General features: G+C 36.4%; 1 protein-coding gene across 2 annotated transcripts; it reads left to right on the forward strand.

Moving 5' to 3' along the window:
• Positions 1 to 13,241: 13,241 nt before the first annotated feature.
• On the forward strand, positions 13,242 to 56,623 carry mRpL4 (mitochondrial ribosomal protein L4). 2 transcript variants are annotated; one of them, XM_090375708.1, is made up of 11 exons: positions 13,242 to 13,315; positions 15,153 to 15,247; positions 23,127 to 23,199; positions 28,231 to 28,411; positions 31,897 to 31,948; positions 33,377 to 33,494; positions 37,544 to 37,650; positions 40,261 to 40,311; positions 41,584 to 41,642; positions 48,948 to 49,021; positions 56,401 to 56,623. In XM_090375708.1, the coding sequence occupies exons 2-11, from the start codon at positions 15,182 to 15,184 to the stop codon at positions 56,550 to 56,552; spliced, it is 933 nt and encodes a 310-aa protein (XP_090231834.1). In that variant the 5' UTR covers positions 13,242 to 13,315; positions 15,153 to 15,181; the 3' UTR covers positions 56,553 to 56,623. The 2 variants fall into 2 exon arrangements, with proteins under 2 accessions (XP_090231834.1, XP_090231835.1); XM_090375709.1 differs by lacking the exon at positions 13,242 to 13,315 and adding an exon at positions 13,327 to 13,345.
• The last annotated feature ends 15,466 nt before the right edge of the window (positions 56,624 to 72,089 follow it).

Consider the following 72,089-nt stretch of genomic DNA (forward strand, 5'->3'; position numbering starts at 1 on the left):
CCTTGCCAAGGATTTCTCGTAATCTGCCTTCGCCCGCCTAACCTCCTTTGTAACTTGGTTGCATATCAACTTGTATCTATCATAGGCTTCTGTGTCATGTGTTAATTTGTATGTATCCCATGCATTTTTCTTCTCTGCCATATGCCTCATTAGTTCATCTGACATCCATTTTAGCCTAAACCTTGAACAATATTTCTTAGTTGGTATGTAAAGCCTAGTAGCTTCCAAGATAAGTTCTTTGAATGCTTCCCATTTTGAATTTGCTGTTGGTAACATCATCAGTTGGTCCCACTGTATAGAATTTAAATACTGTCTCAGTCCATCGTAGTCGCCTTTACGGAAGCAATAACCCCTCCCTTTACCCCTAATGGTAGTTACCTCTTTGAGTAAATCCCACTTCAGCACACTGTGATCACTGCCACCTAGTGGTTCATTTATCTGCAGATTCTTAATGCATGAAGAATCACTGCTGATAATCAAATCAAGAGTATTACTCCCTCTAGTTGCCTCCCGAACATGCTGATGTAGAAAATAATCATCCAATAAATCCACAAAAGCCCTGCTAGTGTGTGAGTAACCAGCCCCCAAATTCCAGTCAATATCTGGGAAATTAAAATCTCCCATTATAAGGCACCCTGATTTACTGGCCCACTCTATTTTCCTGTACAGTTCCTTATTATACTCATCAGAGTCATTAGGCCTATAGCACACTCCTACTCTCAATTTTGATCTCCCAATGTTTATGTCACACCAAACTGACTCCACACTGCACTGTCCAGCGATGTCGACTGGCTTCACTTCCTTGGTTTTTATGTGTTTCTTGACTAATAGCATAACACCTCCCCCTTTCCTATCCTGTCTATCCTTTCTGTAGACGTTGTACTCCCAATTGCAGTTCCGCATCCCTTATATCTGTGTGACACCACGTCTCTGATATCCCAACAATATCTGCCTTCGATGTTTTGAGCAATACCTCAAAGTCATCAAATTTATTTACTAAACTCCTAGCATTGGTGTACACGCAAGTATACCTGCACCTGTTTCTATTCTTAGCTACCCTAACACAACCCATGTGTTTACTTGTACCGCAATGGCTCCCAGCAGTCTCTGAAATACCATGCATCTTGTTTTTCAGGCTTCTACTCATTCTAATAGAAGCAGTGCAAGAATCTCTTTCACCTCTGTCAGTGGCTACTGTCAATCTATTGGTCTTTGTCTCCCTCCAAGCTAGCAGTTTTCCGACCCACCTAACACTGCCTCGATAGCATCAGCAAATATTCTTGCACCCTTTCTATTTAGGTGTATCCCATCCCTGTAGAAGCAATCTCTCCTGTTAACAAGTACAGTCCAGGCTGAAAAAAATTCTACCCCTTGAGCCTTGCACAATCTTTCCAGGGCCGAATTGATCGACAAGGCTCTCATCATATACTCCCTCCTATCGTGTCTGGGCAGAATTGCAGACAGTTTCAAATTCAACCCTAGTTCTCGGCTTTTGTTCAACAGTGACCTGTACTTGTTAAGTAATTCTGCCGGTCTCCTACTCTTAATATTATTAGTGCCAACGTGTACAACTATATCACCTTTTGTGCCCTTAAAAGATGATATTCGCTCTACAACGTCATCAACCTCTGCCCCTGGCAGACATACCCTGGTCCTGTTCCACCTATCCTTTTTACAAAGCATGTTCCCCGTTTCCCTGACAATAGAGTCACCAACAACTACTAGTTCCTTCGGGACCAGCGCATTCTGCCGCATTTTGATCTCGCATTATTATTTTTTGCTTTTTCTGATATACATCACCCATGTTCGATGATTAGTGGTAATCTGCCATCATGTTTAAGTTCAGTCTTCTTTGATATCTTCTTTCCAACTTTTTCATATTTTGCTAAAATCGTCCCCACCCGTTCCTTGATGATGATCGAGAATTTCCGGGGAAAAAAGTCTTTGTGCAAGAAGTGAATCTTGTCCTTGCCGTAGTAGAGTGTATAGAAGTATCGTCCTACCCACACTGGGTGAAAAAAGGAATTTTTATGTGCTGTTTCTCGCAATATGATTGAGTCAATCGATCTCAGACCAGGGTTGCATAGTTTTTGCTCCCTTAAACTCTGGGTTTTCAACAGCAAACAGGCAAATAAACCACATAACGCACGCAATTTACAGACATAATGTGTACGGTGCAATATGATCTAAATCGCTGATGCTCCTAAGCAGTACAATACTCATGAAATAAATCTTTCAAGTTCGTCTAAAATAATGTTTTTTGAAATTAATGGATCAGATTTTCAACGACACTTTCATAAGTGAAATTTTCTTGATCCCTAAGAAAGAACAGTATTCTGAGGCCAATCTATGTTTCCTTTTTTAACTATGTTATCATCCCTTCAAATTTCTCGTCTGAAGTTAATTTTCTTACCTGTAGTCCAATGAAAATATTTTCGCTGAATTTTTCATCAGATAAACTTGAAAATTACTATTAATTATCATTTATGACTCATAATGTATGACTCATACATTAATAGACAAGCAAATCTTCCTGTGAAAAGTAAGAAATTAACTCCAGATGATGATGTGTGCACCAATAAAAAAATGCCCTCGTGGATAGCACAGTTGGTAGAATCGCTGTCCTTCCCACACCGGGTGGAAAAGACCTTAGATTGTGTCACGTCAATGACGTGAGAAATTTTTATGCACCTTTTTTGCAACGTGGCTGAGTTAGTCGGTTTCAGACGAGGGTAGCATAGTTTTTTTCTCCCGGAAACTCGGGTTTTTTGTCCAGTAAACATAAACTTGATCACAAAACACACGCAATTTACATGCAGTATGTATGGAGCAATATGGCCTTAGTCAAAGATGCTCCTAATACCCCAGAAGAACACCAAAAATGACGTCGCTAAAGAGAGAGAGAGAGAGAGAGAGAGAGAGAGAGAGAGAAGAGATTTTTTTTTTTTAGAAATCTCGGTCCTAAGATGTCTGCAGAAGATTATGGGAAACTAAAATCTCTCAACAACTTATTTAACTTGTTTTGCGCGAATTGTGGTTCACATACACTTTACAAAATGTTAGGAACAATCACTGTCGTTATATACATTACATTCAGTATGTGATGGCGAAATTATTGTTGTTGTTGTTGTTCTAGGGTTTTAGGAGCATCAGCGACCAAGCAGCCATATTGTTCCGTGTATATTGTCTGTAAATTGCTTGTGTTCTGAGGTCGATTTTCTGTTTGCTTGACGAAAAACCAGCGTTTCCGGGAGAGAAAACCATGCATTTAGTCGCATCACCAACTTAGACTATTTTGCGCCACCGTGCTATCCTCGCCTGAAACCGAGTAACTCAGCCACGTTGTGAAAAAGACCCATAAAAATTCTTCCCATCATCGACGGAACTCGAACTCAGGTCTTTTCCACCCGGAGTGGGGAGCATGGCGATCCTACTAACTGCGCTGCTCACGAGGGCTGTGAAATTGCACTGAGAGTTCTGATAGTGATGGTGTGGATAGATCTCACCTGGGCACTGTGATCAAGATACTCTGGGCACCATGGTTTTTTTTTTTTTTGCAATTTTAAGTTATTTATTGAGCACAAAATTAGAAAATTTTAAATCTATTTCCCACAAACAGGTGCGCTCAACACGCCAAATAATATTATACTGATACGTAATTTCGGGTTCGACTCTGGACATTCCTTATCAAAACAGAATTTAGAAGAAGGTTTTCGACTTTTAACTTTTCCAACATACGTCGTTGTTTTTGTTGTTAGAGATTACAGTACTGGCAAAGCTGGAAGAGACCGTTCACCTTTTAAACGTTGTCATGGTAACGTATGACCAAACTTGAATCCGAAAGGTGAACATTAGAATATTATATACACATACTCAAAATGTCTTTGGTAAGAAATAGGTTTAAGATTTTCTACTACTGGGACTCATAAACCATTTAAAATTGTAAAAGAAACCCGATCGTTAATCAAAATTAATGATGAAGATATATTTAAATGATTAAAATACTTTGAAACGACCATGCTGACCATGGGAGGCCAATGTCTCGAAATTCTTAAATTCTCTGGCTATGTACAGCTATTCACTTAATGTGTACCCTCGTGGGTTGGATCGCTGTCCAACCTCGTGAGAAAAGACCTGAGTTTTAGTCCCGTCGATGATGTAAGGAATTTTTATGGGTATTTTTCGCAAGGTGGCTGAGTTAGTCGATCTTAGGCGAGAATAGCCGGGAATTTTCTCCCAGAAATTCTGGTTTTTCATCCAGCAAATAGAAAATCCACCACAGAACACGCGCAATTTTCAGACAATAGAGAGAGAGCAATATGGCTTTAGTCGCTGATGCTCCTAAAACGTTATTACTATACATAAATCCTGTGGAATAAAAAAATATCTTCATCACAAAATTTTCGCGATTAAAATTAAATTTAAAATCAAGCCGATTGCCGGTATTCATCATTTAGCGAGCAATATTCAGTATGAACCAGTCTAACATTTTTAAATAAATTGTCTAGACAGTTTTATTCTTATTGCTTATTGCTTTTTCTATTTTTTTTATTGCAATTTTATTGCTAGAAAAAAGGTTATAATTTGATGTTTGGTGGTAGATTAATTTAAACTGCAAACTCCATTATCTGAAACATTCTTCATTAATTCCATAATATTTTAACTTCGCTTTGTAATCACTTGTTTGTTTTTTTTTGCCAAAAATAATTAAAATAGAAAGATCCTCAACGTTCAATCACAGTTGGATTTAATCCCATACATCAATAGACAAAATTCGTTAGAGGTAGGTGTGTGTTAAGCAACTAAAGTTATGAGACGGCAGTATACTGTATGTATCTTCGATCGGCTGCTGGTTACTGGATAAAAAATTAAGTTGTCGGGAGGGAAAACGAGGCAGTCCTCGTCTGAGGCCGACTAACTGAGCCACTTTGTGAAAAATGATTAAAAACAATTCCTCGCATCGTCGGATTCGAAGTCATTTTTTTTTTTCTGCCCTATGAGGTGATTACAACCACTGTTTAACCCGTGAGGGAACAGAATTCGTACACTATACTTATTCAGGCGGCCAATTTGCGAAGTTCTCCTAAGTTGGCAGAGAGCATTCATACCTCTCATGTAGTAGAAGTAATAAGGTTTTTTAGGCTCGACAGCACTGCCCATATTATGTCTGTAAATTGAGAGTATTCTGTGGTTGATTTGTGGTTTGCTGGACAAAAAACCATGCAGCCTCCCTTGAGACTGCCTGACTCAGCCACCCTGAAAAATATCCATAAATATTCCTCGCGTCACTGACATAATTCCAATTGTATTACCCATGAGTGCTGTATGTCTCATTCAAATTACTGCTTTCAGAACTGCCTGTCGAACTGTACAATTACCCTCAGTTCTTTTTCATTATCAACCACCTCTTAGTCCAAATTGGCCTCCGTAGCAGAGTGGTCAGGAGCGGGAGTGCAGTAGCACACGCTCTTTGAGTAGACCGGGGTTCAAGCCCCTGACTGCTAAATACGGCCGATCTGCCAACACGCACTGGACCAGCGTGGCAGATTATGGTCCATTTCCCTCAGCATGAATTGTTGAGGAGGCTTCCATCCTGCATTGGGTTGATAATGGCTGCAGTTAACTTTAATACGAAATTAGAGCTCGTAAAAAATAACTAACCCTATTTGGCCTTATAGAAATTACATGATATCGGAAGGGCAAGGCAAGGCATGAAATTGGAATTGCAAGGCCTTGTTCTTTGTGCAGCTCTGAGTGCAGTAAGATTTTACCTGCCTATTTTATGTCTTATCGCCACAGAAAAATATTTTTTGTCTTCGCTAGATGCCTGTGGTTATAATCACCGTCTGCCCCACAATTAGTGGCAAAGGGTCTAGGTTCGAACCCTATCAATAACACGAGTAATTTTTGTGGCATTTTTCTCACAGCTTGGCTGTGTTAGTCAGTCTCAGACGTGTGTAGCAAAGTTTTTCGCCCCAGAAAACCGGCAAATCGACTACAGAATACATGTAATGTACAGACACAATATACTAACGCCTCATCGCCTTAATTTCCATGCAGATTATCGAAAACCAAGCAAGCAAACTATTCTTTGCCTTCATAACGAGGTTCCCTCATACCATTACTTAGAAATAAATACTTCGCAAAAAGGTTAAATTGCCATTTATTTTAGAAATTGGAAAGCCTTTATCTAGCATTCATTTAAAAGAGACCAACTGCTACCTGTCGATGTGTCAGTAAGTCTCTAAATCAGCTTTAAGCAGTTGCCCTTTAAAAGTAGGGAAATACTATGGCAACACGATGCGATGTTCTTCAATGCGGAGTAAAGCAATTTAAATCCTGCTGGCTGTATAAATACATGAAGCCTAAGACAGTCCTCCCCAGTTTTATAAAACTGAATCAAAGTTATTTTTTAAACGAACAGCAAGAGAATCTAATGATTCCTGAAATTAACACTCGTTAGGTAAGATAATCAATGCGATTAACACTTAGTCCCCCTATTAACCTTGTTCCCTTAATTCCATATTCTATATTAGCCTTTCATATACGGGGACCAGTTTATTTGATCATTTGATCATTTAGCGGTCAAATGGTACACACAGTTGGTATAATCTACCAACCGTTGGTTAATTATACTAACTGCTCCCCACACCGAGTGAGAAAGATCTGAGTTCGAATTCCGTCAAGATGGGAGGAGTTTTTATGGGTCTTTACCACAACTTACCTGAGTTAGTTGGTCTCAGGTGAGGGCGGCATAGTTTTTTTTCTTCTTGAAATTTGGGTTTTTCGTCCAACAAATGGACCACAGAACACACGCAATTTACAGATTTATATATATCAATATGGCCTAAGTTGTTGATGCACCTAAAACCCTACAAGAACAAGAACAACAACAGCAACAAGAAGTCAAGAGGTCTATTTTCTAGAGGTTAGTTATAATGCCGCCACTCTCTAGTAGTACATGGTTAGGAAATTTGGACATTGAATTTGAAATAGCTGCATCAATATCATTAATGAAGATAAAAAAGGTAAGAGTCCAACACCGAGCTCTATGGGTCCCCTCTTATAACGGTCATTCAACTGGGAAATTATTACTATAATCTGTCTCTAATAAGATCATATAGAAAGAGTATTTGTGTGCGAGTTTATGTGTGTCCTTTCTATGGGCAAAAAATCCAATTTTACGAGAGAAAATCTATGCAAGTCTTGTCTGAGTCCGACTTTCTTGGCCAGTTGAATAAAAAAGCACAAAAAATTCTTCACGTCATTGACGGGATTCGAACCAGGCATTTTCCACCCAATGTGGGGAGGGAATGTGATTACCGTCACCGTATCCCCCGCTAGACGTTTCGTCCCCACCAATTAAATATCCCTTTTTCAATAATAGTAACCTGCACCTCGTGCCACATTGCTTCCATTCATTCACCTTCCAGATAGCACAGTGCTTAAATTCACAGTCCTCCCAGACTGAGTACAAAATACTTAGGTTTGAATCTTGTCAGTGAAGAGAGGGATTTTTATGGACCTTTTTAACATTATGGCCGAGTTAGTCGGTCATGGGCAAGGTTGCATTGTTTCATCTTGAAACTGGGGTTTTAAATTCAGTAAATGGGCTAACCGATGGCATCTTAAAGCTTTAACGCTTTTCCACTAAACATTCATAACATCACCAATCATTCATGTGGAACAGTATCCAAATCTTTACTGAAACATAAATACATTAATACAAAATTATTCCTTCAATCAATTTAATACCTCATAGTAGCAGTTATAGTTGTAGTAGGGTTTTAGGAGCATCACCGACTAAAGCTATATCACTTCGTGTATATTGTCTGTAAATTGCGTGCGTTCTGAGGTCGAATTTCTGTTTTGCTGGATGAAAAAAACCGAGTTTCTGGAGAAACCCATTCTACCTTCGCCCAAGACACACTAACTAAGACGCGCTGTGAAAAAGGCCCATATCCAACCAACTCTGCTAGCCACGAGGGCCTCATAGCAGCAATCGAATAGGTCGGCGACGATCCCGCTTCAACAAATATATGATGTGATTGCCTAATGCATCTATTCCTTTCGAGATAGTGCTCTTCACGACAAATGTTGAGAAACGTTTATTGCTAGGAGCAGTTCTTTTTAGTACAACTAACACCACTACTTTTTTACAATTTCACAAAACAATGTGGAGCACTCATTGATAAATGTGCGGCTTTTCAACATGCTGTGCAATTTTCTATAGTCATGGACTCGGTTTCGACGCTTTCTTCAGGACATCGGTGACTCCACTAACTTTCTTAGCCTACGTCACCATTTGTACATGCGTTCGTGTTCTTCCTAATTTTCACTGCATCGACTAGAGTTCATATTGAAGTTCATACGCTTGAATGTCTCATACAGTGACCAAAATCGTTGATTGAATGGGACGATGAAAATTCTTTGAAGCACGATAAGCGCCTTAGTTCAACTCATTCTGTTTGTTGATTAAATCTCTGCTAGTGCATGCACATTTTTTAAACCTCTTTTTGATTCGCGAGTATCTCGATTGCAACATTTACTGTATTGGAAAAGGTATTCAGTATCATCAACGTGAAAAAACTACCTACACCCAACATCTATATTCTTCAATATTGTTAATAAATATTGCAAACAGTACGGGGAGAACCAACAATAAACGTTGAGGAACTCTATTAGAGCTTATACTCACTGCATCAACCAAAAAAAGGTAACCCATATCATCTGTCCATCTCTAATTATTTCTTTAATTTCTTCTTAATTTTTTTTAGAATTCTTAATTTCATAACACTATGGTTGCACCCATCCTGCACATATCCTGTACCCATCCTTTACAATTTAAATGTATATTCCCTTATGGGTATCGCCAAGAAAGAGTGAGGAAAGCATCTGTGTTTAGTTTGCTCAATCGATTTAGATTCTTAAATTACTTCAATCAGATCTCTCGAAGCTGTTTGAGTCCCATACACTACAATTTGAAGAATTCAAATCTTCCTCTGTAAAAGTATATTTTTGTGTCATAATCCTTTTGCTCTTCTTTGTACCCGTTCCAATGGAGCTACATTCTTCCTAAAATGAGGCTTTCAGACTTGTGTACAGTACTCAAGATGTATCATTACCATTGCCTTTTACAGAATAATAACCTTCTTATACCTCCTGGCAAAATTCCTGTATATCAGTGACAAAGCCCCATGAACTGTCACAGCACCCCATCTGCACTACCCAGAAAACTTCCTGTTGAATTGTGCGATTAACCCCTTGTCTACTTCGTTCTGTGCCAACTTGAGTCTGTAGTCAACGATTGCTTATTCTGGGATTATTGTTATCCAACCTTCAGTACTTTTCACTTATCGATGTTAAACCTCATTTGCCACTTGTCAGCCGATGAACCTAATTTTTAAAATCTTTTTGTCGTAGCATACCCTGATTCCTGTCTTTAACCATTTTTCAGACCTCTAACATCACTAAACGTATACAGTAAACTTGGTATGTCATCATAAATGTTATTATTTAATACTGAAGACAGTAAGAGGTCCCGGCACTTAATGTTGATGGACTCCAGCAGTAACATTAGTACAGGTTACCGCTATGGGTAAAGGGATAGTTGATGGTCATTAATAACCACTTTCTCTTCTGTCACTCAATCATCATTTAATCCATGGTAATGGCATCCCCCTAATTCCACACTGCTTCAATTTGTACAGCAATCCCTCACTAAGGATGTGATGTTCAAAAGAGGCAAAATATGTCATCAGATAATTTTTTTATGAAAACTCCAAACACGAACGGTAATAGAACCTATAGTACTTAATATCGTGTGTGGGTTGAATGTTAGAAGATGAAAGAAGTTACTTGTTGACATTAGACTTCAATTTCTGTAGAGTGTATTTTTTGGAAATATCTGTGAATGGAGGTTGTTCCAGAAAATGGAAGCCGAACGAATAAACAAGAAAGAAGAAAAATTGGTTCTATTAGTTTGCAGTTGGGCAGTAAATGGATGCTGACTGGTTACGGCACGTGTTCGGACTGGGTTGGATGAGAGAGAGCGATTTATAGAAGCCAATTCAGAAGAACAGCGCCCATAGAAGTCTCTATAGAAACGCATGCAGCAGAAACAGAAAGTCAATGAGACAGTGTGCAGAGACTTTGTAAGAGATAGGCCATTGATTAAGCTAACTGCCCTCTAATGGGAGTCTAGAATCATGAGAAACTTCATTGTGGACAACCTCACAGATATGGGAATATTATTCCATGGAAATTATAGTGTCGTCCTTTTAACCCCCCTTTGTGAATTGGGGATTCATTTGCACTCCTTCAATCCATGCCGACTTCCCCTGAGTCCAAGGAAGTTCTCATAATTATGGCTAAGGGTTTGCTTACTTCTTTTGCTGCCTCCTTTAATACAACTAGATAGATCCCATCCATCCCAGGTACATTTCTTATGTTTAACTTCAACAATTTCTCCTCCACTTAGCTTCTGTTATAACAAAATTACTCAGCTCCCTACTAGAGTTTGATGCACTTCTGGCATTCCCGTCCTTAAATAACCCCTCATGTCTGAATGTAGATGCAAAATACTCAGTTTATCAACTATCTGAGCAGGATAATGAACAGTCGAACCATCGATATTAAATGGACCAATCTGATTCATCCCTTTCCTTCTAGAGTTTACATCAGTAAAGAAGTCTCTGCTATTTTTCTTTGCATCCTTTGCCAAAGATTTCTGGTAATCTGCCTTCGCCTGCCCTAACCTCCTTTGTGACATGATTACAGACTAGCTTAGACCTGTCATAGGCTTCTGTACCGCCTGATAATTTATACGCATCCCATGCATTTTTCTTCTCTGCCACGAGTCTCATTGGGGGGGGGCGCCTCCGTAGCCAGGTGGGCAGGAGCAGAAGTGCGTAGCACACGCTTCTTGATTAGACCGGGGGTCGAGCCCGTGACCATCAAATACGGAGGATGCGGAAAGGTCAGGGAATGACCACCGCATATCCCCGGAGCAATATGGACTTAGTTGCTAATGCTCCTGAAAACCAAACAACAAACAAAACGAGCCTCATTAATTCATCTGACATCCATTTAGGCCTAAACCTTTAACATTATTTCTTAGTTGGTATAAAAAGCCCAGTGGCGTTAAAAAGATTTAGTCCTTAAAGTCTTCCCGTTTCGAATTCACCGTTGGTAACATCATCACTGATGTTACCCTTTGATCCCACTGTACAGAATTTAAAAACTGCCTGAGACCGTGTCACCTTTACGAAAGCAAAAACCCTTCCCTTTACCCTTGATGGTAGTTACATCTTTAAGTATATCCCACATCAGTACACTGCATCATCCCTAGGTGTTTTTAGGAGAGACCTAAAAATGCCTAGGGATAATGCAGGCTCGCAGTTAGAGCACAAGTAAATCAAGAAGTGCCTGATCGAAAAATATTATCAGAGACTCAGAAGCCTGCTGAAAGCAAAATTGAACGAAGGGAACACAGTTAAAGCCATAAACACTTGTGCAGCTCCAAAAAAAAAAAAAAAAAAAAAATCAAATTACTATATTATGGTTACCCGTAAATGATTACATTAACCCGTATTCGTGTCTGTAAATTGCGTGTGTTCTCTGGTCGATTTGCCTGTTTTGCTGGACGAAAAAACCTCAGTTTCTAAGGGAAAAAACCTTGCTATCTACGCCTGAGACCGACTAACTCAACCACGGAGTGAAAAAAAGCTCACTAAAGTTCCTCGCGTCATCGACGGTTTCGAACCCGGGCCTTTTCCACCAGGTGTGGGGAGGACGGTGACGATACCACTGTGCTACCCACGCAGACACTTGTGCAGCTCCAGTACTAACATACTCTTTTGGGGTCACGGATTGGACTAACACCGAGCTAGAGGATATCATGCGAAGAACAATGATGACCAAGAGCCGCCAACACCACCCGAAGTCAGCATTAGAGGGACTAACAATAGTTCGGAAAGAGGGAGGAAGGGGCCTGATAGACCCGATAGAGCAACAGAAAACCGCGATAGTTAACCTGAAGGATTACTTCGAGAACAACAGCACCACTCCACCAGGCCATAAAGAAGATAGATAAGTGGTATACCCCATTCAACCTAAACGAAGAGCCCCTCCTGCCCAGACGGCACAAGAAACGAAGCTAGCAAGATGAGCAAAGAAGACACTCCATGGCAGACACTACAATGACCTCCATCAAGATCACATCGATAACACTGCATCCAATTCATGGCTCACAAGCGCGACGCTCTTCCCCGAGACTGAATAATTCATGCTGGCCAACCAAGACCAGGTAATCAACACCAGAAACTATAGAAAATACATCACAAAGGAGCTCGGAATGTTAGATGCCACATGTCGACGATGCCACCTGGCCTCAGAAACGATCCAACACATCACTGCGGGATGCAAGGTGATCGCCCAGACTGAGTACGCTCGTAGACACGACTACGTAGCCAGGATAATACATCAGAAGCTAGCGAGGAAATACCAGTTGACCAAAGAAAGTGTACCATACTACAAGTACGAACCGCAGGCAGTATTAGAGAGCCCAACCCACAAGCTGTACTGGGACCGCGCCATAATAACAGATAAGACCATCTTGCACAACAGACTGGACATAACACTTGTGGACAAGAAGGAAAAGGCTACCTACTTGATTGACATAGCGGTGTCCAACACTAGCAATGTCCAGAATATCCATGAGGTAAAAATTAGGAAGTACACGGACCTGAGACATGAGGTCAAGGAGATGTGGCATATGCAAGAAGTATCAACCATCTTGATCATCGTGTCAACCACCGGTGTGGTACCAAAGACTCTACATAGCAGTCTAGCAGCAATAGGTCTCCCAGAGAACACCTACAAGGAACTCCAGAAAGTCGCAATCCTGAACACCTGTAGGAGAGTCAGAGATTTCCTCGACCAACAGTAACACCAGACATTACAACCACCCTGTGTACTTGGTAGCAGTATCCGTCACGGAGTGGAATTCCACAATCAATGAGAAATAATATAAGAGCAGCAATAATAATAATAATAATAATAATAATAATAATAATAATAATAATAATAATAATAATAATCACGTATTTGTTTGTTGTGTTTTCATTTTCTATTTTTACGTGATTTTGCTTTCACTTGACAACTGGTGGCGCTGTTGGTTAAACCTTACATTTGGTAATTTAGAAATGCATGTATTGGAGTTGTATGTTGTGTTTGCTTTCTGATTTTTCATGTTTTTAAATTTCAGAAGAAGAAGAGTTATTATCGATGTGATGCTGCACTTTGTATAGAATAAGTACGTGGGATGCTTGATAATCATTGACCTGTAAGACGTCAAAATTCTGCCGTTGTAATTTAGGCTGAGAATTGATTACACTAGAATGTTAAATAATATCGATGAATGAAGGCATTTAATACTACCACTGCCATTACCATTAGGCATTAATACTACCCCTCATAAAATTTACGACTGTATCAATAAATAAAATAAAAAGGCTATTTGAAAGAATAAATTTTATTTGCAAAGAATATTGTAATATAAGTTATCATTTTCATACGCAGTAAACTAACCGAAGTTTGGTTTCAGTGAACAGTGGCCTTTTCTACTGGGGAAGCATTACTTATTCGAGGTGTAATGATGCCACTGCACAACTTCGGTTGGTTTACTGTGTATAGAAATGATGCTATTGCGCTAATTTATATGACAGTAAACTGTTATTGCAGTCAGGCTTTTTTGCCCTAAATGCTATGTTATTTACAAAGAATATTAAAGACGGCAAATATGTATTTATTTGAAGCAGTGTTAGCACACTTAAGGTAGCATTTTAATCAATGCCGTCATCCTGTTGGCTTCTTGCAGTGCTTATGGTTAAGTGGCCGTCATCCTTTGCAGTCTTGATGGGCAAAATGTGCACATCAACACTGCAAATCCCATCACCACCGGCTGATGCTTCTTATGCAGTGCCTTTGGGAAGCTGATATCCAGCAGGGCCGGTCTGGAGGTGGGGGAAACAGATGCAGCATAACCAGGCTTCTACAATGAAAAGGATTTGTATCTTAACAAAGGAGGGGGGGGACAGACACTGAAAGGACTAGATGGATGAAAGTTTAATTCTTGCCCCCTCCCCAGGCTGTAGAATCAACCCACTAGTAATCAGGTGCTTCTACCATTTTGATAAGAAATTACTGAATGCCAACTTACAATAAAACTACCATAAGTTGAAATTAATGGTAGTCATGCTATTACATATAAGGCAATGATATATGAGAATAATTGCATGCTCAGTTTTATGGTATATTTGATTATTACCCTTCACACAATATTGTCCCAAGTGATTACCAATAATGCCCTGCTCCAGTGATTATTTGGTACTGGGAAGTAAAATAACAATCTGATGGTCTTCAAATGTATACTCTAAAAATGAGATGAAATTGTTCTCATTTCTTCACTGTTCTCTGAATGCAGCAAAATTTTGCTAAAGAGAATAGACCATATTTTTGAATATATGAAATTTTACAATTTTCTTCTACTATAAGAAACTCTTTTTTTAATTATTTTTATAGTAAATATGGCAAAAAGCTTCAGAGAGTGTTTTCAAACTTTATTTTCTTATTATTTTTCTAGCCTAATCCTAGATTGTCATGAGATCTGCAGTTAGAACCTTTCCACTTGTGCTTTTTTTTTTGTTTTTGTCAACTAATTTTCTGTTATGAATAGATATTAATATTATGAATACTGTCAACTACTCTATTATTGCCATCTTTAGGTTAAATAAATTATTACTATCTTTTAATTAACTTATTTATCTTAAAAATTTAAATCCATAACAAAATTTCCATCATTAATTACATTAGTTACATTATCATTTATTGACTAGCATAATAAGTGAACATCAGATAATGGTTTGTGTATGTAAATAGGACAGGCTATTGATTGTAATCTGGAATTAGTTCCATGTGTCATAAATTTAATTTTGAATCGTGGATTTTAGTTATAATGGTAACAAAAAAAATTGGTATATGTGAAATCATTTACTTATCATTTAATACATTTTTGCTTATTGTTCAATATTTTTGTTGTTTGTTGTTTAGATATGCTGTCTCATTTAAGATTTCACATTGCATACTTTCAGGAAATTTAGTGATAACTTTAGATTTTATTATGGCATCCATTCTGGCACGGGCTGTACAACGTCTTCGGCAGCCCACCAGCTGTGTTCTCAAAAATGTAAGTATTATATTCGCTGAACCTCTCCTTTAGTTGAAATAGTTTTTTTAGATTAATGAATTTTTCATATGATATTGTCATGTTCTCAAACTTTGGTTTCCTTGAATGTCATTTTAATATCTAAGGTAGCACTATCAGACTCATTACGTCCCTGTTAATGAAAAATGATTGAACTATCCTTAGTCTAAAAATATTGTCCACAATTTTAACAGGTGTTCCTCAGAAAGTGTGCCCTATCAGGGCTTTAGTTCACAGTGGTGCTTGTGCCCTGTTCCACCACAAATTATTTTAATGGCATCCAAGCATGTTGCTTGCTTGCGTGCGTGTGTGTGTGTAGAAGTGTGGATTTGCAGAAGTGGAGTTGTATGGGCTGAAAAACCCAGTATAACTTATGGTCAGGAGTGAGAGTGCAGTAGCAACTGCTCTTTGAGTGGACCATGGTTCAAGCCTGTGTGACTGCTAAATATGATTATTGATTTCATTCTTGATTTATTGTAAACCCTCTGACCTGGTGGTTTTTATAGAGAATAAACAAGATGGTCAGAGGACTTTAGAAATTCATCAGATGGGCAAGAAGACTTTAGCAATTAGTATTAGTATTGTGGCTGCATGGTACAGGGAAACCTATGGCTTATGCTGCACCAGCCAAAAAAAAAAAGAAGAAAATAATAAGTAGAAATTTTTTAAAAATAAATAAATAATAAAATAGAAGGAAATAGACAACCTATGCGTTTCCCTCCTCCCATAGGTAACTTTAGCAACTATCCAGCTGACCTTTGAATTTCCCCAAACTGTCAGCCTCTACCACCCATGATAACTATTCCAGTAATTTATAACTCGCTGGCTAAAATAAAACTTCCTGCAATACAGTCTAAGCATCTCACTCCGTAACTTGAATTTATGGTCCCTAGTTCTAGAATCATCTATAACCATGAAAATTTTGTCCTCGTTCATTTTACTTATGCCTCTCAGAGCTTTAAACACCTCAATCATGTCTCCTCTAAAGTATCTAGTTTCCAAGCTCTGCAACTCACATAATCAAAGTCTTTCCTCATATGGACACCCTTTTGCTGATCTCACCAGGTGAGTTTCCCATCTTTGGACCCTTTCAAGAAGCTCAATGTCTTTCTTTAGGTGTAATGGTAGGCAATGGCATACCACCACATTATCTGATGCCACAGAGACCATAACAAAACCATCTCCAAAAACTGCTGTTAAAAGAAGACCTGCAACTAGGTGGAAGGATGGGATCAGTGAACTTTTGGGTGTGACATTTTCCGATACTGCTTGTATAGCACATGATCGATGCAATTGGAGGAATTTGTTAGTGGCCACAACAGCTCCTCAGGGAACTATGTGACTGGAAGAAGAAGATGGTGAAAAATAAGTTCATTTGTAATTCCTGTATGTATTCATTTCATATAGACTATAGTTGTCTTCTCCCTAAAATAAAACCAGACACAGATAATTTGAAGATAATAAAATGCTCAAACCTATGTTGGTATTAATTATGTTTATTTCCAAATTAAAATATTATTTGCATAATGTAGTCAAATCTTTCATTGTATTTTCTTACCACTTCTTAATTGGTAATGTTTTGTGATAGTATTATTTAGTTTATATACTTTATTTATTTAATTTTGTCTTATTATATTTTAATTTAAAAACTTTTTTTTTTATCAGATATCCTTAAATGTGTGTTAACCTCCCCCATTAGCCACTAAGCCAATACCTATGTTGATGTATAAGTAAACCCTGATATTGAGACTATAAAGATAATTCCTTAGACTCTTGGCCACCAAACTGCCTGACAGTGAGATTAAATAAACAGTGTATATATATATATATATATCTCCAAGTATAACAAAGCAAATATTAAATGTTATAATAAATATAAATATTATAATAAATATTAAGTAGTCACATAACCAATTAATGCCATCTAGGACGATTAAACATTACATCGGTCTGTATGAATATGAGTTAAGTTAATAATGGTAAGAGTTTTTTAAAGGTAAAATATGATATACTAGCTTATCAGGTAAACCATAAACCATGGCGGGTACCCAACGTGACCTGGAAAAAATCAATCTATGCCATGACATAAGCCATAAATTATAAACATATATAAAAATAAAAATACCATTAAAATGTTAGTTATGGCAATAAGATACATTGCAAGGGACTTTTTCGAGGGCTAACCCTTACAATGTATCAACCATAATTAACGAGCTATCCGTTTCTGTAGTCATCGTCCAGCATAACTATGTCCTAATATACGTAAAATAGTATTAAGTTAGAGCCAAATGTATAAATTTTGTAGTAGTTAGAGCCAAAAGTATAAAATTTGTAGTAAGTTAGAGCCAAATGGTAGTAATAAAATTTGTTAATTAATCCCAAATTTAGCAGTAAACTGGCAAGATGACTGTTAGCCCGACGGATAGCCAAAATTTTAAATTAAATTAAAATTATAGAAAGAGCTATAATTATTGTTAGGCATATGTGCGTAGTTGATAGTAAATGCTGCCACGGTAGTCTAATCAAAAATAATAAAAATAATAACAGTGTGAGCTATAGCTAACAAAGGCGAACGGAAAAAGGTATAAGAATAGATATAGTACCTCAATCCCCCTCGAATACTCTAATAGTTCATGAGGTATGAAAAGATAGGGATAAGAAAGTGAAAGTTAAACAGCAAAGAAAAAGCAAAATAATTAACATAGGATGTAACCTTATAGTAAGGTATCCTGGTTAGAATGATTTAAGATTAAAATTAGAATGCTTACCACCGTATGGCCAAGGTACTAGAAAACCACATGTATTGGCGCGTGTAGCATATATAACTACCGATCGCAGCCCCCCCTAGGAAAAGTAATAGTTAAGTTAAGTGATAAAATAAGTATAATTACATACAGCGCCCTCTGCTGTTATTTAATATACTGTATAGTATTACACATAGAAAAGCCGTCGAATAAGTATCTCTCTCGAAGTAATAATAGAAGTTTACAGAATAAGTTCCTACCCATGGAGCAAATATAGGTACAAGTTTTTAATGCGAGTAAGCTATATGTAACTTACTCCATGGGCAGTGCCTACTATTTACATAATTACATATCCAACGAAATTTATCTAAGCCAAAGAAACACCTACGAAAATTTTACAAAGGCTATGTTATATTAGCGCCTGTTTAGGACTTTATCTATAATACTCTGTGCGTTAAGGTTATAATTCCCCTTGTTGTTTGCTATCAATATAGCTCTATACATATATCTTGTAATTATGTGGTGTGGGAAGTAATTTTCTAAAAGCTTGGATCTGAATTCAATGAGTGTATCTATAATATAATCTGTCTGGTTACATATGTGTATTCTTCTGATGCTTTGCGCGATTAGAGTATTGCGATGTATCCTTTTTGAGATATTCGAGTTCCAGTTAGTGAGGTCAATAGTATTAAAATGAAAATGTTTGCATTTATCATACAGTTTAGTGTGTACAGTATTGTTATCTATCCTTATATCCAAGTCAAGGAAGGTAGCAGATTTGGAATTATTAGTGTTGGTGCGTTCTAATGTTAATTCAGGCGGATAATATTTGATTGCTTCCGTATGGAAGTCAGGCATATTAAAAACTATCAAATCGTCAATATATCTGTATAGAACCATATTTTGTTTAAAATTATATTCGAAGTGGTGTAGGTATAAATTTGCCACAATGCATGAGCTACATGCGCCCATCGGTATACCTGTATGTTGCCTATAAAGATTACTGCCATTAAATATATAGTTATTGAAGATGCAAAGGTTGAAAAGGTCATCCCAGTAGTGTCTCTCACTACTGGGATGACCGGAAGCAATCGGAATACGGAAGCAATCAAATATTATCCGCCTGAATTAACATTAGAACGCACCAACACTAATAATATATATATATATATATACACTATCATTGAATTATATTAAAATAAGTTAATTATAATAAAGTGAAAATAAATAATTAAATAATTAAGCATTCATTAGAGGCAGCGACAGGAAATTCCTCCATATGAAGCTGAAATACATCCAATATTTTAAATTAAATAAAATAAAACATAAGCCAGTAGTATGGCAAAAACTGTAGAGCGAAAATTAACATAAAAATAACCCAAATAAACAAACGAACGAAAAACAAGAATAGACATAAATAGTAACCCAGAAACCCTTGTATAATTTCAAACTTTAAATCCAATTAACAAAAACTATACAAAATTTAGGATAATGCCAATTACCGAAAGACGTGAAATATCACCAAAAGAGGGTTAAAGGAACTACCAAACGATAACAAAATCAAAATAAATTAAAATAAAATAGACTGACCATCATTCCCCATTTCGACAGAGGACCACGAGGCCAATAATGGTCATGGAATCACTACATTTCAATCACTATACAAATCGTCGCAATGGTGAAAAGATCGAAGTACCAATTCACCCTCCCTCCTCCGATCGATCCACCAATGCAGAAGATTTGCACGGCGGTGGTCCTTATGCAGCGAAAAAATAAATTATGGAACAGACAGCACTCTAGAACAGAGCCACACCACTGACATACTGTAAGCTGAATCAGCTTATATAAAAGAAAAAAAGGAAAATAGATGGCAGCACGGGCATTGCTAAATTAGCATATCGACCCATTACTATTGAATTATTAAATGTTGACGAAAGTTAAATTATAATAAAATGAATAAATAATTAAGCATTTAAAGTTTGAAATTATACAAGGGTTTCTGGGCTACTATTTATGTCTATTCTTGTTTTTCGTTCGTTTGTTTATTTGGGTTATTTTTATGTTAATTTTCACTCTACAGTTTTTGCCATACTACTGGCTTATGGTTTATTTTATTTAATTTAAAATATTGATATATATATATATATATATATATATATATATATATATATACACACAGTAAACCCCCGCTATTCGTGGGAGTTACATTCCTGAGAAATGTCGCGAATACTGAGTTATGGCTCCATAGTAATAAAAGGGTTCCGTTCCAAAGTATGAAAATATAAGAAAAACTAGTCTAAAATTTTGTCTATGTATGTATTATATGTACCTTCATAATATGACTATGTACATAGACAGTACATAGTGAAATTCAAGCATAAGGCATCGAAATGAAAATAAGAAACAATTTAATATTAAATGTAATATTTATTAGAAATTTCAAACCAGCGCCTTTGCTAGCTAAAACAACTTATCCTGCTAGTGCTATCACCAGTTTCGCTAAAGTGTTGATAAAGGTGTTTTGCCTTTTCACAAATGATGAGTGAAATTAATGGAATTTTATTTTGAATTCGGTCTTCTATCTACAGATTTAAAGCTTTTTCCATTTTTTTCTAATTTAACATCATGAGTTACAGAGCAAATTTTTGAAGCAATTAGCGCGTTTTCACGGACACTATGGCGGATTTTTTCTTTCAATTTCTTGATTGATCGTACCGTTGACTCATTGATTTTATAATGTTTTGCCACAGACGAGACACTTTCACCATTAGAAATTTTGTCTAATAACTCAGTTTTACCCGCTAATGTCATCACCTTTGATCTCTTCACAATTCCCTTGTTATTCTTAGCCAAATTTTTGTAGGGATTAGAAAAGAACTTGTCCACAATAAAGTCACTTTCTTATGACCGTTAACACACTCGAAAAAGTCTGTTTACGCTAACACACTGCAAAATGGTAGAATTTTCACTTTTGTAAACATATCAATTTATAAATTGAAAATTTATTAAATTTATAAGCATATCAATTAAAAGCAAATGACAAAACCGTCCATGACAAACACATACTGAACAAGGATTAGCGGGGAACATCCATGCTCGCGATTTTGTCACCCCTCTCCCCCCACCCACTGAGTGCTGTTTTGACTGGGAAAGATGATTTTAGCCACGCCCATATTTTTTTATGGTATAAGGTATAAGGTATGTTAGTGTCTAACGGCTCCTGGGATTTCTCCCATCTCCGCGGGTGTACATTGTATCGGGGCCAGAGATTTGAAGTGTGTGGGGGTCATGTGCTGTGTATTGTGTTGTGCCCTTTGTTCCTCCGGTCTATTAGCCGCCGAGCCCCTAGTGGGACCCGACGTTACCACACCATGCCACGGGGAGGCTGACCGGGTGTACCACTGTAGCTAGAGTACTCTGGCGGGTCCTGCCACCTACTTTCCTGGGATTTCAGTGGCTAGGACCAATGTTCATGGTGATTTAAAATTCACATTTTTTTTTAGGTTTCATTTTATACTAAATCAGTGACCGCGAATACAGATACCGCGGGGTTTACTGTATATATATATATATATATATATGTGTGTGTGTATATATATATATATGTGTGTGTGTGTATATATATATATATATGTATGTATGTGTGTGTGTTCACCCATAAACACAAATCAGCAAGTTCTTGTGACTGAAGTGACATTTTGTGACAGTGATATTGCAAATACAGCTGGTAAATGTTTATGCATTATTGTTATATACTTTTTTAAAATTAACCTTAAAACTAAATTCTTCAAATTAGATTAAGTTTAATTTACTAAAACTTTTAATTTTACTATACATTTTTTTTAATTCTGCTAAAAAGTTTCAGAATTCCATAATAATAACCCTTAATTACTGTCTTTGCAGTCACTGAAAAAGTGGTAAGAAAATACCATGAACTGTTTGACTCCGTTATGTACATATTATCAATTTGGAAATAAACATAATTATTCCAACATAGATTTGAGTGCTTTATTGTCTTCAAACAACACAGTTTATCTGTGCACCATGCCACTCAAGGAATATCTTAGATCAAACACAGATAAATTCCTCTTTGCCAGCACTTTGGCCTAGCTTTTTTCTTGACTGAAAGTTCACATTCAGTAATTATTTAGATCCTAAAGCAGGAATGAAAAATAAAATGAAAAGCAAACAGTATGCTGTTACATTTGAATGCACTTTGCGTAATTCAATATATCATCATTATTTACTCCTCCATGGTATACAGGGTGGTAGTGTAAAGGTTTTCAGCCATCATGATTCTTAAACACCTGTCTGTGGAGGAATTCTGACTACCAAGATGGACTGTCTTCAAGCACCAATTTCAGGTCAGACTTATTTATGACCACTGATCTTGCAACTAGTCTCAGTATTCCTTGGACTTCAAATTAGAATGAAAGATATTAGGTCAGTAGCAGCTTTCAAATTTATTACAGGCATTAACAGCATTCTCCATTCATGATATCTAACTTGGAGCCTTTGCCAGTGGAAAAAATTGTAAGAGTGGTTTAAGTCTGCTCCTCCCTGTTCTCCAGTAATTATAAACTCATAATCTTAGACTGGTTTGTGTTAAATCAGATGCTAATTTGGGTTCAACAACTTGATGCCAACCTTTAATTGTTTGTCTAAAAATAAGGAGCCACTGATATAACCTGAATCAAATTGCAGCCCATTCCTGACGTCTCCCTTCCTTGTGTGTTCCCATTGCAATGTAACTGGTGTCAATAAAGATTCAAAAAAATTTATATTCAAAAGCAAGAAAAACTTTCTTTTTCTTACTGAGAAAACAACTTTACCATAAAACTCTGTTAAAAGTATACTAACATCATATTTGAAAACTAAATTTCAGTAAATGAAAAAACTTAAACAACCTTTTTAATACTTTTTTTGATAAATAAATTATCTTTATTTAATGTGTCATAAGATTGATAACCTGTTTTTGGGATTTCATTGATAGTCTTTTTTTTTTTTTTTTTGTAAGTTTACCTTTGACACAATGTTTTGCTGTTATTCTATAAACATTAAAATACCCATAATTTAAATGTTCCCATTGATTATTGCAACATTTCATTTTTTTTCAGAAACTGTCCTTGGTTCATCTCTGCAGATTTGCTTACAGCACTTCAGATAATGTTGAAGCATCCACTTCTGAAGGTATGTTATTCTGTTGGGCAATAACCAAAATATTGTTATAGAATAATATCAAACTTGGTACTATCACATAAATGAATTGTGTCAAACTTGTTATTTTTTTTTATTATTTTTTTTTCATGATTTTTTTTTTTTCAACTTATGGGAGAAAAGGTGCAACTGATAATTATTTGTTTTTTTCCATTTGCATACTTTTTCTCATTATCACACTCTTATATATATATATTTTTTTTCACTTATGTTATATAAAGACATCTAGTTATTGAACTGGATGTTATTATATGGCTGCCATTTGTGGATCTCGACCTGACTTCCTGCCATGATGGGCATAATGCACCTTTACATTTGTTGTTACTTATAGACTATGGTATATTAAATATATTTATTTAGAAAGACTAAAGAAAGTTTGCTGCATACTTCATACAAAGTTTTCTGCACCTCTGTTATACATTTGAGAAAATGGAGTAGGTAAGAAAAAAAAGTCTCTGCATTTTGCTCTTCTCATGATCTGACATAAACCAAGAAGCTACACAGATCATTACTATGTTTTCTTATCAAAGTATGAGAGTATAACATTAAAAAAGGACATTTTATATCTGAATGTATCATCTATTATAAGAATCATCGTGTGTGGACCTTATGTATTCAGAAATGCTGAATATAATTTCATTACATAACATCAGATTTTGAATGTAACATATATGCTGACAATGATTATACCTAGTGCAAAAATGTATGTGAATTCATACAACATTCATACAAAACTAAATGATTAAATACAAAGCTAAATGATTTGGTGAGAGAGAAAATTGGGTCTTACAAAATATTTTTTAATATCCTTGGATCAGGATTCCAAACTAAAAACATGCTCTCTCAAGAGGTGTTATTTTCTTGTTACAGACACTGTGAGAAGGAGTTCATTCCATACTTTCCTTAGGAAGATTTACTTGTCTGTTGCAGTGATATCTCCATACTAATGACTACTGCTTCAGGAGCCCCTGTTCATCATTTCTTCCAAGCTTTCCTGACAGGCATTCTTCTTCCTAAGGGGTACATTTATGCTTCTGTTCCAGTTGCACATTCAGTTCCTTAAAGGAGATGTATGGAAACCTTAAACTTTATTGGCTGCTTGGTGGAGACCTGAGGGTTCTATGTATATTGTTGGGTCAGCAATCAGATTATACTGGAATGCTCTGTTTTATGTGTGAATGGGACAACAGAGAATGAAGTCAGCTTTGGACAAGGAAGCAATGAAGATAGAATTGTTCAGGTTCGAATAAGTATTGAACACAAAAGTGTAGTAGTCCCAAGGAAAGCTTTACGATCTCCACTTCATATCACATTAGGTTAATTAAGCAAATTTTTTAAAGGTTTAGACTAATTGCATTAAATAATTGCTTTAAATATTTTTGCAGTCAGTTTCCACTTATTTGATGTAAAATTCAAAACAAGCTTTTTAGTGGTCTAAGAACTTCAGATGAATAGCTTGAAGAAACAATAATCACAGTTGAAAAGTCACCATGGATTGGCACCCAAAAATGTTATTTACAACTTCTTATTCACATCTTTTTTCATTTTTTCTTGAACAACAAAAAAAAAGGGATGCCAGTTGAGAAAGCATCATTTGAAAATCTGTTGAATATCCTTCAAATATTAAGGTGTGCTTGAAGGTTTCCTTATTGCATTCTCATCTTGGTTCTGTCAGCATGGAGCAGGGTGAGTGATTCCACCCATATATAAAGTATAAAGTGATATCAGGGAAAGTGGAACCTAAATATGATGGTAGGTCACTGACTGCTGTGTTTGGTCATGACAAGTGTAATTGCCTTCTTTCTTTGAGACTGTTTTGTGTTTTTTAAATTTATTTAGTATACAGCCACTCCCCGGCTTACGTAAGACTTGACTTATGGAAATTCGACTTTACATAAGTTTTTGCCAGCTGGTGCAAACTTAAAAAAATCGTGGAAACGTATTTTGCATCCTATAGGAATAAATAGAGTTATCATGAAAATATTATTAGTGGAGTCCCACAGGGTTTGGTGTTGGGTCCACTGTTGTTTTGTATATTTATCAATGATATTGATGAGGGTATATCAGGCTTAATGTCGAAGTTTGCAGATGATAGAAAGGTTGGCAGGGTTGTTAATGACAGTAATGGCAGTGTGCTACTGCAACAGGATCTAGATAATTTGGGCAGATGGGCTAAGAAGTGGCAACTGAAGTTTAACCTTGACAAATGCAAAGTACTGCATATGGATAGAAGTAACCCCAGAGAAACGTACCAACTGTGTGGTACTGCACTTAAGGTGGTAGAAAATGAAAAAGACCTGGGAGTAATTGTGCAGTCAGATATGAAGTTTTCTGAGCAATGCAGGGTCAGACCTGACAGGCTGCCAGGGCAGGTCATGGGGTTTTGTCAATGATATATAGGAATTTTGCTAGCAGGAAGGAGGAGGTGATTGTCCCTCTGTATAAGCCAATGGTCAGGCCACGCCTTGAGTACTGCGTACAGGTCTGGAGGCCTCATTTTAGGAAGGATGTAGATTTACTTGAGTGTGTACAGAGAAGGCAACAAGATTGGTGAGGGGAATGAAGGGATCCTCTTACCAAGAGAGGCTTAAGTTCTGCAAATTGCAGTGGCTGGAGACTAGGCATCTGCACGGTGATCTGATTGAGGTGTGTAAGGTCTTGAATGGGTTGAGCACGCTGAATTCTGATGGGATCCTTCCACTTGTTCAGATTACGAACCTAAGGGGGCATAAATTCAAATTAAGAAAGGACAGATGTAGAATAGATGCGCGGAAATTTGCCTTTAGCCAGAGGGTGGTTAATTGCTGGAACAAACTTCCATCTGTCGTTGTGGAAGTTGATAGGTTGAATAAATTTAAGGAGGAACTGGACAGGCATTTGGAGGGAATGGTGTGATTTTTTTTTTTTTTGGCTGATGCTGCATAAGCTCATACACTTGCTTTCTTGCATCACATGCCACTACTACTATTGTAATGTGAATCCAATAAAACATTGGTAATTTGTTCCAAGACCTTGGAAGTTGAAATTTTCGCTATATAACTAAACTATTTATCTCTCTAAAAGGTCATTTTTATAATGGAAATTGCACTACACTTTCATCATTAACATATGTTCCATTATAAGAATCAATTTTGAACGCCTTTGTGATATTTTTATAAAACACATTTCTGGAGGTCACTACCATAAAACAATAAGAACAATTTGCACTTTCCGGTTTATTGGGCTTTTCTGTTAATGTAATCTATTATAAATGGGTAGTAAACTTGATCTTACTGCATCATTTGCGATAACTGGAATGGCAATAACTGGAATTCTGTGGGTTCTTATGTTACGGTATTATGGTGAAATGAGTTCATCTTCAATCATATAAAAAACATAAATAAATTTTCAGAATCTTCTCTTCATTCCTATTTACTTATTACAATGGTGAAGGGAAAGGGACCAACGGAAAGTGCAAGTGCTAGGAAACAAAACGAAATTGATTTAGAAATGAAGATGAAAATGATTAAGAAGTATGAAGCAGGACAAAGTTTGTCATCTATTGCACGGAATTAGGTCTTGCTGCCTCAACAGTGAATACCATTTTAAGGGACAGCACACGTATAATTAAAGACTCAACGCATTTAAGATCAACAGTGATCACAAAACAGCATTCAGATGCTATATCGAAGATGGAAAAATTATTAATAATATGAATGGAAAATCAGATTCAGAAGGAAGTGCCCCCGAGTCCAATGGCCATTCAAGCAAAAGCAAGAAGTATTTATGAAGATGTGAGGATAAGTATGGCAAACCCTAAACCAAGTTCGTGGCAAGCAACAGGTGGTTTAATAGGTTCAAGCATCGTGCTGGTTTCCAAAACATTAAAGTATGTGGTGAAGTCACCAGTGCCAATTCTGCAGTTGCAAAAAAATTTTGTGATGTGTTGGAAAAAAACCCTTTCTAAATCTCCAAAGCCCTCAACTTCCACAGCGGCGTGCCTTATCAGCTGGAGAGTTAATTCTGGCAACGATGCTCGAAAGGTAAAACTTGCTGACGTTATGCCTGTCTCCTCTCTCTTTTTGTAATTTTATAATTTTGCACTTTTGTAATTTTTCCTGCGCATGAGATAAAAAAATTTAATAAATAATTCTATTTACATGTTTGTTGAACATTTCTTGCTTCAACAAATTTGCGAGTGCTGCATAAGCATTTAGGGAAATTCCGACTTACGTAGAGTTCCGCAGAATGCAACCCTTGCGTAATCGGGGAGTAGCTGTACTAAGGTGTTGAGAATTACTGGGATAATCCACTTGTTTTGAATTACTGTTGTTGACAACTAGAAATGCATGGTTGGTGTATGGCATAAGTCAGAAGGATAAAGTGGGGTGGTTAGTAATGAGAACAGGTGATGTACTGCTGTACGTTCCATTAAGTAAGTGGTTCCCAACCGGTGGTTTGCAAACCCCCAGGTGTTCATAAAACTGTTCCATTGGGTTCACACTAAAAATTCTGTAATGGCACGTCTACTTAGATTTACATTTTTTTGTAAACTACAAAATAGTTTAATATTAATTTATACTGTTCAGTTCAGTTCAAAAAATATATTTAGTTGTGGTTTGGGCCACACACCCTTACATATGAGCATGTGCAATAGGATTTTAGTGGGGTGGGTGAACGTGCCGATATGTATCGCACCATTCAGTCATGTGTCAGATTTCAGTAAATAATTTTATATTATGCAATATCACTTATTAAAACATAGTACTGGAAATATTTATAATAAAAATTCAGAACAATTATACGATTTCAGAAAATATAGGCTTAGTGGTTCACGATAAAAATATTATGTTGAAAGGGGTTGGCGAATTGGTTCCCAAAAAAAGGTTGGGAACTGCCGCAGTAAAGGAAATGGCTGTTATAACACAACTATATGTTACAAAGTTTTGTATAAACCATAATGGTAAATCAGCTGTCCATTTATACAGAACTCTGATTTTTGTCATTTTTATTTTCTACTTACAGCTCCCAAACCTGTGTCAGCTCCATTTCAACGATCTGTTCCAATCATAACATCTCGTAAATTAGCTTTCCCACCAGTTTATGCCACTCCTCGTCAGGCATGGGTTGAAAATTTAGATACTGTTGAGTCAATGAAGCTTGGCCTTATTGATTTGCATCCTGATGTGTTTGCAGCTTTTCCAAGGTTGGTAATAAGCTTAGCTTTATTCTAATCATTCCATTGTTAATTTGATATCAAAAATTGAATATATGATGAATATTTGTTATTATTATTCATATTCAAATGGATAGTCAGGTTTTGAAACAAATAAAAACCAATAATGAAGAATAAAGAGGTAAACCCATCATATGGTTTTGCATGTATTGCAGTTTGTAAATTTTAAGCATATGAAAATATGTATGATTAAATGTTCTCTTTATTTTTGCTATTTCATTCCTTTAATATAAATAAATTAATTAATTTTATTTATTTATTACTTTGGATATAATGAAATACATAAGACAGTTCCCTTTTTTACCTCCCCTCCACACACATACACATTCAGCCATGTAGTCAGAAGGATTAATAGCATATTAATTACATATAATAACATTCTCCATGATACATTCTGATTACAACTGATTGGCAGCTTGCATGACAAATTAAGCTTATATGAAGCAGGTCACAGATTTACAAAATATAATCCATGATCTTTACCACAGCTGACTGCATCACTCATTAGTACCCTTGAGCCATTCTAGTGGAAATTTCTTATTATCAAAAAATATGTTTTTAAAAGATATATTATTGTAAGAAATCATCTGCAGACATGCACTATCCTACTAAAAGTCATGGGATATACCCTTGTGATTGCTGGAAATTGCATGCAACTATGAAATATACAAATATTTTGGCCTATAAAGGCAATCAGCAGTTAGCTCAAAATTTATTCCAAACATGTATGCCAAACAGAAGGACGCAGAAAGAAAATGTCTGTGCGTGCTATTGCTTAGGAATTGAACATTCTCATATTGACAATTGCCAACATGCTGAAGAAATGGAAGTTCAGAGGTGACACAGCCTGAAAACTGAGCAGATAGGCATAAAATACTGACTGACAGGAGCTGATGTGCCTTGAGCTGACTGATTACCTAATCTTATCATCAGACCCTAGAGAAACTAGTTTTGGAGCTGTTAGCAGCCACAGGCAAACTTGTAAGTGCTTTGTTGATATGTGGAGCGGCAAGTGATGTATTTTTATGGAAGAGCTGTAGCCTAAAGCCTTTGGTAACAAAAACATGCAGACCATTGTCTGGCATGGTGCAAGGTACTGAACCTAGACTGAGCTGAGTGAAGCAGGAAGTCACGCTGCATTCTCCTCCAGTCTGAGTGATATGTTTGGGTATGGAAGATACCTGGAGAATGATAACTACCCCTGAATGTGTTGTCCCAAATAATACCTCCTCCCAAAGTTGGGTGGAGGTATTACGATCTGGAAGTGTTTCTTGTCGTTTGCACTAGGTCCAGTGGTCACAGTGCATGGAATCATGAATGCTGCGTTCTTCATTAATATTTTAGACAATTCAATTCTGTGTCCCCTAAATAGCCATAATTTTATGGAAATGTCGCTCTTAACTTTTACCCAGAAGTGCCCATTTCATGAAGCAAAGATTGGGAATGCATGGTTTGAAGTGAATAGCATCAGAACATTGTGATGACCAGCACACAACACAGCATGACCCCAATGCAATTGAACGTCTTTGGGATCAATTGTAATTCAGAATTAGTGCCAGAACAAGATGTCCCTTCTTCCCCTTCATTAGTGGAATACACAAATACTTTAAAGGAGTAGTTGAACACAATAATACCTGCTTTTGACCAGAATTAGTAAAACGTTTTCCCATGATGCATTGACACAATTGTTGTGGCCAAAGACAAGCCAACACACTATTAATTTCTCTGAATAAATAGATGTTTTATTCATAGCTGCAAAGGTAACATGACTTTTTTGTAGAGTAGTGTGTGGTCAGGCTTTATACAATTGCCTATGTTTTGGAGTTGATTTGGTATTTATTGAAGGAATTTATCCCTTTAGGCTTTTTACAAATATTGCACATTTTATCTTGGCTTCTTGCTTGCATTATTTTTGGTTTGGTAGTTATTGAGTTGTATTCCAAATTATTAAAACCTACAAAATCAGGCCTGATGTAGCCAAGTGGTCAGGCGCGTGAGTGCAGTAGTATGTGCTCTTTGAGCGGACTGGGGTTCAACCCCGTGACTGCTAAATACGATTAACGTTTGTATTGATGATTTATTGTAAACTCCACTGACCTGGTAGTCGTGCCAGGGTATAAACAAGAAAGAAAATTTGGATATTGTGAATTGGATTATTTACTAAGTCATCAGCAGTCATCTGATGAATATTGAACTATCACTTATACACAATTTCTGCCCAGGTTACTTGACACACAATCTCTCTCTTTCTCTCTCTCTCTGATAATATACTGAGTTCACTCATTTGGAGAGATTTGGATCAAATTGTTTTGGAGACTTAAGCCCCTTCATTTGGGACTGCAGTTAGCTAATCTCATGTGGAGGGGATTGGAGTCCCTCCCTGACAAGTTTTATCAGTACTTACTACATGAAAATCAGACTGTAAATACCCAATTACACAGGTACAATAAGTCATATGAATTGGCATGCCACATGAACTAGTGCACTGTAATCAAAGTTATTGTTTCAAAAAACTCTCAACCAGTCTCATTTAATATTAAAATCATTACTGATTAAAATGATTTTAGTGTCTTGTATGTGGAAAACTCCTGCTGTTTCAAAGTATATTATTGAGTTATTTGTTTATTAAATTTAAATATCCTTTCATCACACCTAGTTTGTAACTTTGATGATAATTCCATTAATTTTCAGTTCAATCTGTAAAATATTCTTTCATTATTTTAACTTTTGTTTATTTTCGCTTGCAAGTAGTCTGTGGATATAGCTCAAGTTTTTCATTTGTCAATATATTTTGTTTCATTTATCATTAAAAAAGCCATCCACTCTGCATGTATTCTTCGCCATATTAAAAATGTAAAGCGATGTTACCCAATTTGTTTTTTAATAAATGATTGGTTTTATGAATTATAATATTTTACTTCTATGAATTTTTCCCGATTTGTTTTTTAATAAATTATTGGTTTTATGAATTATATTTTACTTCTATAGTATTATTTACTAGGAGAAAAAATCACAGAAAAATATATATTTGCAGCAGTATTATAAGCTTTTAAAGGATGTGGTATGAAAATTAAGAAATTAAAAAAAAAAAAACTTGTGTAAAAACTTATTTTATTTTTTAAAACCCATATAATATTGTTAACCAGGAACAAAAAGAAATAATAATAATAAAGAAAATTGTAACTATTCATGAACTATTAGCTAATTGGTCTTTGCTTAGGATTCTTAAGTCACTGCTGTACACCATCGGATGGGAAATGTGGAGCTGAGTTCTAAGTTGCATGTTAAAGGTTTGAGAAATGCATAGGTTAACTTTCTAATTAAATGTGATGCTACATAAAGCAAAAATACTTAACTGAGACATCAATATTATTGGAGTTAATTTAATTTTACTTAAAATACTCTCTATTCTTGGTGATAAGAACTCTTGAATGATACTGTTTGTATTATTTCAGGGTTGATATTTTGTACTTAAATGTACGTTGGCAAGACCAATACAAATTTGTGGTAAGTGACTGTTATTTTCATTTCTGTCTATCATTTGAATTATTTTGAATTATATATTTATTTGAGATTATGTATGATTTTTGTCATAGCCAATTTATTATGATTACCTGCTTTACATATTTGATGTAAAAGTATAGTGGTCCCTAATTAAGTGGAATTAAAATGGCTTGATTTAGGCATTTTAATTGTAGTGGTATGTTTTCCTGCAATTACTGCCAATTCAAAGGCCTCCAGTCTTAACTAAAATGTGAGGGATCCATAAGGAATTAAAAATAAGCAGGCCACAGATTAGGCTATGGAAACCTCAACACAGATAGCAGAGGATCATAACACATAAAATACTAACTGGCTCTCGTGGGTAGCACAGTTGGTAGAATTGCTGTCCTCCCCACATTGATTGGAAAAGATCTGAGTTTGAGTCCCATCAATGATGGGAGAAATTTTAATGGGCCTTTTTCATAACATGGCTGAATTAATTGGGCTCAGGCGAGGGTAGCATGGTTTTCTTCCTGGAAACTCATGTTTTTCGTCTATCAAACAGAAAATCAACCACAGAACACACGCAATTTACAGACAGTATACATGGGGCAGTATGGCCTTGGGCACTGATGCTCCTAAACTCCTACAATGACAACAACACACTAAGTGAAGACAAAATATGCAAGGGGAAAGAGATACACACCCATGAACTAATAGGGACAGAAAATTGCAAAGTTTTCACAGATGTACAGCTGCTTGTAACACATAGATTAACTATGAATTGTGACTAGTAGAGAAGTGAAAAAACTTTTAACATGGTAAAATTGTTGTACATATTGTATGCATTAACTGTGAACAGGAACTTAACCACACTGTGGCCAAATATGCTATGGTTCTTTGCTGTCCAAAGGTATTAGATAGTAATGGACCATAGTGCTTTTGGCATTAAAACATAAATTGCCACACTCTGACCAAAGTAGTCAATATGCCAAGAATCCCCAAAAAGAAAGAGCAAGGCTGAAACATCATTGATAAACAGGTTTGAATCGCTGAGATATCTTAGACTGTTGCCTGGTTCCAGTTATCCAGTTATTCCAGTTAAAAAGCCATCCACTCTGCATGCACTCCTCACTATATTAATAATGTATACTTACTAATATACCAAAATTTGATCCAGAGTATTGCTAACATAATTCATAATACTGTCCAAGACAGATCAGCATCCTATTAGAAATGGGTTGGAAATTACTAGCCCTTTTGGTTGCTATCCCAGTGCTTTTGTAATGGTGTGTGTGAGATTCTGATTTTCAGTCCTAAAGCTTTTTAGAACTTATATAATTTATGAAAGTAGGATAAAATATGTTTCATTTAGCAATGATCAATTTTCGATTCTAGGTTGCTTCAAAAAAGCATTTTTTTAAAATTTTTTTTAAAAATTCTTTCCACAAGGACTGGAGAACAAGCAAATCCAGAGCAGAAGTCAGGGGTGGTGGGCGTAAACCATGGCCACAAAAAGGCTTGGGAAGAGCAAGACATGGAAGTATCCGTTCCCCTATTTTTAAAGGAGGTGAGTCCTGCTTAACAACAATTCTAATAAAATCGTAATGCTGGAAAAGTACAGATGTCTTAAGATATTCGTGCTTAAAATTCAGCTGTTAAGTATCACTCTAATTCCTAAGTAGACTTTATTCCAGTTAAAAAGAGAAATCACAGAAAATCAAAATTTCAAAAGTTTCAATTTCATTTTCTTTGAAAAATCTATATTAGAAACTTCATTAGGTATATTAATATTAAAGTTAAACAGAAATTCTTAATTTTAAGTTTACCTATTGGAATGCATTTCATGTACTTAGTTTTGTAAAATAACAGTAAGTAGTATATAAAAATATATATATACACCAATGAGCCAAAACATGGCCACCTACCTAATATGATGTTGGTTCTCCACATGCAGCCAAAACAGCTCACACCTGGCAAGGCATGAATGCTACAAGATTTCTAAATGTGCCTTGTGGTATCTAGTACCAACACATAACCAGCAGATCCTTTAACTCTTGTAAAGTCCACGGTTGAGACATCGCAGATCAGAGTTGCTGTTCCAGCACAAACCAAACCAAATCAATTTCTAAATCACATGCTTGATTGGATTGATGTCTGAGAAATTTGGAGACCAGGGCAATACCTGGAAGTCTTCCTCATGTTCCGCGAACCAGTCTCAAACAATCCAGGCGGTGTGACATGCTGCATTATCCTGCTGAAAGACAGCGCCACCATAGGGGAAGACCATTGCCATGAAAGAGGGTGTACCTGGTCAGCAGTGATGCTTAGGTAGGTGATAGACTCAGAGTGCCCGGCACCTGGATTGGACCTAGGGTATCCCAGCAGAACATCACCCAAAGCATGATGCCACCAGCTTGTTTTTGCCCCACAGTGCATCCAGGTGCCATCACTTCCCCAGGTAAATGACACAAGCATACTCGGCCATCCACATTGTGCGACAGGATTCATCAGACCACGCAACCTTCTTCCAATCACTCAAGCTCCAGTTTCGATGCTTGCGTGCCCATTGTAGGCGCTGTTGCCCGTGAACCGTGGTTAGCATGGGCACTCGGAGTGGCCTATGGCTATGCAGCCCCATTTTCAGCAGGGTTCGATGTACTGTGTGTTGTGACACATTAATCCCATCACTAGCATTCCAATTACTGGTGAGTTGTGCCACAGTCACCTTTCTGTTGCCATGTACCATCCGGGAGAGCCTTCGCTCACCTCGAGCATCGATGAGCCATGGTCATCCAACACCTTGCCGGTGGTCTGTGGGTTTCCCCTCCTTGGACCACTTTCAGTAGGTACTAACCATGGCTGACCATGAGCACCTCACCAGCCGTGCCGTTTCAGATGTGCTCTGACTCGGTCGTCTGGCCATTACAATTTGGCCTTTGTCAAACTCGCTTGTGTCTGCTGCCTTTCCCATCTGAAGAATAAGAGTAACACTGATTAACAGAGCTCAGTATCAGGTATTTTTTATACCATGTCCCGACCTGCACACGTGCCATATTCACCTGCAGTTGCTTCGATTTGCATAACAACTTGCTGGTCATAATGTTTTGGCTCATCGGTGTACGTGTGCATGTGTATATAAACATCTAGATGTATTTTCCTCATAAATATTTAGTCACCCATATTTATAGTTGAACTGAGTTTTTTTTTTGCCTTTGATTAGTATGTTTTGCTGATAAATTGTTTAGTTGTTAAAACATTAGTTTAACAATTAATGGTTTAACAACCATTAGTTGTTAAAACAAAATGATACTCATAAGCAACCTGGCAGCTGGATTTTTGATGCAGAACTCAATTTTAAAGTGGTACTGGAAATCTGAGAATCAGTGTAAAGTTCAAAGACAATGAAGATGTAATTTGCCAGAAAACTAGCATTACAAAGAATAAACTCAAGAATTCTTACCAATATGATGTTGATAGTGATTTACACACTCACCACAAAAATCTCTAAGGCAAGATGCTTTGCTAATTCCAGAAAAGCAAGATGCTTTGCAGGAATTAGCAAAGTATACACTGCATTCTCAAAAGAGCTGAATGGAAATCTTATTAGTATTAGTATTCAAATGATACAGGAAAGCAAGCTTATAAAGCATCAACCAAAAAAAAAAAAAAAAAAATTCTCACATAACCTGTCAATAACCTCTAATAGTTTGTCTAGTTTTCTTTGAATTTATTCAAACTATCCACTTCTATAACAACAATGATGATGAAAGTTTGTTGCAACAATCAACCACCTACTGGCTGAAGGCAAATTTTGACACATCTGCCTTGCAACCATCCTTCCTGAATTTGAATCCCCCCCTCTCCGTGTGTAGTCCAAGCAAGAGGAAGAATCCTATGAGCATTGAGTTTGCCCAAGCAATTCAAAGCCTTAAACACCTCCCTCAGTGAGATCATCTTGCAGGTGCCTAGTCTCCAGATTCTGCAATTTGTGGAACTGAAGCCTTTCTTGGTAAAAGTGCCCCTTTGTTCCTCTTGCCAATCATGTTGTCCTTCTCTTTACCTATTCCAGCAGATCTACATCCTTTCTAAAATGAGGTTGCCAGACCTGTGTGCAGATGCAGCATACCCATTGCCTTATACAATGGGATAATCATCTCCTTATACCTGCTAGCAAAGATCTTGTATATCATAGACAAAACCTCATGGCTGTCCTGGAAGTCTTTCTGCATTGCTCGGAGAACTTCATATCTGACTGCACAATTACCTCTAAGGTCTTTTTCATTTTCCGCTGCTCTGATTTATACTACCTGTGGTACGTTAATCTAAGATTGCTGATACCCATATGCAGTATCTAGCATTTGTCAATGTTAAACTTCAAGTGCCATTTCTCAGCTCATCTGCTTAATTTTTCTAGATCTTGTTGCAGTAGCTTACCTTGATTACTGTCATTAACCATCCCGCTAACCTTTGTATCGTCTGCAGACTTACAGATTAAGCCTGACATATCTTCACCAATATCATTAATAAATATAGAAAACAATGGTGGGCTCAGCACTGAACTCTGAGGGATTCCGTTAATAACATGTAACATTATGTGACAGTTTGTTACATAACATGAATTGAATGAAGATGATTCTGATTGGCAAGTTCAGTTTGGATGTGTCGGTGTTCAGGTGCAGTGGTACAGTGAACTGATGTAACTGTGTATTGGTCCCTGATAACCCAAATGTTCATTTAGAGAAGGTAGTGAATTTACCAAGAGTCAGTATGGTGTAGTGTCTTATCCTGGGGAATTGGACAGTATTTTTTTGAAGGGACAGTTAATGGTAGTATGTACCTCTTATGCTAAATGTATGGTTTGTCTGCCATTTATGAGCTGTGTGAGGATGAAGTGCTTTACTATCAAGATAAGGTACCCCCCACATTATCATCAGGATGTCAGGGCCTACCTTAATAATTAAAGTTGGCCCTAACATCACAATAATATTTTTTCACAGACCAGTGGATGGGCAAACGAGGAAGTGTCGAGTAACCCCGCCCAACTACACCTTTAAGGATGTAGTGTGTAATGGAAGACCAGCCACACCTCAACAACTAAAGGTTGAAATTAAACAAGCATGTGAATACTCTAACATTTACATTGGAGAATGTTCGTCATTCAGTTGATCCTTACTGTGGTAGTGCTTAGAAGCAAGTGATGAAAAATTGTACTACTTTTATACACACCCAATAATAATAGTTTCTGAGGTATGTAATTAATTTTATTTATTTCCTAAAATGTGTATACATCTTTTTGAGACACTTTGTGTAGACCTTTAATTTAAAAAATTTTTTATCAGCACATTGACCCCATATTAAAATGAATTTGGTTATCTGATTTGAAATGTTGCTAACCCCCTTCTACTCTGTTGTACATTATTGAGAATTTTATTAGCTAATGAACAGATAATTACTGATGACAATAAATATCTCATGTGGCTTATGAGGCTCTTTATAAGGCATAACAGCATCATTAATTGTTAAGAACATGAATTGTAGGCAATTGGAACTGAATTAATATTGATGTGATTGATATTGCATCTATTAAAGGTTAATTTGCAAAATTTTTAATTTTAGGTGGAAAAGCAAAGGGTCCACGAGGTCCAAGAACAGAATTCTATATGTTGCCATTCTTTACTAGAGTTAAGGGTCTTGTAACTGCATTGTCAGTGAAATTTGCTCAGGTCAGTTTTTGAAAACTATATTAAAAATGAATCCTTAATGAAATATAATTGAACCTAAGGGCAAAATAAGAGCCTCAGAGCTTCGTGCCAAAAATTACTGTAACTTTAATTATATAAGAAAAGTCTTGCATAACTGGAGAACTAATGTAAATTTAAGGAATGCTTAGACAGGTATATGAATGAAATAAATAGCATAGCATAAGTGATGTGTGGTATGCAATTCCCCCCATCCTCCTCAGCTCCTGCTTTATAAAGCTTCCTTGCATCATTTTTTTTATACTAATACTAAAAGTCTATCTTTGTCCTATATAAAAGGCAGAAGACATGTTTGCTTTTAGAAAATCAAGCTAAACATAGCCTCAAACCTGGCTATGTGTCCAGTGAAAAACGTAGCCAGGTTTGAGGAATTCATTATAGAATAACTGGAATTCAGTTATGACATTATGACAAGAGCGGTACTTATTACCAGAGCAATAAACTCACGATAAGTAAACACTAATGAAACTAGTTTAATGATAATTTTATTTATTTAAATGCACAATGTGTATATCAATTGCATGAGTCTTAATTTTAATAATGCTTGTGTTAAAATTAAGGCCATGCAATCAGAAAGTTGCACAGAGTGGGTACAGGTGTGTAGATATGAATAAAAGAAAGAAAATAAACATTTTTGTTGGGTGTGTCATATAACTATAGCTGGGGAAGGCAAGTTTTCACAGGATATATTCTATTGTTGTTGAGCTTTCTAAAATAAATCAAATATTTTCTTATGTAAAGTGTGTTGGATAAGGAGCAATAGACTCAGATGTTATGATAACTAATTACATGGAATTTATAAACCAGAGCAATAAACTCATTTTTTGATAAGTAAACACTAATAAAACTAGTTTAATGATAATTTTATTTATTTAAATGCACAATGTGTATATCAGTTTACCCCTTTGGGTGAATTACCCTCGATCTACTTACGAGAAACTTGAAATCCAGGAGTTGTGGATTCCTAGAGCCATCATGCTACCTCTTGAAAAAGGAGTGTAGAGTTGATTGCATCATAGCCTTCTTTCTTTTGATTAGGACTTCCTTGTAGCAACAAAGATCAGTGGAAACTACTGTTCATTACAACAAGGAAATGTCTGCATTCAGTAGTAGTCTAAAAGCTCCTTCGTGGTTCCCAGTGTTGGAACTTCATAGGTGTCGAAGTTCTTAGTTTCATTGTCTTCTCCTTCTCTTCATCAGATGGAGAAGCCTTCTTGCAGCATTCAAACAATATGAACTAACTTCGTCAGAGGCAGTGTTGTACATTGCATTTTTGACATTGAAGTGTTTCCAAAATTCCCCTAAATTGTGATAATTTCTCCATCAGTGGCCTCGATCACATTCACTAAATTTGATTTAGAATGCAATCATAATTCAAATTGAATATGAATATGATCATGATCATATCACATGGGCTGTATAACTGATTTGTATTAGGGGCAAAAGAAGTTAGATTCCATCATTTTGTTTCATCAAGGTTGGCCAGGTTATCCAGAGCTTTATTGATCTGCAGTGCCTTCTCTGGGATGTCATTCTTGCTGATGTAAATTTTTACTGCAAGACACGAATGATGGCAGAACCACTCTTGGAGCAAGGCCTTACTAAGCCATACCTTTTTTTTTATTATTTCCAAACCACAGGCAGTTAAAGTTTTTAAAAATCTCCTTGGAATTCTCATAATGGTAAACAAGTGTTGTTTCAACTTGAAATCCCAAACAGCCCAGAAGAAGAAGTTGATTCTTAGATGACTTATGACCTAGAAAGCTCTTCTTTTTCTTTATGAAGAAAATAATGTTTGGATGCATCTTCTTTCAGACCAGCCTCATTTCATTAAATGTATCCAACTTCCTCAATAATTTGTGCATACTCACTGACTTAAGTTTCTACTGATTGGTATCAGTGCTCAATGACTTGCCAAAAATTAGCATTAACAGACCAAAAAATAAACTTTGCAAGGATCCAGGCTTTTGCTGCATCCAAAAAAAAAATTTGTCTATACGAACTGTGTCCATCTTATCATACTTTCCCATCTTCAGAAGGGTGCCTATCCAACTGCCTTACCAACCCGTCAATTTCAATCACTCAGGAACACATTATTCCAGTGGTCAACACGCTCACCAAATATATACCTGAGATTCAGTCTGTTAGTTTACTCCAATAGTTTATATTTATATGTTGCTCTTGGTAGACTGATGCTGTAGAGAAATTGGAAGTTTTATACATGAAGCATGAGACATGTGGCAGCATGATGATGGATACGAGAACCACTGATGAATAAGAGAAACAGTGGATGACATATAGGGAAGTCAACAAATATCCAAAACCCACTTTACATGATTTTGCATTATGCAATTAATGATATGAAAATTGAGTACTTTTGTATGATATTAAAAATGGATACTGTCATTAGAGGAAGTATATCGTTCTGTGAAGACACCCCCATAACTTTTGTCCCTCCATTAACAGCTTAGTTATGTTGGCCTCACAAATATCAATTATTTTGTTCACTGAATTTCTCATTAACGAAATATATGTATACTTATTTATTTCCTTTTTTTTTTTTTTCCCCATTAGGATGATTTGAAAATAGTGGACTCGCTGGACATTCCAGTGGATGAAGAACAGGTTTGTTTATTTTTGTTTTTTAATCCAGAATTATTTAGTATTATCAACAAATTATAGTGAACTAGGACTATAACTTCTGAAGCAAGATTCTTTGGTTGATCTATAGTAATAACTTGGGAAACTGAATCACTAACAAGGTTTAAAACCAGCCTGCATGGTATTCAAAATGGTTTTCTCCCTAATAAAGTGATATGGACAAAAGCTGATATTGTGAAAATTGACATAGTTCACTTTCATATTTTGCACTTTTTTTTTTTTTTTTATGGAAATCCCAAGCGCAAGAGGTATTAGAACCTATAGTACTTAGTACCGTGCATGGGTTGAAGGTTGGGAAGATGAAAGAAGATGCTTGTGTTGACATTAGACTTGAATTTCTGTAGATTGTAATTTTTCAAGAAATATGTATGAAAGGAGGTTGTTCCAGAAAATGGACGTTGAAGGAATAAGAAGGGAAATTGGTTCTGTGAACGAACTTGAAGTTGGACAGTGAAAGGATGCTGACTAGATGCGGCGTGTTTTTTTTTTCTTTCTTTGTAAATACTGCATGATGCATACTGCACAAATTTTCTTGCATAGTATGCACAATTTGAATTGAAAAGAATGCCATAGTATTGTCTAATTTTGGCTTGAATTTAGCTTTGTATGCCACCAAACTCGCTGGGCCTGTGGACCAGCAAATTCTGTCTAGCTTATTGTGTTTCTTGAAGTTGAATGCAATCATTGGCATTCACAGTTGTTTTGGGCACAGTCAGTCATATTTATTCTTGTTTTGATATTTATATTTATAGTTAGGAGAATTCTATGCATTTGAACTAGTATTAACTTTGGCAGTGTTAGTGCTAGTTCATAGGCAGTTTTGGATGGCTTGAGTGATATGAATGAACTGTGTAAGCAAAATTTCCAAATTTGTAAAATCACAGTTGAAATCCTGCCATGCACAACACTAAACAGCTTCTTGTCAGTAATGTTAAGTATTTGCAAAACCATTGCCCTAGTGTTCTGAAAACTTGATATAAGTCTCTAATTTGACATAATGGTGATATTTGTTACTACAGTTTTGATTCAGTTTTTTTGCTTTTAGAGTATTTATTACAATAGGTGGGACATAATTTTAAAAGATATAAATCTAAAAGTTACTTAATTAGTAAGTTAACATATTTCTCTGAATATTAATTCATTTTAGAAGCCTTAAAAAACTGTAACTGAAAACTCCAACTCATTGAAAGCAAACATTTTAGAATTAACATATTGTAATTATTTTTTCTTTTTAAGTTTATTGAGAAATTGGTAGAAGAAAGAGGCTGGGGACCGAGTGTTCTTTTCGTTGATAAGTAAGTACATAAGAATATATTTGTGGTTAACTGTTAATAGCACTATAATAATATTAATTTACATATACACGTAGCCTTTCTATCATGATAAAATTGTATTCAACATTCTGAATCACATTTAACTCATTTGAAAGTTTAGTCCTCTTTGAGTATATTGTATAATAAATTTTAAACCATCAGCTGAAGATCTGACATAACTCCTTTCAGTGCTTACAACTTGGTCATTGATAAATATTTCTCATTTATCCCCCACTCAGTTAGATTTTAGATGATTTCACTTATTCGGAATGTGGGCTTCTGATATCCAAATTCCCAATAAGTAAAATCATCTAAAAGCTTTAAAAATTATGGTCTCTAATCTCAAACTTTCTGAATAATGAAGTCCACTTTATCTGCATGATGTAAGTCTTAAAAGAGTATTTCCTGCATTCAACTCAAATTAAATACAGTAAATAAATGGAGGCACTGGTTAAAGAAGCACTGCAGGATCATTTAGACAAGACTTCAGTTATAGCTCAGACACAGCATGGTTTTGTTAAGGGGAGGTCTTGCCTGACCAACTTGATTGGATACTATGATGCAGTCACAAAAGAACTGGATGCAGGGAATAACTTTGATATTATATACTTGGATCTTAGAAAGGCTTTTGATACTGTTGCACATGGAAGACTGCTACACAAATTGGAGCAGTGTGACATTGGAGGCAAATTGCTGCTATGGATAAAGGGGTGGTTGAGGGGTTGATTGATTGATTGATTTGGTAGTTGTTGGCGCATCGGCATCTGTGGCCATATTGCACCTCCCAAGGTTTTTGCAGTACTTTGATCCAAGCCCGAGGCGGGAATCGAACCCGCGACCTTTGGGTTGCCGGGCAGGTACTTTACCCACTCGGCTAGCCCGGTCGGCTGTGGTTGAGGGGGAGAAGACAGAGAGTGGTAATCAATGGACACTGCTCATCATGGACTGATGTTATTAGTGGAGTCCCTCAGGGCTCAGTGTTGGGTCCATTATTGTTTTCTGTATTTATAAATGATATTGATGATGGTATATCGGGCTTAATGTCCAAGTTTGCAGACGATACAAAGGTTGGCAGGGTTGTCAAGGACACTACTGACACTATGCTGCTGCAACAGGATCTGGAAAGGTTGAGCAGATGGGCTGAGAGGTGGCAAATGAAGTTTAACATTGACAAATGTAAAGTACTACACATGGGAAACAGCAACCCCAGAGCAACGTATCAACTCTGTGGTACTACACTGACAGTGGTAGAGAATGAATGGGACTTGGGGGTGGTTGTGCAGGCAGATATGAAGTTCTCTGAGCAGTGCAGACGGGCTGCAAGAGTAGCTCATGGAGTATTGTCAATGATATACAGGAATTTTTCCAGCAGTTATCCGGATAAGGAGGTGATTATTCCATTGTATAAGGCGATGGTCAGGCCACACCTAGAGTACTGTATACAGGTCTGGAGGCCTCATTTCAAGAAGGATGTAGAGCTGCTGGAACGAGTACAGAGAAGGGCAACAAGATTAGTGAATGGAACAAAGGGGTGCTCTTACGAAGAAAGGCTTAAGTTTTGCAAATTACAGTGTCTGGAGACTAGGCACCAGCGAGGTGATCTGATAGAGGTGTATAAAGCCTTGAATGGTTTAAGCATGCTCAATGCTGATGGGATTCTTCCTCTAGCTCAGAAAAATCACCTGAGAGGGCATAAATTCAAATTGAGGAAAGACAGATGTAGGATAGACGTGCGGAAATTTGCCTTTAGCCAGCGGGTGGTTGGTTGGTGGAACAGACTTCCATCCCTTGTGGTGGAGGTTGATAGCCTAAATAAGTTTAAGGCTCAGCTGGACAGGTATTTTGAACGAACAGAGGGGTGAAGTGGAAGTGGGTTTTTTTTTTTTTTTTTTTTTTGGCTGATGCTGCATAAGCTTGCTTTCTTGCATCAAATGCCTCTACTAATGCTAATGCTAATAACTTTGACATTGCTTATATGGACTTTAGCAAAACATTTGACTCAGTTGAACTCATTTCACTTTGACTCATTTGACTCAGTTCAACAGGAGATATTGATGTATAAGCTGAAATTAGGAACCTTACATATTGAACTTAGATGGATTACTGGTTGACTACATGACAGAAGACAAAGAGTTGTAATTAATAGTTACAATCCTTTGCTTTCTGTCATAGAGGGAAATTTTAATTAATGGTTGTAACCTTTAAATTAAAGAATGGTCTAAGGCAGGGGTGTGCAACCTCCAGACCATGAATGTGCATAATCTGGCCCTCGGTCTAAAATGACCATGGGCCAGATTATATATAATAAACAGACTGCCGTTTATTATATATATTGTTCAATTAATGGAATTTCTGAAGTAAATTTAGAAAATACTCTGCACATTGCTACCAAAAATATCGATTCATACTGATAAAATTAAACAGTATCAAAACTCTAAATATTATAAAAATAAAATATTGCAATTTTTGTTACTGGAATTGTATTTGTATTTTGTTACTATAATTGTATTTTTGTAATTTTATCTAGAATTTGTATTTCGTTTTTCTTATTAATAAAATTAATTATATGTACATGTATGTATAAATATCACAGTGAATAACATAAAACTGTTTATGACAATTTTTTCATTATACGCCATTTTAATAATCCTAAAAATCATGGAAAGCTGAAAAAAATTTTGGCCTTAGTGTACTTCACAGATATTTTATTTGACCCGACATTTATAAAGGTTGCCCACCCGTGGTCTAAGGTTAGAGTGGATTCCTCAGGATCAGCATTTGGACTGATCTAATTTCTTATTTTCTTAAATGATATTCACAAAGGGATAATTATAAATTATCCCTTTACAATTATAAATTTATAATTGTAAAAATTTGAGGACTGGGAGAGTGGTTAATGCACAGCATCAAAAGTCATCAGAGGCAGTCAAAATAAACAGTGGAAACTGTGTTTTAATGGCTGAAAGAACCCTGTGGGTCATACATGATACTTATTGCTTCTTTCCAACACCAACCAACTGTATTTAAAAAACTTTGAATGATATTGAGTTACCGTTTACATAAGTTTTATAAATAAAGTTAATAAATAAATAAAATATATTATTATAAAATTAAAATACTGGAGAGTAAATATATATATATATATAAAAATTGTAGCTTTTGACACAGATTGTCTTCCTCATTCTGAACATCTCATATTCTGGCAGCATGTATACAAGACATGTACTATTCAAGCATTAATACTTTGGTAGCATTCATCTCATCCTTCTGTTGGCAAACAGACAAATCAAAAAATGTGTAGTTAATGCATTTGTGTTTTTATGCTGCAAAATGATTGGTTTGATATTTGGGATAACTCCAGAATAACTTATACACTGGGAGGCATTGGGTTAAAAGCAGCAGAGAAAGGAATTTGGGTATTATGATTCAGGAAGTCACAAAAATTCTGTGCTGTACAATACAACTGGAAAGGAGGGCCTGTGGTGTCATGCCAATGGTTTTATCAAATGACTGCTTGTGGGGATATAGAATTTTAAAATTCCACTGTGTAAGGCAATTGTAAGACTGCTCTTTTACAGTGTCCTCTTGAAAGGATCCAAAGACAGGCAATGTACCTGGTGTGATAAAAATGTCTTCAATATGAGGAAGAACTTTGAATATATGGGCTACAGAGCAATTTGATAACTAGGCACCTTAGAGGAGACCTAACAGGTGCATAAGGCTCTGAGAGGGAAAAGTAAAATGAATGAGGGTGAAATTTTCTCTGTTATAAATGATTCCAGAACTTGAGACCAATAACGAATCAAATAAGTTGTTTATTTTATTATTTTCTAATTATTGAATGGTGAAGCAAAAGCCTCTTTATCGCTAATACTAAGTGCATCAGTATGGATACAAGGTGCTGCTGCACCCAGCTTATTCTCCTCATCTGGCACCATCAGACTTCTTGTTTTCCAAACTTAAATTTCACTTGATTGGACAAACAAAATGCTTTTATCAGTGATGCACTTTTTTTTTTTTTAATTCTATAAGAATGGGATAATTACATTGTAGGAACAAGTGTAACATTGTAGTAAGAAGCTCTAAGAAACTTTTGAAAAATTCATTCACTAGTATGAACCATGAACCTATTGTTTCATAGTGAGGCTATGAAACAATAGACCTTTTTTACTTTTTAATGCCTCCACATCTGTGTACATTTTTAGCATTAGCATTTAGCATTAGTAGAGGCATTTGATGCAAGAAAGCAAGCTTATGCAGCATCAGCCAAAAAAAAAAAAAAAAAAAAAAACCCACTTCCACTTCACCCCTCTGTTCGTTCAAAATACCTGTCCAGCTGAGCCTTAAACTTATTTAGGCTATCAACCTCCACCACAAGGGATGGCAGTCTGTTCCACCAACCAACCACCCGCTGGCTAAAGGCAAATTTCCGCACGTCTATCCTACATCTGTCTTTCCTCAATTTGAATTTATGCCCTCTCAGGTGATTTTTCTGAGCTAGAGGAAGAATCCCATCAGCATTGAGCATGCTTAAACCATTCAAGGCTTTATACACCTCTATCAGATCACCTCGCTGGTGCCTAGTCTCCAGACACTGTAATTTGCAAAACTTAAGCCTTTCTTCGTAAGAGCACCCCTTTGTTCCATTCACTAATCTTGTTGCCCTTCTCTGTACTCGTTCCAGCAGCTCTACATCCTTCTTGTATATATTATATATATACAAGACATCCTTCTTTATATATTATATTCCCAGGATATTCTCCTCTTACAACCATACAATATGTATACCTTGTAAACCTATATAATTAAAGGATAAAGACATAAATACTGTATAACCCAGTGAAAAATGTTTAACAAATGGTATGAAGCTTTCAGAGTTAAATGGGCCCCTTCATCAGCAAATTCTATCAATATAAAGACATTAGAGACAAAATTTAACAGACACAGAGTTGTGTGCACGAGGATGCATGCATGGTCACGAGATTAAACATTCAACTACTAAATTGCTGCTCGTTGTATGGATGTGTGTGGATTTGCTGCCAGAATTTATCGTTTCAAGATAGTTGCCTCCAAGATAGGGTGTAGCCTCATGCCCTTGCAGCAATTCATAGTTCTTGAATTGCACATGTTAAGTGACTCTAGCCGGAGGCGATGGAGAAAATGTCGGGACTGGTCAATCACTTTGTAATTGCGCTTGGGGGTCATGGTGGGTCGACCAGAAGTGTTCGGTGATTGCGGATTGGTCAGTCTCACCAAGGAAAATTGACCTGTCGTGCTCTGCAAGGCAGTCTAGAACTCTCCCTTATGTAGCAGCTGCCACAATCTTTGCAAGTTACGCAGTATACCGCTACGCAAAAGAAGGGCAACTGGAGCCTTCGCGTTAGAAACCAGAAAATGCAAGCTCCTACCGGGTAGTTGCACACATTTTATGCAGTATTCCCAAGGGATTTTTGAAATTTGGCCTAGCATGCCCAGATAGTAGGGAATGTAGCCGGTAGGCATATTATCATGCATTGATGACGGTCTTGGGTGGATTGTGAGCTCTTGCGCTTGCAATAAGCACTTGTCTAATATGTGGGTTGGATAGCCACAATTGACCAGGTCTGATTTCACTCTGGAAATTTTGGTGCGCCTAGCTTCATCTGAGCTGTAGGCTCCAAGCACGGGAGAATAGGGTGCGGGCGATGCTGTTGAGATGGCTAGGGCTGTGACCCGATCTGTAGTTGGTAAACTGCCCGCCCTACATTGGCTTACTGTATACCGAGGTTTCCAGGTGTGGGCCCACACGTTTTACCAGGACATCTAAGAATGGAAGGGACCCGTCCACTTCTAACTCTAAAGTGAACTGGATGAACACTGACAACGAATTGAGGTACTCCAGTAATGTTGCTTCAGAACCACGTGGTATGACGGTGAAGATGTCATCGGCGTATCTGCACCATGTTGTAATAGATACAGGCGGGTCCAGGAATATCTTTTCTTCCAATTCCTCCATGGTGATGTTGGCCACAACGGAGCTAACAGGAGTGCCCATGGCAGTACCATGCACCTGCTTGTATAAGGAATCTCCAAAGGTAATGACACTGCCTGATAAGCATAGGTTGAGAGCAGTACAGATGTCTTCTGTGGCTAGTGATGTTCTGCTCTGTAAATTTGAGTCATTCTCCAGAAGGCTCTTGGTGCAGTTTACGGCCTTTTGGACTGGAATCGATGTAAACAGGGACACTACATCGAATGACACCATGATCTCTCTGTCAGAGATTGAGATCTCTTTAATAAGGTGAATGAACTTGCCACTGTTAGTGACAGTATGGGCAGTATTTCCCACAAGGGGTGTAAGGAGTCGTGCAATATACTTAGATAGCTCACATGTAGGTGCATTTCAACAGGACACAATGGGCCAGAGGGAAATGCCTGGCATATGAATCTTAGGTAGACCATAAAACTGGGGAAGTTGGCAACCCATGGCATGCAGAAGCCACTGAGTTGAAGCAGTTATTTTCCCTGATTTAAACCGTGTATAGACTAGTTTGTTAACACTTGACTCCAGGCGTCCCAAGACTTTGATAGGCAGTGTCACAGGTTCATTGACATTGGGATCTTGTAGGAGGATGAGGGCTTTCTCTAGCTAGTCTGACTGGTCTAATATGACAGTGGACGTCCCTTGTTTGCAGGAAGCACGACGATGGTGCTGTCTTTTTTTATGGAGGAAAGAGCAGCGTGTTGTCGGTGGTTAAGGTTGGAGCGGGTGGGCCATGTGTATCGGAGGATGGAGGCAGTTTTGAAGTGGATTTCATTAGCAGCTTCTTTAGAGAGGTTGATAATGCTCGCTTCCACTCCCATAGCAAGTTGTGTGATCTGTGACTTCGACAGCAAAATTCATTGCGGCAGTCAAAACTTTGAGTTGCTCAGTGGTTAATTATTTTTATAATTAAATGATCCTATTGTTTTCACCTCTTTATTTAATATAAGAGTTGTTTTGTAAGTTTAGCTGTCAGCACATGTGAAACAGCTGTGGAGTACTGGTGATGTATAGTAAATCATGTATTAATCTCAACTTCTGTTTTAAAAATAATTTTTTTGTGTCACCATTTTTTTTTTTTTTTGTTTTTAAATTACAAAATGCTATTTTCTTCCACTGCATACTACTTTGCAACAGTGTACATGCCAGTGATACGCATGGATTCATACATTAAGTCTGTATATACATTAATATATTATATTTGCCAACTACCTATTTGAAATTGGTGGTTACCTAATTCTAATTTAATGTTTCTATTTTTTTAGTGCTGATTTTACCCCCAGGAATATTACATTAGCAACAGATAAAATTGACCACATTAATCTGATGCCAACATATGGTAAGATATTGTTCTGAATGTAGTTATATTAGGTACTTTTAATTAAAGCTTTTTGATCCCCAACTTTTCAAGCATTTCACAAGATATTCTTAGTTTGCTTGAGGTAGCAATGTAAGGGATCCACATCAATAGCTTTGTTCATTTTGTGCATATTGTATTATAATGATTTAAAAAATATATATTAATTTTTTTTTGTTTATAAAATACAAGGGCAACTCCAAAAGTTTTTGCAATCATATTTTATTAAAGTTACATACTTCAAATTTTTTTCACTTTCTCCAAGTATTCACCCTTAGCATCTATACAAGTTTTTATACTTCTAAACCAATTATGAAAGCAGTTTGACCAGTTTTATTTAGAGATCATATTTATTCCATTGATGAAGACCTGAAAAGCTTTTTCATCCCTCCCAATTTTTTTCCTTTTGAGTAGAATTTTGACTTTTGAGAATACAAAGAAATCACAAGATCAGTTAAGTCTGGAGAATAAGGTGGATGGGTGAATAATTCAACACCAGAAGTGTCTAAAAGTCTAATGTTGGAGTTGGAGTGTGAGCTCTCCTGTTGTCATGAAGCAAGATCCCTCTTAGTTGTTTTTTGCATCTGTTTTGAATGATTTTTTTCAAATGCTCTAGGAAGACATTTAGTAGTATACCAGTCACTGTTGACAGTCTTTCATGGTGCCTCCGTAGCCAGGTGGGAAGGAGTAAGAGTGCATAGCACACGCTTCTTGATTAGACCGGGGTTCGAGCCCGTCACCACCAAATACGGAAAGGTCAGGGAATGACCACCGCATATCCCGGAGCAATATGGCCTTAGTTGCTAATGTTCCTAAAAAAAAAACCAAAACAAAAAAACGAGTCTTTCAATCTTCTAGATTTACTATTTCTAAAAATCCACTTTTTCTGAAGAAACAAGCAACCATTGTTTTCTAACACTTCTGCTCAGTGAACCTTCTTGGGTAGAGGGGTTGTTTGATAGCACCAAACAGTTGATTGTTGCTTTGTTTCTGGATCAAAATTGTATATCCAAGTTTTATCACCTATAACAGTATCATCGACAGCCTTGGATTTGCCTTCATTAAACTTTTAATCATGAAAAAAAATGGTACCATTTGACACTAGCAACTTTTTTGATCATCATTCAAGCTGTGAGGCACCCTGACAAGCTTCCTGTACTTTAAATGATCATCGGTGATGGTATGAATTGCTGCTAATCCAATGCCTACATCTATCTGTAACTGCTGATATATAATTCTTCGATTTTTTTCTCAGTAAAAATCTTACCACCTCAATTTTTTCAGGTGTGATGGCCTCCCTGAGCAAGATTCATCTTCACATTGGTTTTTCCAAATTTAAATTCATTGAACCAATTAAAAACTGTTCAAAATAATGGTGCTTATCCCCTAAAGCATTTACTAACCTTTCATGGGATTCTTTAGCAGTTAGATTCAATTTAAAATGATAGAACATCATGGCATTGTAATCTTTAAAGATTAATCTCCATTTTTGCATACACAGTCTTAAAAAAAAAAAAAAAAAAAAAACAGGCACCCTGTCAACAAAATCGTGCTCTGCAGTAGTAACTATTTGAAGGATTTGATAAAACTTGGTATTTAGGGTAAATAAAGAACTTACATTTTAATGGTACTATTTATTTTTATTATTAAACATAGATTGCAAAACGTTTTGGAGTCACCCTTGTATTAGAATCTATAGTACTTAGTACTGGGTGTTGGGGCCGAAAGTTGAGCGGATGAAAGCCGATACTTGTTGTCATTAGCTTTGAATTTCTGTAGATTGTAATTTTCAAGAAATATGTGTGAAGGGAAGTTTTGTTCAGAAAACCGAAGTTAGAGGAATAAGAAAAGTTGGTTCTGTGAGAGTGAAGTTGTTAAATGAATGTTGACTAGCACATATTCAGACTAGTTTGTTAGGGGGGGGGGGTTTAGAAGCCAATTCGGAAGAACAGTGCCCATAGAAGTATCTAACAGAAAAGACATGCAGAAGCAACATTTACTAGACAGGGATTGGTCATTATTTAACCTAACTGCTCTCTTTTGAATGGAGCTGGAAGCCTAGGACAGTTTATGGGATAATTGGTGGGACTGCTTGTTATGTGTACTCCAAATATAAATATAAAAAAGTCACACAATTGTAGAGTCTGCATACGAGTATTCTTTATATGTAATATTATCCATTAGAACTTTGGTAGTCCCAACTTTATAACATTATTCTATTTTATATTATGGTATGAATTAGTATCTGTAATTTGTTGTTTAATATACTTTAAACTGATTACACAGTAGCTGATAAGTATTGTTATTATCTTACATTTGCATCTAATTATTAGGAAGAAAACTTCCTTTGGGGTGCACAGTTAATAAATATATGATATTAAAACAATGTCTATTATATCATAAAATGAATAGTCAATAAATTTATTAACAATATACTACCATTGGTACTCTCAGGTTGTCACATTCTTTCAGGTATGGGGTTGCTATGTACGAGGCTAAAATGCTGATGGAACTGGTATTCAAGTCTCATTTGCAAGTCAAGTGACAATTTTGAAGTTTAGTAGTTTTTCATCAGAAGAATGCCCACCCTCTGATTGCTTCTTTACATTGGTGGGACTGCTAGTGCTCCCCCCCCCATGTGCAAGGCATAAAACACTGCACTTGGTATGCTGGAGATGGGCATCCATCTCCAGTATACCAGATGGATGCCCATCTCCTGGTACACACTTCCCTGTTTACACTGGTTCCAGTGTAAACAGGGAAGTGTGGCATCCACACATGGAGGAATGCCCACCCTCTGTCACCAGGCAATACTAAGCACTCAAGACAGTGTGGCATCCACACACGGAGGAATGCCCATCCTCTTTCACCAGGCAATACTAGGCAGAACTGAAGACTGTGTGGGTTTCACCAGATGATGAAACCCACATTTAGTCTCCAGAGCAACCCTCATCTCTTCCATTATGTAGTATAAGTGATATATTTTGAGATTATGGAGATATCATGGCAAAATCCAATCCAGTATTCCTTACATTGAGGGTACAGCTCTAAAACTATATTTGCAGGCTAGCTGCTCACAAGACTGATCCTACTGTTAACATTTTAGGAGGCATTGGATCAGCTAGTGTATAATCTTGCTGCCTCTACTCTGCTAATGCCTGGAAAGAGTCAGAGTAATGCATATGTGGAAGCATGTCGCGGTGCTGATTATATTCTTGCTTTATGTAGCTCATATCCAAAAATTTTAATAATTCATGTTTCCTCCATTCACTTTTACTTTATCTATTGATTGCATTATGAATAGTCAAATATATCTGTGAAATGATCTAAACTTCCCAAAAAAGGTTGCTCATTCATTTCACAAATATACATGGCCTTAGTTCTAATCTGAGCAATGCCCATTTCCACCTACAATCTGCCAAAACCCACTTACGTTTTTTTTTTTTTGACCGACTCACAGTTAACAGTTGCCTTAAACACCAATTCAACTGCCCTAACTATTTGCTCTGATTCCTTTTCCCTCGAAGGTGGTACTTGGGCATATGTCCACTCTATCTCTTGTCAGACTTCCAAATTTGAAATAGTCTCTTTTGATCTTCTCTGGGCTTAAAATCTGTTAAATTATCTGATGCCTCTATTATCTGTTAACTCTCTGAACAGTGAGGTAATCTTACTTTTTTAATATTCGCAACTCCAATTTTCTATTTAGGCACACCCAGCTGGCCAAGACGCCAAGGCTTTTGCAATTACTAATGACTTCACGTTGCTTGTTCATTTACCTGCTAGAATATCAGACAGTCCTAATTGCATTCTTACCATATTCAATCTTTTTCTCACCAATAACCCGCCAAAGTACACAGTCAATGGTAGTGGTTATCACCAGTGGCGGCTCTGATGTACAGGGGTGCTGCTTCTTAAAGTTACATTAAATTGTCTTGGTATAAGACAAATAGATAGTAATAATAAAAAGCAAGTTAAAAATACTACAAAACATTAACTGGACATTTACCATTAACAGACTTGGATAATCTTGAAATTTTATTTAAAAATAAAATCCATTCTTCGGTTTTTATTTGTTGAAAATAGATTAATAAGTTCAAATCGGCAGTTCCTTTGCCTCGTTTTGTCACCTCTAAAAAATGCGTATTGGCAACCTGCCAACTAGGCATTGACTGAACCACTGTGATCAAAATGTGGAGCTGTGTAGCGCATAGTTCTGCCTACGGTTATACTTCAAAGTTGAAAACGATTTCGTTTTTATTCCTTTATTATTGAGATGATTATTGGAAATAGAGGATGAGTACACTGCATGTGGGACCTGTTGATAAAAATATTCATTGCAATGCATTGTTCTTCACAAAATTTCATATAACTCCGTTGACTGTATATCTTGATTTAACAAGTTGGGGATGCTGCAGTTCCATAGTGCCTATTGGAGTGCTATGCAGAGCCACCCCTGGTTATCACAAAGTACGCTTCAGATCACACACATGGTGGCCTAACTAATTAGGTCACTGAATGTTTTAACTTTTTATATATGACCTGGATTTGGCACATTATAGCCTTAGTTGCTAATGCGCCAATAAAACCCAAATCAAAATCAAAACTTCAGATCACAATGTTGATGGTTTCTTCTCCAATGGAGCTTCCTTTCATGTTGCTTGACATTATAAGAATGCAAAATGGGATGATCTGCATGATTTCTGTTCATCTTTTCCTTGGTTAGATTACTGTTTTAAATCTTCTGAACCCAATGTTTGCCCAGATCATGCCAGAGAAATTATTTTTGCAGGGATGAAAATCTCATCCTTTATTTAAACTATGGTTTCTAATAAATGTGCTTAGGCTGTTCAAGATAAGAATGTAGGATGACACAATTGGCTTATATCCAATTCTGCTTCATTTTTTGCCTGCACTAAAGCTTGCAACAATTATTAATAACTCAAATTGAACCAGTTCCTAAAAAGGAACTGGTTCAATTTTGAGTTATTGATATTGATGAGGTAATAGATTAGCATTAGTAGAAGCACACGATGCAAGAAAGCAAAGAAAGCAGGCTTATATAGCATCAGCCAAAAAAAAAAAAAAACTTCCCATTTCACCAATCCATTCCCTCCAAATGTTTGTCTAGTTCTGCCTCGAACTTATTTAAGTTGCTAACCTCCATTACAACAGATGGAAGTTTGTTCCAACTATCAACCACCTGCTGGCTAAAGGCAAACTTCTGCACGTCTATTCTACAATTGTCTTTCCTCAATTTGAATGTATGCTCCCTCAGGTGAGTAATCTGAGCAAGAGGAAGATTCTCATTAGCTTTGAACTTGCTCAATCCATTCAAGGCCTTATACATCTCAATGAGATCACCTCGCAGGTGCCTAGTCTCCAGAAGCTACAATTTGCAGAACTTAAGCCTTTCTTGGTAACAATAACCCTTTGTTCCACTCACCAATCTCGTTGCCCTTCTCTGAACTCTTTCCAGCAGCTCTACATCTTTCCTAAAATGAGGCCTCCAGACCTGTATACAGTATGAGAGGTGTGGCCTGACCAGTGCTTTATACAAGTGGACAATCACCTCCTTATACCTGTTAGCAAAATTCCTGTATATTATTGACAAGACACCATGAGCTACTCTTGCAGCCTTTTTGCACTGCTCAAAAAACTTCATATTGGACTGCACAATTACCCCCAGGTCCTTTTCATTCTCCACTACCCTTCCATTATCTGAGTGTAGTACCACTCAGTTGATACGTTAATCTGGGGTTACTGCTACCCATATGCAGTACTTTACATTTCATAAACTTCAGTTGCCACCTCTCAGCCCAACTTTTCCAGATCCTGTTGCAGTAGCGTACTATCATTACAGTCATTAACAACCCTGCCAACCTTCATATCGTCTGTAAACTTAAACATTAAGGCTGATATACCTTCATCATATCATTGATAAATACCTAAAACAACAATGGGCCTAACACCGAACCCTGAGGGATTCCACTAATAACATTAGTCCATGAAGAGCAGTGTCTATTGATAACCACTTTGTCTTCTCCCACTCAATTATCCTTTTATCCATTGTAGCAAGTTGCCCTTAATGCCATACTGCTCCAATTTGTACAGTAGTCTTCCATGTGCCCTTCTGATTATCACTCCATTCCACTTACTTCAAATCTTTCCAAAGTAAATGAGAAATCTATCACTTGCAAACCTTTAAGCTATTTTGAAACCTTGCATCTGCTCAATGATCACCAATGTGGATTTGTCAGTTTCAATCTACTAGTGATATAAATGCCTTGTTATTCATCTTTGGAAAAATTTGGTGAAACTCTAGCAGTTTCTCTTGACATTTCTAAGGCTTCTGATCATGTTTTACATAAATGTTTTCTAAATAAGCTCCCATATTATGGCTTGCCATCTGTTTTTTGCAATTGGATTTCCAATTTTCTCTCCAAACATTCAGTACAGGTGAAGGCTCTCTCCCTTCTAACTTCTCCACAGATGCTAGTGTGACCCAAAGTTCAGTTCTTTCTTCCATTCTTATCCCCTTGTATATTAATGACTTGCTTTGACCAGAAAGCCTATCCTTAGTTTTGCTAGAGATAGGATACTACATTCCACCTCCTAGTTTAAGAAACCTGGTCCTGCATAAACAGCGTCAATTTCTCAAAATATCCACTACCAGTTCCTTGAATGCTGTTTTCTCGAATGGGACAAAGAAAAATTACTTAACTAAAAACTGTCCTGTCTTTACTTCGGCCCTTATAAACTCAGTCCTGTCTTATTTCTCTTGTGCTTATCTTTGATGACACTCAGATTTCTAAACATGGTCACATATCTATATTATGGATTACTCTGACTTCTAATCTCTATTGGCACAAGAACATCACAAAATATTGTTTCCTATGCATAAAAAAAAACCAAACAGGTTTTCTTTTTTCACTCTCAGCATTACATTTCTCCTAAACAGCTACCCACCTACAAATCTCAACTCTACTCTACCATGGAATATTGTTCCCTCATTTACAAGAGGGCAGTCAGGTATTAATTAACCTTCCATTATCTGTCTCATAGATATTCTGTTTCTGCTGCATGCCTTTTCTATAGATACTTGACATCTTTAAGTCCCCAAAGATCTTCCAAACCAGTGTGAAATATTTTATTATGCTTAGACAAATTTATTATGATACTGAAAGCTTAACTTATTCTAATAATTCTTTCTTGTACATGTAGAAAAGTGTTTTTCCTTTAATAACATTAAGCAAGAGTTACTTATTTTATTTATTAGTAGAGGTCTGAATTTATTTGCACAGCAAATTTAAGTTATTGGGCCAAGTTAGAAAAAATTAAATATGTTATTGTTTTTGCAGGACTAAACGTTCACAGTATGTTGAAGTACGACACACTAGTCCTCACACTTGCAGCCGTAGAAAAGATAGAGGAAAGGCTCTTGTTCCATCAACACCGTTTAGATCTCCAAGATGTATGCAAAAGATACAAATATAATTTTTATAAATCGTGAATTGTATTGTAAAATCTTAATGTAATAAAATGTGTAAAGAACTGTATACACTTCAGTGATCAAACCTAAAATGCCTTTGGGCTGGTCATTATATTGCGAGATAGAGTGCATATGCAATAAACTATTATAAAATAAAAAAAAAAACAGCATGCACTACTTTAAAACATGAGTGCCACTCCCTACTAAAAATAACCAAAGATGGATGGAACTCACAAGTACCACCTTTTCAAGAAACATCGGCACTTGTGAACTCCAAAAAGGATTGTACTTCAATCATTGATCTATCCAACAAAATACCAACAGATGTTCTTATAGGATCCTGAACACCCAAAGTAATAAACTAACTCAATTTAAAACGTATGCCATGGCCAAACCTTCTATAGATTAATAAGGAAAACAACAAAATATAAATTTAAATGTTGAGCTAATCAATTGCAAAATATGCAGATAAACATTAAATTAAATTATAAATGGAATTAACATAAATCAACTTAAATCTAACCCAATGACAGAATAAATTAACACATTGACAAGGCTTATTTGGGTAAATGGGTCTCTGAAGCCAATTTGAGTTAGGCATGTTAAATTATTCAAAACACAAATTATAACATATATTCATCACCAAAACTCTTAAAAAACCTTATTGTCGTAAAAAAAAGCTTCGTGAATTATCTCGTAGTTGGCTTATGTAATAGGAAATTCTTCGTGGAAGCCAACTACAAGTTAACTCGATTAACTCACGACATGTTGTAACTTGCAGAATTCACTGTATATGAGTCAGCGCCATGCGTAAATCGGCAGTAGTGACACAGACTGTCATGTATGTTATATTTAGTACTTTGTTAAATGGGTTTTTTTTTTTTTTACAAAATAAAAGAACCTAAAACATGGATAAGAAGAGACCACCGATCGAAGAAGAGCTTGAGGTTTATGCTAATATGAATGACTCGTAATTTGAAGAGCTTTTTGATGAGCCATACAGTTAGGGTTCCAACAGTGACAATTATGAATGTTCTGACGATTTCAGTGAGGATAGTGAAGCTCCCAGCCTGAGGATAATCCTAATCCACAGGTAAGTACGTCAAATAATGACAATGCCAATAATTTGTGAAATGAAATAGCACAATTTATTTTTGAAGAGAACATTGGTTTGGAAATGGACACAACAGAATTTAGTGTACAAAAATTGGTAGACCTATATTTATTGGAAGAGTTTCTTACGTTATTAGTCAAACAAACTAATTTATACGCTTAGCAAGAAATTGAAAAATGTGGACAATCGTGAAAATCTGCCAGGTTGTCAAGATAGAAGACACTGACATCTCAGCAATGAAAGTGTTTCTCGGACTTTTGTTACAAATGGGTCCTTGTTCTTTTCCTTCAGTAGGGCATTCTACAATGTTTTGACGATCATTTATGAGTCGAAATAGATTCCAGTTGATATTACAATATTTTCGCAGATAATTCATTAATCTGCTGACAGGCTATACAAAGTAAAACCGATTTTGAATCATTTCAATAATGTTATGCGCAATAATTACATACCAAATAAAAACATCTGTATTGACAAGTCAATGATGTTATGCCATGGGAGACTGAATTTCCACCAGTACATAAAAAAAAAAAAGCACAAATACAGAATCAAACTTCACGAACTGTGCTAGTCCAACGGCCTTGTTATGAAAATAAAAATTTACTCCGGTAAATCAGGAAGAAACTGAACAAAACATAGGACATGCTACTGAAGTTGTGCCATACTTGCTTGAGGACTACTTAGACAAGGAATATGTATTATATATGGTCAATTTTTATAATTCTGTTGCTCTGGCGAAATTGCTGTCTGCTTGAAAAACTTATGTGGAACATTACACATCAACAGAAAAGAAAATCCAAAAGATTTGGTGATGCGAAAATTGAAGAAAGGGGAAGTTGTATGGCAATGAAATGGCCCTATTGTATGTAAGTGGAGGGAAGAGAAGTTCTCACTATTTCTAATATGCATGTTGAAATGGTCGAGGTATGCAACCAGAATGGAAAAATTTCGATAAAACCAAACACAATTTGAGATTACAATAGCATAATGTCCAGCATAGATCGACTGGATCAAATGCTCTATTATTCAGCACTAAGAAAAACCATCAGGTGGCCGAAAAAACTGCATTACATATAGAAATATATATACATAACACACATCCTTTTCCGTCAAGTTATGGATTCCAACCATAAAATGGTCTGAAATTCGGAGAAACATTCATTGAATCTTTGATTGGAGAATAAATTCTAAACATTCCAAAGAAGATTAGGTCTGAACGTGAAATTCATTATTTAGAGGCTATACCACCAACTGAAAAAACCACGGCCAACTAAACTGTGTTGAGTACGTACAAGAAATAAAAATGCCACGAAACATGCTGCTATTGTCCAGTGTGCCCAAGAGAAGCCAGCTCTTTGTGTAGAAGAATGTTTCAAGAAATATCACAAATAAACAATATTATTTTTGTGAATTTTAGTAATACACTTTTCTTTATGTATTTGTGAAAATATATTTTTTTATGATTAAATTTTGTTTTCTGATGCCATGGTTGATTTTTAATTCTTATCCCAGAAGCCCACTATCCATCAGTTGCACATATTTGCTATGAATATACTCGTAGCTGCACCTGAAAAGCTTGTTATTGTTATTTGGTTTTTAGGAGCATTAGCAACTAAGGCCATATTGCTCCGGGATATGCGGTGGTCATTCCCTGACCTTTCCGCATCCTCCATATTTGGTGGTGACGGGCTCGAACCCCGGTTTAATCAAGAAGCGTGTGCTACGCACTGCTGCTCCTTCCCACCTGGCTACGGAGGCGCACCTGAAAAGCAAGTCATACCAGTCTGAGTTAACTTGTATGCAACATCCTGGGCCAGATCGCCAAATACGAGTTAACTCTTATGTGGAAGTGAATGTGTTAAAATGTAGTGAAAAAATAAATTAAATTTCATGTTTTTGCAGTTTATTCTCCGTCCTCCACAGATAAACTTAACCTTCCATCACTTGCAAGGCTCTTTTTAATGAAGCCACTTGCATGGCATCAGTGTGGTCCCCTTTTTTAATTATAAAAAATTAATTTTTAGTTTTTTTAGTGAATTTAAAATGGTGATCTATTAATTGTAATTTGTTAAACTCAAAAAAATATAGAACAAAAATAAATGAGAAGAGTCAATAATAATAAGATCAAGGGTCTGGAGTAGTAAAGACGGATTACCATGTATTAATCTTAATCCACTGTGATATGCAATGTGACAACAAGGCATTGTCATCCTGATACAGATAGGACATATTCACTAAAAGATGTTTATAAGCAGGACTGCAATAACTTGTGTTTTAATAAATTAATTAAATTAAGATTTTATAATTATCTTGAACATTCACTGTATTTAATTTTAATTAATAAAAATATACAAAATATATACACAAAATCCTTTATTTGTTAAAATAAATACATACAAATAGCAAACAAAAGTGACAATACCTTAACAGGGGCCACATTGATTAATCATAACAAAAATATACATATCAATTTTGTTTTATCATATGGACTGTGGAATTACATAGCATTTATCTACATAATGTACAGTCTTTCCCTTTATAGGTTAGTCTTTAAGCTTTAAAACATAAGATTTGTTTAAGTTATCTTTATTAAAAAATGAAAATTGCTTTAGTAACAGGGAAAAGATTTCTAGTCCAGTTAGACAAAAGTGTAAGCTGAGATGTAATACTTTGGGTTTCTAGAATTCTCCACTTATGTCCCATAGATTAATCATCTATGCCAGAAAGTTTTATGAATAATCAAAATCAGTTACCTATATCTACCTATGGTAAATTGAGGTATTCAAGTAAGACAGATTAGTATGGAAATCTAGCTTTATAACTACATTTTATTATTCAGTTTCCATCCCAGCAAAGGCTTAAAAGGTTGAATATTGTACAATTCACAAGAGCAATAAGTGAATAATGACCACAAATATTTCACTTTCTGATTTCTAAAGGCCAGTCTACTGTTGAACCTCAAACTGGAGAAAATAGCAGCTCCAAGTTTCAGCAAATTCCTCAAACCATGGATTATCACTTTCTGTTTGGATAGATTGAGGGATTTTTCCATGAATTCAGATATTGGATTCTAGGAATGTTCGTAATTCTTCTCTGTGTGTATTTATTTCAAAGGTTTACAAAACAGTCCAAAAAGAAATAGCTTCAAGCAAAAGACAGTCAAAGAGAAACTGGATAAAATAGTTTCCGTGAACTTGTGCTTTGGAGCATATGTCACAATGCATAAAAATCAGCCCACATTACTTTCTGCAACAGCCCTTAGCTAACAGTGGTTACAACTGCTATCCATTCACACTGTTGTGGGAAGAAACGTGAATTCAAGTTCTTTTACACTTGGCTGAATTACCTGATCTAAAATGACTGTGAAGTTCTTTCGTTATTTAACTTTGTTGTTACTATTTTATTGCAGCTGATTTACCAGCACATAAATTAATGAGCTGTGCATTTTGTGGCAGTATATAGGTTCTATCTTACAATGTTCATAACTTGCATTCCCATGTCATTGGCACCACGCTAAAACCATAAATGTGCAAATTTGGCACTTTTTTACCTAAATGCATTCTTGAGGCTGTTTCTTGGTCAACTGCACTCTGCCAAAGACTCGTGTATTTCAAGGCTAAGTGGTTGAAAACGTTACATGCATTTTCATTTATCTGTGAAAAAAAAAACACTTCTCACCATGCAGATTCACAAATGTGGCACTTTCATTAGTTTGGCACGGTAAATACTGACAGAACAATTAGTGAAAGTACCACTTTCGTGCTTTTGGTAAGTAAGGTGCAGGGGAAGCCAGCTTGTGCATGCTGTTACATGTATGGTTTTGTTTGTCTCAGTTTGCTAATGTCCTTTGTAACATCTCATTTTTGCAGTCAAAAGTAAAATTTGGAATAATGAGTACAAGAATGCAAAAAATTCTTGCAACTTGTTCCTCACTTAATTGGAATCTGATTTGGAATATGAAGATCTCAATCCCTTGAATGAATTTGAACTTTCAGACGATGATAAAAATTATGTACTCTCTGATGATGATAGTGACTCAATACTTATGGCTTCGACGTGCATGTACTTTTTAAAAATTATCCCCAGTTTAAAAACTGTTAGACACATATTTTTTGAGCCAGGCCATTCAGAAATTGGGTGTGACTCAATGCACTCTAAAGTTTAAGGAAAAGCCAAGTATGTCCAAGGGATGGGCTTAAATAATTAGAGGTGCAAGATTAAAACTTGCACCATTCTGTGTAAATATGCAATGCAATGACTTTTGCGATTTTATTTTTCTTGCCAAACAACTTAAAGGTGCTGTTCCTTGGAGAAAAGTCTGCTGCTGCCTTGAATTCCAAAAAGAACAGGGCAGGCATGTCACAAAGAGTTTTTGTGGATTACTACTTAATATACGTAAAACCGTTATTTTGTTCGAATCTTGCAGCCATTGTTTTTATATATAGTGGTAGGGAATTCAAATTTTTAATTGAGGTAACTAGGTAGCTCTAACGTATAATTATATAGCGTAATACGTTTCACTGTTTCTATTAGATAGTGTAGTATTGACATTTAATTAATTTAATTTATTGATCTTATTAATTTAAAATATCATGCCCCAAACTAGAGCAGCAAAGCAATGAGCACAAAGTGGCAGGAGCGCTGTGACTCAGGGGAGAACTGAGGGGGGCGATTCTCCACCGCATCACAGCCTAAAAAAATGTGCAACTTGTGAAATGTTTGCGGAACTCTCTGGAATGGAACATAATATTGCCATGGGGGATGTCTTTGTGTGTGTGCGATGTAAGGAAATCAGGCGACAACTCAGCATTGTTATGGGCCTATATGAGAGCTTGAAGGACAGGGTGAATGCCCTTGAAGGATCTAAATTGAGGGCCCATCAACGCCAGAGCTTGTACTTGGTCATCATGAAACACAGTGGCACCCCCCGAGGCAGAATGCACTGGTCCCACAGGAACTAGTAGTTGGTGACTATTGTCAGGGAAACGGGGAACATGCTTTGTAAAAAGGATAGGTGGAACAGGACCAGGGTATGTCTGCCAGGGGCAAAGGTTGAGGACGTTGTAGAGTAGATATCATCTTTTAAGGGCACAAAAGGTGATATAGTTGTACACGTTGGCACTAATGATATTAAGAGTAGGAGACCGGCAGAATTACTTAACAAGTACAGGTCACTGTTGAAAAAAAGCCGGGAATTAGGGTTGAATTTGAAAGTGTCTGCAATTCTGCTCAGACATGATAGAAGGGAGTATATGATGAGAGCCTTGTCGATCAATTCGGCCCTGGAAAGATTGTGCAAGGCTCAAGGGATAGAATTTTTTCAGCCTGGTCTGTACTTGTTAACAGGAGAGACTGCCTCTATAAGGATGGGATACACTTAAATAGAAAGGGTGCAAGAATATTTGCTGATGCTATCGAGGCAGTGTTAGGTGGGTCGGAAAACTGATAGCTTGGGGGGATACAAGGACTAATAGTTTAACAGTAGCCGCAAGCAGAGGTGAAGGTGATTCTTGCACAACTTCTATTAGAATAAGTAGCGACCTGGAGCGAGGAGTGTTGGGGGTTTCAGGGACGGATGGCAGTCATCGTGAAATAGGTGGGTATATGGGATGTGTTAGGGTAACTAGGAATATGGGCATGTATGCTTGCATGTATACCAATGCTAGAAGTATAGTAAATAAATTTGAAGTGTTGGTCAAGACATCAAAGGCAGATATCGTTGGGATAGCAGAGACGTGGTGTCACACAGATATAAGGAATGCAGAACTGGAATTTGGGGAGTACAGAAAGGATAGAAAGGGAGGAGGTGTTATGCTGTTAATTAAGAAAAACATAAAATCAAAAGAAGTGCATCCAGTTGATATAGATGAACAGTGCACTGTTGAGTCATTTTGGTGTGACACTGCGAAAGCAAAAATAAGAGTAGGAGTGTGTTATAGGCCTAATGACTCGAACGAGCACAATGAACAATTGTACAGAGAAATAGAGTGGGCTAGTAAATCAGAATGTCTTGTAACAGGGGATTTCAACTTCCCAGATATTGACTGGAACTTGTGGGTTGGTCACTCACACACTAGTCAGACTTTTGTGGATTTATTGGATGATTGTTTTCTGCAGCAGCATGTTCGAGAAGCGTGTATAAGGTAATGGTCAGGCCCCACCTTGAGTACTGCGTACAGATCTGGAGGCCTCATTTTAGGAAGGATGTAGATTTGCTTGAGCATATACAGAGAAGGGGCAACAAGATTGGTGAGGGGAATGAAGGGATTCTCTTACCAAGAGAGGCTTAAGTTCTGCAAATTGCAGTGGCTGGAGACTAGGCACCTGCGTGGTGATCTGATTGAGGTGTATAAGGCCTTGAATGGGTTGAGCACGCTGAATTCTGATGGGATCCTTCCACTTGTTCAGATTACGAACCTTAGGGGGCATAAATTCAAATTAAGAAAGGACAGATGTAGAATAGATGTGCGGAAATTTGCCTTTAGCCAACGGGTGGTTAATTGCTGGAACAAACTTCCATCTGTCGTTGTGGAAGTTGATAGGTTGAATAAATTTAAGGAGGAACTGGACAGGCATTTGGAGGGAATGGTGTGATTTTTTTTTTTTTTTTTTTTGGCTGATGCTGCATAAGCTCATACACTTGCTTTCTTGCATCACATGCCACTACTACTACTACTACAAAGATGAATTTATGACAGTAAACCTAAACAGATCTAAAGGAAGATCCAGCAATGAGCAACCTAACCTTCCCAAAGTCTATAATGAGGAACATTGTATATCTCAAGCAAAGCATAAAGATTTAATGAAAGTGTGCCAAGATTTGACAATACCAAAGGAGTATCACAAATTTTATTTAAAATTAAAAGCATCAGTAGAAATAAGGGATATTACCAGCACCAGATTTAAGTGAAGAATTGAATATGAAGACACTGAAAATTAATTTATACCAACTTGTATGTTATTATAATTAAACCTATGTTATTAATATATTTTTTATTTATATGTATGTGTTATTCCAACCTTGTTTTATGAAAAAATTATTCATTTCTGAACCAATAAAAATGTGTTCAAAATTTTTTTTCACCTTTTTAATTCTTTATGAATCTGACAAACTTTCGAACTTCACAACACCAAAACCGCAAAAGTGCTTTTTGAGCCCCTACATAATGGCAACCTTAAATTACCAATATGAATTAAAAACAGCATCTTTGGAAGGTGCTTATAAAACAACATTTAGTTAAATAACTTAAAAACTTGATTTTTCTAAAGTCAAAGAATCTTTAAATGTGTTTTTCTCAAAACTATCTTTTTGCAGATTCGTGGTTTTGGCATGGGATCGATGATATGCTATCCCAGATGAGATACACACAGATATGTTTAAAATACATATACTTTTCTTTAACACTTAAAATTTTGGTTGAACTCTCTACCAAAGAGAAGGGGAGAAAACTTTAAAAAGGTGGGATGTAGTTGTGCCACACTGATTTTGATTATGGAGGCTTCCCACTTTTTGTATACAGGTTTATCTGCCACACACACTGATCACTGAATTGCAACCACCACATCCATAATGGACTATGCCACATAGCCAGTGCTTTTTTGTCATAGAACACACCGGAACGGCATTCCTGCACCTTTTTTCAGCGGATTTTCCAAGTTTTAACAGTAACTTTTGAAAATTTGATGTTTGGTCCACGTGGACTTGAATCACCCTGTTGTGCATAGCAGGTCGGCGGCAAAATCATTAAAACAGTGCATGTGGGCTGCTTGTGTGTCGAATCCAATGCATGCATAATTCGTCCGAGCTGGTTGTGATGGCACTGCTCGGCTTGTGATTGGTCGTGTGGTCGCACGCTGAGTGCTTACTGCGGGTGGTGACCGTTATGTTTTGTTACACAACTGACGTGTGTGGGTGTGTGTGTACAGTGATTGACTACGTGCGAAAGGTAAATAATTTCTTTATTTTAAAAAATCGTTGTTGAATTGAAAATCTTTTTTTTAATTTTTAGTGTAAAAGTGTGACCCCAAATTTAAAAATGAAAAAAATTACTAATTACTTCTTAACTACCGGTCCTGCTAATAAAAAGGCCAGTTAACAGACACAATGACAGAACACACTAAAATAACGACGCCTGTTGATATTTCTGAATCTGATCTTGAGAAACAAAGCCAAACTACAAATAACTGGCTGGACTGTTGGATCTATGATCAAAAAAATCATTTTTGTTTGAAAAATGAATGGCTCTGTGTTCGCAAAATGAAACTTGGCTGTACACCTTGTAGAAAAGTTGGAACTCTTGGAGTTGAAATGAAAATGGGAATGAAACTTTCCAAAGAATGGACCAACAATGAGATAACCTGTTCTGGCAAAGATAGGAAGCAACAGTTGAGCTCACTTCGAAAAAAAATGTTTGATCACAGAGAATCTGCTGCACATAAAGCAGCATTAAAAATAGTTGCTGAAAGCAAAAAAATGACTCTTGAGAATGTTTTTTTAACATCATCTCATGAAAAAATAATAACTGCAAAAATGTTCGAACTGCATATAAAGTAGCAAAGGAAAATCAATCATTCCATCATTTTGAAACTGAAATTGATCTGCAAGAACTGAACGGAGTTGAAATGGGTCATATTCTTCATTCCACAAATGCATGTATTAACATTGTTAATCATACAAGTGAAGACATGAGGAAAACTGTGGTTAAAGAAATTGTTCAATCCAATAATAAAATTTCATTGATAATTGATGAATCAACCACAATAAGCAAAAAAACTACCCTCACAGTATATGTTCAATGCTGTATCGAAGGTGTTGGAATGAATTCGCTGATAAATTTGTTTTTGGACTTGGTAGAACTTGAAAAAGTAACGGCAAAAGGAGTATTTGATTCCTTACTCCAATGTCTTCACGCTTATGGGATGACAGAAGATTATTTTTAAAAAAATATTTGATTTCTCTGGCATGCGACAGTGCTGCTGTGATGTTAGGGTGTAAAAGTGGAGTGAAAAAATTGCTGTCAGAACATTTTCCTTCTATTATAGTTTGGCATTGTGCTAATCACAGACTAGAATTATCAGTAGGCGATGCTGTCAAGGAAACTTCAGGAATAAATAGATTCAAATCATTTATTGATAAACTTTACGTCATATACCATGCTTTGGCAAAGAATAGTGGAGAGTTGCATTTATGTGCAGAATTACTGAGGGCTGAGCTGCTGAAAATTGGAAGAATTTTTAAGTACCCGATGGGTGTCATCTAGTTTGGGTACAGTTTTGGCTGTGTGGAATAATTTTGAATCCCTTGTGTATCATTTTTAAAAAGCAATGCATGATCCTACAAGAGATAAAAATGATAAATGCACTTATGATGGCTTGAAAAGAAAAATCACATCTACAGAATTTTTATTGGACCTAGGATTGATGTGTGACGCTCTCCAGGAATTATCAGAATTAAGTTTGGACCTACAGGACCGCAACATGGACCTGTACAAGGCAAATAAGAAAATAAAAATACTGATACAAGTTTTTGAAGAAAGAAGACAGAACTTTGGGCCCTATTATAAATGCGCGGTTGCTGCTGTACGTGATCTTCGCTTTCGTGGAGTTTTACTTCACGAAAAAGATTCAAGAAAGGATCCTCCCATTGACCCAAGTACATTTTATACAAAATTGAAAGTCAATCGAAAAAAGATTGCTTGATAGCAAAGACGAGTTGGCATATTGGTCTCACGTACTTGATCAAAAACATTGGCCTGAAGATGTTAATACTCAACTGACATTTGGAGAAGTGGAAATTAGAAACTTGTCAATCAGACTGCAACTAAATGAAAGAGAAATGGTTCGTGGATTCCGTGAATACATTCTCGAAAAGACATATCCAGAAAAACTGTTGCATTTGATACGGACTCTGAATACCATTCCCATTTCTTCAAGTGAATGTGAACGCAGGTTTTCGCAGATGAATCTAATTGCCACCCCAACAAGAGCTTCGTTGAAGATAGACAATTTCAGCACTTTTGTTCATCAAACTTGTCGGACCACCTCTGAGACTTTTCGATCCTTCAAAGTACATTGATCTGTGGTTATTCAGAGGACATTCAGCCATAGATACTAACAGCAAGGAAAGGAGTCGAGATGTGTCGGACGAGAATTGGACAAAACTTTGGAATTTACTACGAACATCTGCCTTAAATACAATGAATTAAATTTATGTTAAGAACACAATATATAATTTTTTTAATAAAAGATTAACAAGATGTGAGTTCCGGCACCTTTTTCTTACAAAAAAGCACTGCACATTTTTGCATCAAACCTAGTGAATAATTAGATCAGATAAGTTTTTTATTTGACTTAAACTATGCTTTGTCAAAATTTTTGACAAAAAATTTTGACCCATTAATTTTATTATCTAAAATCCAAGGATGCCAAACAGAGCAACTAAATAATTAGCATTAGTAGAGGCATTTGATGCAAGAAAGCAAGCTTATGCAGCATCAGCCAAAAAAAAAAAAAAAAAAAAACCCACTTCCACTTCACCCCTCTGTTCGTTCAAAATACCTGTCCAGCTGAGCCTTAAACTTATTTAGGCTATCAACCTCCACCACAAGGGATGGAAGTCTGTTCCACCAACCAACCACCCGCTGGCTAAAGGCAAATTTCCGCACGTCTATCCTACATCTGTTTTTCCTCAATTTGAATTTATGCCCTCTCAGGTGATTTTTCTGAGCTAGAGGAAGAATCCCATCAGCATTGAGCATGCTTAAACCATTCAAGGCTTTATACACCTCTATCAGATCACCTCGCTGGTGCCTCGTCTCCAGACACTGTAATTTGCAAAACTTAAGCCTTTCTTCGTAAGAGCACCCCTTTGTTCCATTCACTAATCTTGTTGCCCTTCTCTGTACTCGTTCCAGCAGCTCTACATCCTTCTTGAAATGAGGCCTCCAGACCTGTATACAGTACTCTAGGTGTGGCCTGACCATCGCCTTATACAATGGAATAATCACCTCCTTATCCCTGCTGGAAAAATTCCTGTATATCATTGACAATACTCCATGAGCTACTCTTGCAGCCCGTCTGCACTGCTCAGAGAACTTCATATCTGCCTGCACAACCACCCCCAAGTCCCATTCATTCTCTACCACTGTCAGTGTAGTACCACAGAGTTGATACGTTGCTCTGGGGTTGCTGTTTCCCATGTGTAGTACTTTACATTTGTCAATGTTAAACTTCATTTGCCACCTCTCAGCCCATCTGCTCAACCTATCCAGATCCTGCTGCAGCAGCATAGTGTCAGTAGTGTCCTTGACAACCCAATAATGTAGCGACGACCACACATGCACTTTTCAGCAACAATAAACCTACTTTTATTTTGGCTAATAAATTACAAAATGCCAATTTGGAAATAAATAAATCATTAGAAATCCAATAAATATTTTTATATCTGACAATATATTTTTTTTCTCACAATAAGTCTCTGTTATGGTTATATTATATTTTAAAAAATTATAATATAACCATTACATTATTTTAAATATATTCATTTTTTCAAATTAAGGTATAAATTAAGGTACCAAAAATCTTAAAACCCAATTTAGGTCAATTCTTCATCCATAATAATTAGATCACTAAACCTGAATTTCAAAGTTCAAAAAAATAGCTATACAAATTTTGTATCATGTGATTAGTGAGTTTATCTTAATATCTTTTGATTTTGTGTAATATCTCATGTGAGATAAACTTTAATAAAGCGCTCTTCATGAGGGATTCTGTAATATCTACACAGAAGAGCATGTGAAGTCTAACAGTGAACAATATTTCATGAGGATACTTTGTTAATTTGCTTTTAAGGGTGTAAAAATTAATACTATTTTTCAAGCACTCTGGAATGCATCTTAAAGATCCATCTTCTTAAACTGTTCTCTGTAATGGGCAAAAAATATACTTGCTATAGGCTTCATATATATCCATGTACAAACTCTTTCAAAATCACTTTCTTTAGCAGTGTGCACTGAGGATCTAAAAAGATATTCCCCTCCTCAAAAGTGATACATTTGCACTAAAAAGAAATAGACAATTTCCTAGCAAAAAAAAGGAAACAAAAAAGTTCTATTTCATTCATAAAAACTAATCAAAGAAATTAAAACTTTTAAAACAGTAGTGAACTATCTACAAAAGATGCTATTGCCCTTTTCAAATTTTATACAGAGTATGATTTATTCAACACAGACAGTACTTAAAATCACCACATTTAAAAATTCAACTAATATGAAAATGAGTACAGTTCAAGTTAGCCCAACGTGCCTTTCTCATCTGTTGAAGTTTCTCACTCAATGTATCTCACAGATATTCAGTGATTTAATAAAATAAACAAATGGCAATATGTATCTCAATATTTTTGAAATGCACTTCTTTACTTATTTCGGCCTGGATTTTAATAACAATTGAAATATAACATTTATTGCATTTTTATGCTATAATATAATAAGCAAACAGTGATAATTCATAAATTATATATTTAGTAACCTGATCAAATTCAAATTATTATATTAAAGTCACTTGTAATTTCTTACATAAACTTGTATCTGTGTCTGTAAATTGAGTGTGTCCTCTGGTCAATTTGTCTGTTTTGCCGGATGAAAAAACCTCGCCTGTTTCTAGGGGAAAAAACCTTGCTATCTATACCTGAGACGGAGTCAAAAAAAAACCCATTAAAGATCCTCACTTCATCAATGAGATTCGAACCCGGGCCTTTTCCACCCAGTGTGGGGAGGACGGTGACAATACTATTGTGCTACCCACACAAACTCAGTAACCTGATACAAAAAAAAAAAAAAAACACTCCTCAAAAAGTAATAAATTTCATATGTGTGAACCAAGAATTTCTTTTTCTGTCCATCTGCTGTATTGCCCAATCATTCCTCCAAAAACAGTACACGACAACAAACATTATCCAGTGCTTCAGATACAATAGACAGTATATCCTACTGTGATATGTTATGTCCAAAAAAAAAAATAATAATAATAATACAAGAGAAAAACTGAATTTTTTTGTCTGATTTTTAATGAAATCTGAGATGGCCTGACAAATTTTTCTAAAACAGCTAAATAAAATTTCATAGTAAATTTTAGGGCAAATTCTTCAAGCTACAAAAGCTGTAGAGTTGTACATGTTCGGCAGAGCTATATGCAAACTGGATTTCCTACTTAGTGCCTTGATGTCATACTGTAGAGACAGATCACAGTTTCAGAAACAAAAAGCACTGCTCCAATGGAGAAGTATACTGTTTTTATTTAAAGTAGTATACCACTACCCAGACCTGCATTTCAACTCCAATTTGAGTGTCACTGGTGGGCAGATAGGCCTGAAGGCCTGAGTAACCCAGTGACAAAATATACCCACAATATGTGTGATGAAAAATAGCTATAACACAGAAAGAGGCTATGCCCAACATGTATGATTCTATATAGCTTTCATAACTCGAGGTGTTTGTCCTAGATTTAACTATGTCTATGTAGCCGCGTGGTCAGGAGTGCAGTAGCACATGCTCTTTGAGTAGACTGAGGTTCAAGCCCCTGACTGCAAAATATAATCAATGTGCCAATCTGCACTGAAGCAGTGTCACGGGTTATGTCCATTTCCCTTAACATGAATTGTTGACAAGACTTCCATCGTGCCATGGATGGCTGCAGTTTACTTTTTTTTTTACTTTATTTATTGCACCATCTCACATATCCACAATATGAGAATGATGCACTAGTAGTACACCCAGTTTTACTCACAGCTATGTACAGAAAGAGGCTATATGCCCATATATACAATTGCTTACTCCATATAAGATTTCATTAAAATTCATCCACTAGAACAGAGTTCTTAGATGTAGAAATGGTGAATACAATAAGCACTTTACGCATGTGACGCACCTTTAAAAAAAAAAAAAAAAAAGGCTTTTTAATAAGGAATCCACACAGCAACAAGGCTGTTCTGATGATGCTTGTTCACCAACAGTTTATAATGTACAACTGGTGCAAAGTCACCAATTGCAATTGGTGATTTTGCCACCTGTGACAAAATGTTACCATGAAACTGTTACTAGATGACATTACCTAGTCAGAACTAGATAAACATGTGAGAATTGACATATCAGTTATCATTATATGGGCATATGAGCAAGGGATCGCTTAAGCAACCATTTTTCCACCAAAAGCAAGGGAGAAAATATCTGAATTCATAAAGCTGTGATGCAAGGGGGGAAAAAAAAGTTTTAATCATCTCCGAGCATGCTGAATACAGAATTTTTTTTTTTTTTCCAATTTGAAAATTCACTGTAAAACACCTACCATACATAGCATTCACACTGCAATGCAGTTTCTGTCCACTTGCAAGCATTAGCATTGAGTGAATATTATTAGCATTAGTAGAGGCATATGATGCAAGAAAGCAA

The sequence above is a fragment of the Mastigoproctus giganteus genome, chromosome 6, assembly GCF_048544385.1.
Source record: "Mastigoproctus giganteus isolate SK-2022 chromosome 6, ASM4854438v1, whole genome shotgun sequence".
In the NCBI taxonomy this organism is placed as follows: domain Eukaryota; kingdom Metazoa; phylum Arthropoda; class Arachnida; order Uropygi; family Thelyphonidae; genus Mastigoproctus; species Mastigoproctus giganteus.

Coding starts and splice junctions, on each gene's coding strand:
- mRpL4 (XM_090375708.1), top strand. CDS start 15,182: ATGGCATCCATTCTGGCACGGGCTGTACAACGTCTTCGGCAGCCCACC. Junction 23,200..28,230: donor TGAAGCATCCACTTCTGAAG/GTATGTTATTCT, acceptor TTCTACTTACAG/CTCCCAAACCTGTGTCAGCT. Junction 37,651..40,260: donor TGTCAGTGAAATTTGCTCAG/GTCAGTTTTTGA, acceptor TTTCCCCATTAG/GATGATTTGAAAATAGTGGA.